At 48.1% G+C, this 71,257-nt stretch overlaps 1 protein-coding gene across 1 annotated transcript; it reads left to right on the top strand.

The window, feature by feature from the left end:
- Positions 1 to 19,533: 19,533 nt before the first annotated feature.
- On the top strand, positions 19,534 to 68,745 carry LOC115075247 (double C2-like domain-containing protein beta). Its single transcript, XM_029575539.1, has 10 exons — positions 19,534 to 20,051; positions 35,121 to 35,200; positions 55,160 to 55,234; positions 55,717 to 55,826; positions 61,339 to 61,465; positions 62,160 to 62,213; positions 62,814 to 62,968; positions 64,624 to 64,705; positions 66,170 to 66,266; positions 66,630 to 68,745. The coding sequence occupies exons 1-10, from the start codon at positions 19,730 to 19,732 to the stop codon at positions 66,758 to 66,760; spliced, it is 1,233 nt and encodes a 410-aa protein (XP_029431399.1). The 5' UTR covers positions 19,534 to 19,729; the 3' UTR covers positions 66,761 to 68,745.
- Positions 68,746 to 71,257: the final 2,512 nt, after the last annotated feature.

The raw sequence follows: 71,257 nt of genomic DNA, 5'->3' as shown, positions 1-71,257 counted from the left end.
TATCCCCATCCACAGGAATGTCTCCAAACAATGCAGGCAAAACTACACACACTGTTGTCTCCCCGACCTATCCCCATCCACAGGAATGTCTCCAAACAATGCAGGCAAAACTACACACACTGTTGTCTCCCCGACCTATCCCCATCCACAGGAATGTCTCCAAACAATGCAGGCAAAACTACACACACTGTTGTCTCCCCGACCTATCCCCATCCACAGGAATGTCTCCAAACAATGCAGGTAAAACTACACACACTGTTGTCTCCCCGACCTATCCCCATCCACAGGAATGTCTCCAAACAATGCAGGTAAAACTACACACATTGCAAAACCACATGTGACTTTACTCACATTGAGGGTGGGAAACTGACAGACCCCTCTCCAGTGGGCTTCCTCTTCCCTATGTGAATTGCCCACATTAAATTTCATCTGCCATCTACAGGCCTAGTCCCCCAGGCTCCCATGCTCCTACCTACGTTAACTACTTTGGAAAAGCTTTGTGTTCTCTCCTCCTTCTTTGCTTTCTTTTTCAGATTATGAATGAATAAGTCAAACACCTCTGGTCCTACTATGGCAGGGTTTCCCAAACTTTTCAAGCCCAAGGCACACCAACATAAACAAAAATACCACTCTCCATGGCGCAGGCAGTGCAGGCTGTCTCTCTTCCAAATTTTAGAATAAAGAGAGCGAGGAGGTGGAGACACATGAACTCAAGCCAGTGGACCAGCTCCCTTGCGTACAAATGCAGGAGAAGGGAGAAGTCAGGGTGGTTCAGGCAGCCGGCCCACTTAGTTACCTTGGCTGCTGCGTGTGGCTGCCAGAGCTCCTCCATTCCTGCCCAAAGTTCATTCTGAGTCACATCCAGTGCTCAGGGGCACATTGTCCCTGACTCTCTCACAGCCTGGAGATAAGACAGAGGGGGAGGACGAGGAGGTGCTGTGTGCATTGGGGCCTAGCTATCTGGATCCTGCATGCAGCCCATTCATTAACGCACGCCAGGGCTCGTGCTAGGAAGAGGAGGCTCGTGCTAGGAAGAGGAGGCATACGTAATTACAGGTGTGCTCAGAAAGGAACTGAGAGCACAGCCTCGATGCCGATCTGGGCAGTGGTGACTTTTTGGCAGGCACATCAGTGGGCCATGCTGCGCTGGTGGGGGCACATTGCACTGCAGATCTCTGGGGGCACTCCACTGTTTACCCCTCCTCCATTGGGAAACCTGACCATTTAGTTCTGCTCGTTATTGCTGTCTTTTAAGCAGTTACTAACTCACGGTAAGGCAGCTCCTCCTATCCTTTGATTTTTTTTAGGAGAGACTTTATCAAATGTTTTCTGAAAATCCAGATATGCTCACCCTTAGCCACAGATTTATTTACAGCTTCAAAGAACTGTAGTAGATTAGTAAGACACAACTCCCCTTTCTGAAATCCAAGCTGGCTCTTCCCCAGTGAGCCATGTTTAGCCCTATGTCCAGCTATTCTGTTCTTAACAATCATTTCCCCCATTTTTTGCCTGGTACTGATGTCAGGCTTACTGATCTGAAGTTTCCGGGATCGCCTCTGGAGCCCTTTTTAAAACTTGTCAATACATTGTCCCACCTTCAGGTACAGTGGAAGATGTTAATGCTAGGATGCAGGTCTGCAATTTCATATCTGAATTCCTTCAGATATTTGGTGTGAATACCATCTGGTCCCAGTAATTTGATACAATTTAGTTTGTCAGTTTGCTCTAGCACTTCTTCCAGATTCATATTGATTTGCATCAGTTCCTCCGAGTCATTATCTACAAAGAATGCTTCTAGGGTGGGTATTTCTCCAATATCTTCTGCAATGAAAAGCAAATAATTAATTCATTCTTTCTATGATCCTCCTCCCTCAGTGCCCCTTGCGTCTGGTCATCTATTGTCCGCCTGGCTCCATCGCAGGTTTATTGTGTTTGAAAAGGATTTTATTTTTAATGTTTGCCTCTTTTGCCTGCCTTATTAAGGTTTTGCATCTAACTTCCCCACGTGTATGCTCTTTCTATTTTTCTCATTAGGTTCTGCCTTCCATTTTTTTAAAGAATGACTTTATGGCTCTAATAGCCTCTTTCATATCTCCATTTAGCCAAGCTGGCAGGGGTTTGGCCTCCTTTCTAGCTTTTTAACTTGTGACATGTATTTTGCTTCCAAGGTAGTGATTTTAAACAATGTCCATGTCTCATGCAGACGTTTAGTCCTCACAACTGCCCCTTTTTAATTTCCTTCTAACTAATTTTCTCAGACTGTTATAATAAAAATTAAATGTAACCATGGCAGATTTTTTTTGCTATTATTATTCCTCCAGTACTTGTGCCAGATTTGATTGCATTGCGATCACTATTGCTAAGTGGTTCCAGCAGCTTCCCTCTCCCTGTCCTTGTTGCCCTCTTTGGTTTCTCTCCCTCCGCCACGTGACTTCACCCTCTCCTGCCCCCTTTCACTTTCATGCATCCTGTCTCTTGGGCTCCTTTAAAGCTGTCGCCCAGGCAGGGCCTTTCCCTCACCCGCAGCTGGGAATCGCGTGGCTCAGAGATTCCGCTCCCAGGCTGCCCAGGCTCCTGCCACTTTCCAGCAGTGGTGCTGGCAGTGACCATGGGGGAGGGGAAGCTGTTGATTTTACAGTGAGGGCACTAACCAGTTGCCTGCAGGAGGCCGTGTGGGAGCGGTGCCTAAAGTTCCTGAGTTTGAGGCTCGCTCCTTGCGCACCCTCTGCTGGTTCCTGCTTCCCTCTTTCTCTGCACATCTGTCCTCTTCTATTAGTCCTCTAGTCCTCCTAACCTGGTTCATCTCCTTTACCTTCCCCCACACCTACCATCCTATCCTCCCCCTCCTGAGTTACCGTTTACTGTTCCTCCTCACACTCCGGTGTCGAATCCTTCAATCCACCCTTGAAGGCCTCCCCCTTTCCCCGCTTAACCTCGACTCCTTCTCGCACTGTCGCACCTCGGCAGCATCAGCCAGCGCTCGCACCAGCACCCAGAGGTGGTGAGCGCAGGTGGGCCGGAGGGGAGTCTCGTGCAGCCCTCTCCAGGGATGGCAGGCGTGTGATGAGTTGTGTGACTTCTCCCCACGTTACATTCACAGGCCCGTCGGCCGAGTCTGCTTTTGTTTCGGGTGCAGTGGTTTTCCCCCTTCTCTTTTCGGCTCATCGGAGCCCTGGCTGGAATCTGAGGCCAGGGACCTTTCATTTGTGAAGCCCTGAAGGATCACTTTCCTCTGATTTATAATCCACCTCCCGCCTCGTTTACTCCAGGCAGTGCACGGGAGTCGTCAGCTGGGAACCGAGCCCCAGGGCTTCTTCTGGAACCCTCCCACGATGGGTCCTGAATCCCGGCTTGCGAGACGTCGCCCTTGCACGATGACTATGACTCCCCCTCCTCCCACGGGAGCTGTGAGCGCTGCCTCTGCAGCCTCCCGAGACCCGCGCGGGGACTCGAACCCGGGTCCCTCCGCAAGGAAGTGCACAGCATGACCGACGAGGCAGCGAGCAGCGAGTGAGAACGGGAGGTTTTTTGTAATGGAGTTCGGTGTTCCAGAACCGTATGGATGTGTCTTTAGCTGGCACCAAGTCAGACCTTAATAAACAAAACCTATTTTCTAGCTTTTTGTGCAGAAATCCCAGTGTTTCTGAGGGGGGAGGGGGGAGGGAGGTCTTCTGGAACACATTTTCCAGTGAAAGAAGCGTTGTACGTGTGCGAGAGGCTGAAAGCCCCCCCCCTTCCATCCCGTCAGCTGTGACACCTCCCGGCTGAGCTGCAGGCAGAAGATAAGAGAAATGCCTGCAATTAATTACAAGTCAGGACCACTGCTCCCAGCTCTGTGTCCTTTCCCAGCAGTCTGCTGACATCAGCAGTCGGGGCCTTCTCAAAGCCCCTAATCCCGGTGGAGCGCGGTGCGTCTGCATGGACCTCGGTTCCAGCCTCTGTCATCGTGCATTGCACAGTCCTCGCCTGCCCCGTTTGGAACCGAATCAGGAGATTGCTTTATTCTCCGCTCATCTCAAACGTCCCCTGTTTGGGCTGAATTTTGCAGGATTGAGCCCTCGTGTGGGTGTTTTTACTGAACATTCAGACGTGCTCCCCAGTGCATGAATTGTCCTTGTAAGAGTGAGCGCCTGTGTGACACCCAGCTCACATCCGCTTCATTTGCGGGTTACAAATCGGTCTTTGCACACTTGCTCTCAACAGGTGGCAGAGGGCACAGGGCTCAGGACTGATGCTCTCTGCATGGACATCAACAGACGTCATTAGATAAAGGTAGCCCTGGCAGCAGCTCAAGCAAGGACACAGCCTGAGCTTAGGAAGCTATTGCCAGTGTGCAGGATCTGAACAGGAGGTCACAGCACCCAAAGAGCTCAGTCCTGCCTCGGGCAATTTTTTTTGGCTATGGCCCAGCAGTTTCTGCCCACTTCTTTGGCTTCTGGCTTTGTGAGCGTTCATTCATACTTGGCCAAAATGTGCACCTGCCGCAGTCTCTCCAGCCTTGACTTGTCTGAGGGGCAGGAACTGAACCTGGCTCTGCCACTGTATTTTATCAGCACTGCCACACACACAAATTATTTACTTCTAAATATATATTATTTATAAAAACCATACATAACAATCCACCGGAAATCAATATCACAGCCTTAGTTTATAATGCACTTACAAGACGGAGAGTTGCATGGACTGTTCTGGCAGGTTCTATGAGGCGTTTACATTTTGAAACTAAAATTTTAACAAGTTCATAAAGACAGAGAAATCCCAGTTCATCAGCAATCACCGATGTTTCACAGATCATTGGGCAACGGTGCAGAAGATCCTAGTCTGTTTGTAACGCTTCAGTCATTGTGTGAGTGTATGGCCAGCTCAGTCTGCTTTAGAGAAGAGAGGCTCAGACATAAGGTGTAAGACAGATCTAATACCCTACCTGAGTGTACAGACATCCACAGGGTCACAGGTATGTTTTTAGGTTCATACATACATCATCCCTCCTTAGATGAGTGCAGGGATATTGAGATGGTCAGGGACGCACGAGCACAGTCACTCAGACTCATACAAGCGCGCACTCATTCAGAAGATTTGTTATATAAAATACATCTGAAAAACCGCGCACACGGAGAAGGCCAAACTGTACAGATTCACTGCTGCTTGGCGGGAGCTTGCACACACTGAGAGGACTCTCTGCCCTTCACATGGGCAGGGATTAATAAGGATAACACCCACCCACACAGCTCTAAAGACCGAGCGAAGGTGGAGAGAGCCTGGGGAAACAGAGAGTGCTGGCAGCCGGATTCTGGAGGATTCCAGGAAATCGTTCATAGACCAAAGGAGCCCCCAGCAGCGTGGGTCAGGATCTAATGGACGCAGGCCGCCCCTCCCTCTAGCCCAAGCCTTCCCTTCCTCCTCTCTGTTATTGTCTTCCTTCCTCATTGTTTATTGCTGCTCTGGCTTACTGCAGAGTAGGGGATGATTGCCCTCCCTGCTCTTCTCTTTCAGTCTCTCTCCCCCCCCCCCCCCCCCAGGATGGAGAAGCTGCTGAGCAGAAGAAAATCCCCCTTACTCCCTTCCTGGGGGTTGGATCCTTGTCCGGCATGGCTAGTTAAAGGCTGACCAGCTCTGGAGAGCCTCTTGGTTGGCCGTGGAGAAGACTTGGGGTCCCACCACGGGGTGTTCCTTGCTTATGAAACGATCGCTGGATGCTGATAACACAGCAAGACCCGGAGCTGTCTCTGATCTCCCGTTTCTGTGGAAGATTACTGAGAAAGCATTGGCGGCGGGTCAACTTCAGATGCACTAAGTCATTGCTTGACGTCCTCGGTCAGGCTTTTGTCTCTGTTATGGTGCGGAGGCAGCACTGGTTTACGGGACGGATAAATCTCCCTCTGGGTGACGGCTCCTGCTTGGCTCTCCCCGTCGCTTATCTTACTCTGGGAGCCGCTGTCACACATGGGCTACGGAGGGGCAAACTACCCGGGCACTGTTAATGGGTCTCCTTCAGGCAAACAAATTCAAGGAGAAACGACCCGCATGGAGAATCAACAAGTGCGAAGGACACCTGCCTGAAGGGGGGGGGTGGGGGATCTTGTAACCTGGCGGGTAAACTCATGCGGCAGACAGACAGACGTACGTGTCACCCAGGGGTGCGTGCAGTACAACGCGCGCTGGGAATGGGCGCTAGCGTCCAGCGCCTGTGGTCTTCATGCACACGCAGCCACGGCTCCTGGGCGCCCGATGCGATATTTAAACGAGAGGCAGGGTTTAAAAAGGGCACAAAGGGAGACTTGCACATCTGTAGGGCTCAACGGTTTATTGCATCGGGCGCTCAATACGCGCGTCCATTTTCATCCCACTTATTATTATTTTGTTATAATCCACTTCAGCAACCTCAACAAAATATTAGGCGTCCCCTTTCTGTGGACATCTGAATCGTGCGGCCAAACAAAAAAATCGGATTTCTTTTAGTGGAGTCAAAATATACGTTTATTTCTCTCCACTGCAAGCAGTAAATTAAAGCTGGCGCAACCTTACTAAGGAGGACGGGGTTATCGCAACCTTACTAAGGAGGACGCGGTTATCAGAACCTTACTAAGGAGGACGCGGTTATCACAACCATACGAAGGAGGACGCGGTTATCACAACCTTACTAAGGAGGACGCGGTTATCAGAACCTTACTAAGGAGGACGCGGTTATCAGAACCTTACTAAGGAGGACGCGGTTATCACAACCATACGAAGGAGGACGCGGTTATCACAACCTTACTAAGGAGGACGCGGTTATCACAACCTTACTAAGGAGGACGCAGTTATGGCAACGCAGAGAACCCGGTTTATTAACTTTGTTGTGAGTCCTTGAATGTGTGTTTGACTTTACTCCATCTCCGAGGCTGGAGTTAAATTTGCCGCATTAAAACGTTGTGCGTGGGGCGCCCAGCGCTCTCCTGCATGGGGGGTGGGGGTAAAAGCTAATGCCCTCATCTACATGGGATTTACATCTGACGGGCGCTATCGGGCACGCGAATCTCCTTACTACATCGGGACGTAGTAGTAAGGAGATTGGCGTATCCAAAGCGTGCGCCCAACCACGCGTAAACTGGTGCGCTGGGCTGGGCACACGTTATTGCATCGGCGCCCCCTGCAGTTTCAAAGGGAAGGTATGCGGGGATATTCACTTTGGAAAACGCCCTCCTAAATCACATCCGCTATCTGCAGCGCTGGGATTGCCCGTGAAAGCTTCCATGCGGACTTTTAAAAAATCAACCCAAAAGGGGGCTGAACTAGCACACGTCTGAAAGTTGTCAGCAGGAGCGCCAGTCATCAAGGCTCTGGCGATTGCGCTACTGCTCTCCAGTTTGCAACCTGCGCTGATTCATCCTCTTTCTGTGCCTGGGATATGCGCAGGCCCGTAAAAATGGGAGAGCAGGCACGTGCACGAGAATGCCCCCTGGGAACACCTCCGCACAGGCCGAGCAATGCTTCGTGTGAACAGGACATGAGCGTGCAAGTTTACCCACCCAGCGGGAGGGCAATTTTAGAAAACCCCGTCTCTGTGGCAATGCCTCTGTGTACTTTGCCTCTCTGTGTACTTTGAACGTGCTGTTTGCAAAGCTGGCAGAGGAGGCACGCGCTTCTGGCAATTCCATGCACATGTCCACGGACTCGCCTCCTTTTCGCGTGGCTAAGAGCGGGTGTGCTGTGGCAACTGGCCATACGTTTTGGGAAATGTACATCTCTGGTATACTCAGCCGATGGGCGACTCGACCAGTTAACCGCTAAATATATCTGGCTATCTTAAACTTGGCAGGTTGATGAGCCTATTAGTTAGTGGCCCGGGATACTGAAATTTTACTCTCAGAAATTAATGCCTGCCCTAGAGTCCAAGCAACCTGGAAAATACTGCTTTTCTGTACACTCTCCGACTTAATATCCTAGCGATATTAAATCAGAGGAAACAAAAACGAAAATAAATCTGCCCGCCGGTCAGTGGGCTAGAAAATGGATGCTCAGTTTTACTGGCGTCCGTTTTCCTAACCTGTGGCTGTCAGCAGGTTCGAAAACGGACACCGCTAAAAATAGAGCGTCAGTTGTCGGATCCGCTGACAGCCACCTCTACCGCTAATAAGGAGGCAGAAGGGATGCGCTATTGTCCCTGCTGCCTCCTTATTAGTGCGACACCTAATTTATATAGAGAATCGCATGCTCAGGAGAGCGGGCACTCAACACGGAGCACCGGCTCTCCCGCACTTTTTACGGTATCGGCCTGTATGATGGATAACCTTTCAGTTATCCGTGTAAATGGCTTTTGAATTTCAATCTCCTTGTATTTTCCCCAGTACAGGAGGAGGTTTTTTCTTTATTTTGTTCACTTTGATTACTCGGCCTTTCATTTACGCCCAGGGTGGGTTACAAGATAATCAATGCTTTTCTGTTTCTATTTCTCCAGTGTTGCACTGCTTCATGGGGGTTTCCAGTTCAGTGTTTGCCTGCAGTTTCTCCTTTGCATGTGTAAGTGTCTGTGTGAGTTACAGAGGTGACGGATTCTGCCAGCGTGTGGTTTCTGTGTAGGGATCTATAGCAACCTGCAGGGGCATTGTTAGCACTGGGTCCAAAGGGCCTGCACTCCTGAGTCTCCAGCCGTGCGGGGAGCAGAAGTGGCTGAAGAAGAGGACTGCGGGGCTGCTGGCATTTCATGCAGCCGGAAGCTGAAGAAGAGGTAGAAGTCCAGAAACCGCCTGAATGATTGAGAAAGCGTTCCTGTGTGTGAGAGTGAGAGACCCTCTGTCTCTGTGTGAGTGAGAGTGCCTTTGTGTGTGTCTGTGAGTGAGAGTGCCTGTGTGTGTGTCTGTGAGTGAGAGTGCCTGTGTGTGTGAGAAAGTGCCTCTATGTCTTTGTGTGAATGAGAGTCTGAGTGTGTGAGAGAGGGAATGTCTCTTTGCCTGTGTATGAGTGAGAGTTCCTGTGTCTTTGTGAGAGTGCCTCTATGCCTGTGTGAGTGAGAGTGCCTTTGTGTGTGTCTGTGAGTGAGAGTGCCTGTGTATGTGAGAAAGTGCCTCTGTGTCTTTGTGTGAATGAGAGTCTGAGTGTGTGAGAGAGGGAATGTCTCTTTGCCTGTGTATGAGTGAGAGTTCCTGTGTCTTTGTGAGAGTGCCTCTATGCCTGTGTGAGTGAGAGTGCCTTTGTGTGTGTCTGTGAGTGAGAGTGCCTGTGTGTGTGAGAAAGTGCCTCTGTGTCTTTGTGTGAATGAGAGTCTGAGTGTGTGAGAGAGGGAATGTCTCTTTGCCTGTGTATGAGTGAGAGTTCCTGTGTCTTTGTGAGAGTGCCTCTATGCCTGTGTGAGTGAGAGTGCCTTTGTGTGTGTCTGTGAGTGAGAGTGCCTGTGTGTGTGAGAAAGTGCCTCTGTGTCTTTGTGTGAATGAGAGTCTGAGTGTGTGAGAGAGGGAATGTCTCTTTGTCTGTGTATGAGTGAGAGTTCCTGTGTTTGGTACAGCAGGTTTTCTATTTGGGATCTGAGTTTTTATGCAGGATTCTGTGTTATCTCACAAAGGGCCTGGAAGTGAAGGGAGTTACCCAGCTAGACCCACAGGATTGAAAATTGCCCCCCGCTTTGCGGGTAAATCCAGCTGCCTAGTTTCACTCCAGGCTATATAAAGTCACTCACAAACTGGGTGTTTCTGTGGGGCAGGGCAGGGGCAGGCGAGAAACCTTCCCCCACATAAATGTGATTTTCAGATTTGCGCTATCCCTCGAGGTGCTGCGTATCTTTACTTCCCACCTTCCCACCATCTCCCTCCGATCCTCAATCCTACAGCCGCTCCCCTACGCCACCAGCAGGCCTTGCCCTCCCAGAATCTCAACTCGCGATTCAGGAAGGTCGTGTGCCCCTCCCAGCAGGAGGGGGTGCAATCTGCTGCTAAGGGGCCGCGTTGCCACACAGCATCACCGGGCGGTGCCGTTCTGCAAGCCCCGGGTGGGGCAGAAGACCATCCAGAGTCCGGAGCCGAGATTCCCGTGCTCCCAGGGAGATGGGAACTTTCTGTGGCAGGGAGGCCACTAGACGGTGTGTAATAGGCCGGATGGGAGAGAGGGCAGTGTTGACTTGGAGGTGGCTTTATTGTCAGATCAGGGGTTTGGGGAGGGGGGTGGGAGAATGTCTTTTCAGACACCACTGAGTGCGCCACGTAGCTGGCTAGACGTTGTCTGGCTAAGTTACTAGGAGGTGAATTTTCAGCCACAACCAAGCCACCTAAACCTGGCCAGGGAAAATCTACACGGCTAAGTTGGACATTCAGTGATTTCTGAAAACTGTTCTCAGAATGGTACCAGAATATGAATATTCTTTATCTGTATGGAGAATAGTAGGGTTAAATACCTTAGTTCTGCTTCGCACCCATTCTTGGGGGACTTTCTGTGGATGCAGAGTATTTAGGAACATAAGAAGATGCCATACTGGGTCAGACCAAGGGTCCATCAAGCCTAGTGGCCAATCCAAGTCACAGGTTCCTGGCAGGATCCTAAATAGTAAATGTATGTATTTATTTAAAAGAATTCTAGTCCACAAATTGCCATTTCTTGGCAGTTTCCAATACAGTGTTCCTAATCTTAAAATATTAGAAAAATATACAAATGCTGCTATCGTGCAGTGCTAAGTAGTGGTTATTTCTTAAGTCTGCTTGGTTAATAACAGTTTATAGACTTCTCTTCCAGAAATTTGTTCAAACTGTTTCTAAACCCAGCTATACTAACTGACTTAACCACATCCTCTGATAATGAATTCCAGAGATTAATTAATTGTGCACTGGGTGAAAGAATTTTCTCCAATTTGTTTTGACTGTGCTGTTAACTAACTTCATGGTGTGTCCCCTAGTCTTTGCATTTTTTTTGAAAGAGTAAATAACTGATTTACATTTACTCATTCTATTCCACTCATGATTTTATAGACCTCTCTTCTCCAAGCTGAACAGCCCTAACCTCTTTAGCCTTTCCTCATAGGGGAGCTGTTCCATCCCCTTTATTATTTTGGTCGCCCTTCTCTGTACTTTTTTCACTGCAACTCTATCTTTCTTGAATCTGTTAGTTACAGAACTGGAGAGGTGCAGGGATGACTATCAGAGGTCTGACCCATTTTGTGTGGTTTGGCGGTTAATGATGAACCCCAGACTTCACTCCTCTATAGGAATATCAGTTGAATAAAGCTATTCAATAATTTTGATACTTTCCTATTACTCTGTCTGAGCTCAGCTGTCCATAGTTTCAGATCAGATGAGACATCCTAATTAAAAGTCCTGAGATCCACACACACGTCTGACATTGCACCTACGGCAATGCAGCTCACTTCTGAACTCAGGCACACCTTGGTTCTGAGATCCCTCGCACTCAGCTCTGCCAGGGCACCTCACTCTTGCCCTGCAGCTCCCCCTGCTATTACAGTATTGGATTTTACCTGCAGAGGAGAAAATTGTTATGCACATCTGTGTGACTTAGCTGTAGTGTCGATAAACGCCAGCTGAGTCTTGCTTTGTTTGTAGTAAGGATTTGAGCTTAGGTTGCTCCAGTCCCAGGGTACAGAATTGGGGCACTTGACAAGTAATCAGCAAAATGCTAAGGAACTAGGAGGAGCTTTTTTTTTTTTTTTTTTACACCAAATCCCTAGACCCACTCTCTAAAATAAAAGCAGATGAAATCAGCATTTCCAACAGCTTTCTCCATACATTAGCAGCACCGGGGCTGTGAGGCTCAGCACCTGACTATCACATGATGCTACAATTAGAGGTGACAATTGAGTTGCAACGAAGACGTACGGCATCACAGTCTAACTGCACACGAACACTGTGTGGAGCCGATTCGCTTACACCAGACGGACGCTGTTGGTGGCTCAGTAGGGGTCGGGATCGTCTTCTCTCTTTCCTTGTCTTGATCCAGCACCCTGGTACAGTGTTAGGGGGCTGCCCTCTGATTCAGTCAGAACCAGTATTCCCTCTGAACTAGAACTGAACCAGCACTCCACCTTTTCAGGCAGTACTGGCCCAATGACCCCTGTGGAACCCCTCAGTACCGGAGTTACCGCAAGGCTCGTTGCTTTCAGCAACATTATTTAACCAATCTCTTCCTGGAATGTGCCATCTGAATGTGCCCGGATGATATTCAGGTATTCTTTTCGTTCCCCACCGATCTTAACCAGGGTGGTTACTTGTTTAGCCACTGTCCAGGACTGGTAGAAGTTGAAAGCTAAATATGCTTTTTTGCTGATCTCCTACAGCTTTGTTGGGAACCGAAATAAAATGTTAGAAATGCAACAATTCCCGTAAGACCCACAATGCAGACCCTTGGAGTCCTAAGTGACTGCCAGCTTTCAGGGAAGGCGCAGATTCAGTCTGTGGTTTGAGAAGTTTTCTCGGAGCTAAAACCAGTGGCCCGGTTGAATCCCCTGCTGCTGCTCCCAGATCTTCATGCTGTAGGCCCAGTCTTAACTATTGTGATATATCTAGAAAGGATGGTCAGGAAATTACTGGGGGTACTTCTGCCGGTACAAAATGCCACTCTCGGGGCCGATTTCTGGTTCACCGCGTCATTCTCGTATTACTGCTCCCTCATCACTCTATACTGCCTGCTGCTTACCTGGCACAAGCTAAAAGGTTACACAGGTAAAATGAAGCATATATGCACACAGGTAGCCTCTACTCAGTCAGTATTTTAGAACGGTCAATTTGGGCTGGATTTTAAAAGCTCTGCGTGCAGAGTTTATTTGAATTATATTATAATTTGTTATCAGCGATGTATCTCTATTTAATTATGTTTGGATTGTAAAGCTTGTTGCTAATTTATGTTCATTGTAAACCGAGGTGATGTTTGCTAACGAGCCGCGGTATATAAAAACCCATAAATAAATAAAATCGGCTTACGCATGCCGGGACGCGTCTAAGTCCCGGGGCTTTGCTGAAGGGGTGGGGAGGGGGCGGGACCAGAGGCCTCCGACTCAGTGGCCATTTGTCGCTGAGTCGGAGGATCGCGTGACGGCAGGCTTCCGGCGCGCGCAACTTGCGTCCCTAGCACATTCTTTTCATCGGCTGCCCGGGAGGCCTGGCTGTGCACACAACCACAGGTTAGGAAAACGGATGCTGGTAGATTGAACGCCCGTTTTGCTAAGCTGGTCACCATCAAGACTTTTTTTTTTCATGTTGCTGCTTTCTGTGGTTCCTCCAACTTAGTATCACAAAGATACTAAAAACAGGAGAAAGCAGGATAATTTGGGTGGGGTTTTTTTTTAAGTGAGCCCTTGACGCGCAGCAAGACAGCGCCAGCTCCGGGGCTGGTGTTAAATTTGCTGTGTTAGAAAGTGCACGTCAGGTGCACGGCAATCTTTTGCATTGGGTGTAATAGCGAATAGCCTCTTGTACATGGCATCTCCAGGTGATGAGCGCTGTTAGCTACGTTTGAGTTTGGCCCTGCGTTTTGGACGCGCTAATCCCCTTATTGCATCGGGTGTTAGCCTAGCGCGTCCACAACACGCATTAAGCTGAACACATGATATTGAAGAGGAGCGATGTGATTGACCAACAGCCCAGCCCTGTAATTACCGTGGTGTAGGGATGACATTATGAAGCCCACATCTCCTTTAAGATCCTTTTTTAATCTCATCTTTTATGGGAGATAGGATTGGCAGTAGAAACTCATTTCATTCCCTGATGGATCTCATCCTGTGTCAATTCACATTTTTCAGCTCTGTGATATGGTGAAAAGCCCCCATATATAGGTTTTAGGAAAAAAACAGAGATAAATATCCATCTTACAAATCTTGACTTCCCTGAAGTCAGCTACAAACAGTAAGGGAAAGTGGCTTGGTCTTACCTAAACTGAGGTGCAGCTTTTATACTTTCACTATGGACTTGTTGTGAGGTCTGGGGTCTTGTTTTCTAAATCCCTGATGTTAACCGTGACGACAGTTCTGGTGATTTATTGGCAGATTTCTCCAGTGAGAAGGCAGCAGGATGCAAAGCATGTGACTCATCTACTGAGCTTAGAAAAGATTTGCTACAGAGGAGAGGTGGCCATTGTTGACTGGCTGCAGAGAAGGAGGAGCAGCTGGTGTTGGCTATCTGTGGAGGAGGAGGAGCCAGTGTTGGCTGGCTCTGGAGAAGGAGTGGCCCATATTGGCTGGTTGTGGAGGAGGAAAAGTGGCTGGAGTTGGCTGGCTTTGGCAAAGGAGGAGTCACTGGCTGTGAAGGAGAAGGAGCAACTAGTGTTGGCTGGATCTGGAGCACGAGGAGGAGAAGGAGTAACTAGTGTTGGCTGGATCTGGAGCACGAGGAGGAGAAGGAGCAACTAGTGTTGGCTGGATCTGGAGCACGAGGAGGAGAAGGAGTAACTAGTGTTGGCTGGATCTGGAGCACGAGGAGGAGAAGGAGCAACTAGTGTTGGCTGGATCTGGAGCACGAGGAGGAGAAGGAGTAACTAGTGTTGGCTGGATCTGGAGCACGAGGAGGAGAAGGAGTAACTAGTGTTGGCTGGATCTGGAGCACGAGGAGGAGAAGGAGCAACTAGTGTTGGCTGGATCTGGAGCACGAGGAGGAGAAGGAGTAACTAGTGTTGGCTGGATCTGGAGCACGAGGAGCAGCCTGTGTTGGCTACTGTGGAGGAGGAGGAGCAGTCAGTGTTGGTAGCTGTGGAGGAGGAGGAGCAGTCAGTGTTGGTGGCTGCGCAGGATGAGGGATGGCCGGGGTTGGTGGTTGTGGAAGAGGGGTAGTTGTAGAGAAAGAGAAGGACCTAATATCAGAAGCTGTGCAGAAGGAGCAGTCAGTGTTAAAGCTGCTGAGGAGGAGGGGTAGCTGATGTTGGCGGCTGTGGAGGAGAAGGAGTGTCCTCTGTTGGTTAGCTGTATGTAAAGAAGAAGCCCATGTTTTTTTCCAGAGTGCCCTACTACATAGGGATTACATAAAGGTCAGTGAAAGACCATGGTCCTGCTAGAGAAGGGGAGAGTTAACCGTGTTGTGTTACCGTTCTGGACTGTGATTCCATGATGTGAAGGAATAAAACACTTTAGGCAGATTAGAAGCTCTCATAACAGCCAGAGGCCTATTTAAGTTATAGATTTACTATAAAGAGTCCCAGTGAATATCCGAGCAGAGCTCCTCCCTGCCATTACTCACAAAAGTAAATCTATCACCCGCTCCCTGACCACATTTCTCACAATTACAAAGCTGCACGTTTGTGCAGCAGAAGGCAGTGTGCTGGACTCTCAAAAGTGCAGGAAAAACGTGGGGATTATTCTAGTACGGGTTTGGAGGAAAGAGCTGAAGATTTATGACGAAATCAGAACCAAATAAACCATTAACCAGCAAAGGCAACTGGCTTGTGCAAAATATCTAAGGAGGTAATTTTCAGCGACTTCCGTCTGTAAATGTAATATACTATCATAGCAATTTTGAAAAGTCCATTTACGTGCTTAAAGTGCACTTATGTGAGTAAAACCTACAGACAATTCAATGGCATGTATTGTAGCAATTTTGAAAAGCCCATTTATATGGCTAAACTGCATTTACATGTGTAAAACCCAGGCAGATCCTCTTGCAAAATACCCAGTGTGTTTATATAAGTTTGTGCTGCTCAGGTGGAAGAGCCCTTGGTGGGCCATACTGTAGGCGTTTCGTTTTGGAGTCTGTGTGGGATTGGCTAGCTCTGATCCTTCAGATGGCCTTGCTTTAGCTGCTGTGCTACAGCTGTAAACAGATGTCTAACATTCCCATGGCGCCAAGCTAGACCGTGTTGTATAATGTGAGGGAAGTCTCAGGACCCATCCTCCAAAGTGAGCTGTGTAGCGCTTGCAGGGACTTGGCAACAGAACTGAACGATAATAATCCAGGCTTTCACGCTCCTTTCCCTACTTAGACAAACTCAATATTTAACAAACAGTGCGCAGAATTCCTTGGGTGAATTTACTGCTGATGAGAGGCGCACGTCCCAAGCTCTTCCACTTATTCACAGAAAAGAGACAGCACAGGCAGCAGCAGTGCAAGCTTCAACCACCCCCTTTGCTTTTTGAGATGCCACCTGTGAGAGGAAGGCTGCCTCTCTCAGGAGCCCTATCTCAGCTCGCATGGGCTGTTTTGCTAATTCTGGATTCTCATTTCCTGAGACAGCCCAGGCTCCTTAGCAGCCACTGTCTTATGAGACTTTTCTGTGCCGGTGAGATTTGTCGTGTGTACTATCACATCCAAGGGTCCCCTTTGCACTGAGCTCACTTCTGATGGCTTAATATTTACATCAGAAGGAGCATTACAAAAGCCAGCAGTGCAGCATTAGGAAGGAAAGCAGCCATAATCTCTCTGCTGTATCTGTGAAATACTAGGATTTGTTATATATTAAATTCTATCATGCAATACATTACGTATCTGAGCTGTTAATATGGATGACATTTTCAGATGTGCTAAATTCTGCAGCAATAATATTAAAAAAAAAGGAATGTGATTTGTGGACTGCATAATGGGGCAGATCTTAAAACCTGCATGCGGGCGTAGATTTGTTCGCGCTACCTGGCGCAAACAAATCTGCGCCCAATTTTATAACATGTGCACGCAGCCGCGCACATGTTATAAAATCCAGGGTCGGCGCATGCAAGGGGTGCACAATTGTGCAACTTGTGCGCGCCGAGCCGCGCAGTCTTCCTCCGTTCCCCTCCCTTCCCCTACCTAACCCGCCCCCCAGCCCTACCTAAACCCCCCCCCCTTACCTTTGTCGGAGAAGTTGCGCCTGCCTCCTGGAGGCTCCGGCCATGCCTCACCCTGCCCCCGGACCACCCCGGACCGCCCATGCCCGTTCTAGACCTCTCATGATCTTAAAGACCTCTATCATATCCCCCCTCAGCCGTCTCTTCTCCAGGCTGAAGAGTCCTAACCTCTTCAGCCTTTCCTCATAGGGGAGCAGTTCCATTCCCCTTATCATTTTGGTAGCCCTTCTCTGTACCTTCTCCATCGCAATTATATCTTTTTTGAGATGTGGCGACCAGAATTGTGCACAGTATTCAAGGTGCGGTCTCACCATGGAGCGATACAGAGGCATTATGACATTTTCCGTTTTATTCACCATTCCCTTACTAATAATTCCCAACATTCTATTTGCTTTTTTGATTGTTTTTTTTCTTCTTAAACCCCTTACCTCCGATAGCATGCTTGGATGACCACTACATAGTTTGGCACTGAATGTCCCTGCCTTTAGCTCAGGACATCCACGTTTTGGTGCAGATAATTTAGTAATGTTGAGACCATTGCTTAGAGCTGAATCAGCTAAGGCACTGAAGACAAAATGGTTTGTCTGAGGGTCAGAGGTAGAGTCCCTGGTGGAATGATTGTGAACTTTAATTCGAGGATTTCTCCTGACATCTAATTCAGAGGCCAATGTATAAAGTGCAACAGTGTTCACAAGGCATTAATACCTGCTAAATCAGCAAATAATGTGTAAGAGCATAAGAACAGGCCATACTGGGTCAGACCAAGGGTCCATCACACCCAGCATCCTGTTTCCAACAGTGGCCAATCCAGGCCATAAGAACCTGGCAAGTACCCAAACACTAAGTCTATTCCATGTAACCATTGCTAATAGCAGTGGCTATTCTCTAAGGGAACTTAATAACGGGTAATGGACTTCTCCTCCAAGAACTTATCCAATCCTTTTTTAAACACAGCTATACTAACTGCACTAACCACATCCTCTGGCAACAAATTCCAGAGTTTAATTGTGCGTTGAGTAAAAAAGAACTCTCTCCGATTAGTTTTAAATGTGCCCCATGCTAACTTCATGGTGTGCCCCCTAGTCTTTCTACTATCCGAAAGAGTAAATAACCGATTCACATCACATGCAATATGTTGCATGTTATTTGCCTTTTAAGTGCAAGTCATTTGGCTATCATGAACATCGCTACAAAATCTATGCAAAATAGGTAATGAGCTACATAATTATGTTCACATTGCTAAATAGCATATATTAAAATGCACAAATGTCAATGCACAGCCATTATTGCAAGAAATAACTACATCTCCTGGTGGTGTAGTTAAGTTTTTCTGCCATAATGGTTACATTATCACATGAAATTTAACATCCACTATTTACTTCCAGATTCAGTTGCATACAAAATAACATGGGCTGTTCTCATGCATTAATTAATGCCTATTTCATTGCATCCTAGTACGTTGGCCTCCCTACGCTGTAACCACTAGCACTGCTTTCTTGAAAGACAGACATTTGCAAATGTAAAAATGTTGGTGAGACAGAATGTATACAACAATGTATATCAAATGAGGGACAGAAAGTAACTTGTCCATTGCAGGATAAATTTTCAAAGGCTTATGATCTCTGTGAGGGAAAACAGGAGCCGCCTCGTTGAGAGGATGGCTGAATCTACTGGAGTAGGTTTTCAGCCACCTAAAAGCCTGATTTGCTTTCACAACACACACATATTTTTACCATATTAAGAAAAGGCATTTCAGAGGGATATTTCAAAGGCAAAGCTGAAGCTAAGAATGTACATAAAACTTTCAGAAACATATATGCATAATAAAACAAACAAATACATGGGGATTTTTAGCCTGCCTTTGCTTATGATGTTCAAAGTGCCTTTCAGCATCCAGAACATAAGTCCCTGCCACAAAAAATGCTTACAGCGGATACCTGAGGCGGCGGGAGAGAAAGTGACCTGCTCAAGGTCACAAGGAGTGCCATTTGGGAAAGTAAGATTTGAAGCTGGTTTTCCTGGCTCCCAGCACTGTCCTGTAATTACCAGGGCCACATCTTCTCCCCTCCAATACACTTTCATTTGAGATGATTGGAAATGTGTGATTTTCAGACAAACTAGGCAGGAAATGTGATTTCTGCAAGATGAAAAATGCACACATCCTTTTGTCCTCTTTGCATTCAATTAATGAGGAAAGTTCACTTAAGTTTTCAGTTAATAAAATCCTTTTTAGGTTCAGCAACATTGTGTGCCTTTCTTGTAAAGGAGCCTATCAATCAAATTGTGGTAATGCACGTTGTTAGCAAATAGGCCTAATTAATCTCAATGGGGTCTATTTACTAACAAGACACATTAACATTCATTATTGCAGTTTGATAAATTGGAGGTCTTTTGTTCTGTGCACCCAAAATCGAGGAAGTCTTGTTTCTGAATGATCTGAAGAGGGAGCTATGGGATGCCACTTGTGTACTAGGATCAGCTTTCTCCCTGAGTTGTCCCCTTCCATCAGCTTGCACTGAGACATAAAATATTTCATGCCAGATCTGATCATTATATTCACTTTATGAACCAAATCTAATAAGCATTCAAAGTGAATGACATTGCATTATGGTCTGTGTAGACTGAGAGTGGGTTTAACAAAGAACAAACAGATAATTTCAACTGATTGATGAGCAAGCAGTGGTCACGTTAACAGAATGTCATCACTCATTACCGGCATAGGGTAGAACTCCTCAACTATATCATCATCATCTAGATTGTCATTGTTATTTTTTCTCTTCTTTGACTCTTCAATTTCCTTAACCTGGATCTATGCCCAGATTCGTCTGCAGGGAAGATTTAGTCCTGTGACTCTGCGCTCTCCAGGGTGCTGAAAACAGCAAATCCATCTTCCTCGTCTCTTCTACACAGAAGCCTTCCCCTCTGACTTGTACTCTAGTCACTCAACTCCTCTTCTGCTCCCTTCCCCTCTATTTATATTTTTTGTTTTAACTTGCTTGGAGAAGTATTTTCTCAATGACGCTGCGCCGGGTAGAGAAGGTCACCATGCAAGAACACATGGCCATCGATGTGTGCCCGGGGCCAATCCGGCCAATTAAACAGATCTCAGACTACTTTCCACGGTTCCACAACTTTCCTCCTGGGATTATCCATCCCAGACAGGGGCCGACTGTGATACCAGGCAAGGAAGAGGAGAACCAGGTGAAACCCAAGGACATAGGAGAAGGCGAGAAAAAGGAGAGCCCGACGTGTGATACCTCGTCCAATGAGGAGGAGCGAAGGATGGAGAAGGATGGAAACCAAGAGGAGGAGGAAGGCTATGACTCAGATGATTCAAGTAAGTTCCTCTTGTCTTGTATATAAAACTAATGTTGGTTAAAAGGGAGTTGGCCAATGGCTAAAAAGCAACAGAATTTCTGCTATTCAGAGAAGGCTCTTGTTTTATTCCCAGTGGAGCTTTCGCCTTTGGAGCACGAGGTCATTCATTCCAAAACACATTTCTTTTCACTTTTGATAGGACTATAAAAGTGAGGCTAGAGTGCAATTGGGCTTTAGCTGAGTAATCTGAGAGCAATCCTTTTGTTTATATATAAGTGTGTGTGTGTGTGTGTATTTAAAAAGGGAGTTGCCTGCAGTTTGTACTGGTTGTGTTTGTGCCTTTGCCTTGGTGATCAGCGCGTGTGCTATTTGCACATAGCATGTACTAATTGCAATTAGCGTACACTGTTTGTTTGTACATAGTGTGCACTAATAGTGATTAATGCATACTGGGGTGTAGCAGCTGATGATACTCAATTTGCCGCACCCAAGTTTCCAGAACTGAGATCCCCCAGACCCCTGCCCCCTTCACACTATCATACCTTCAAGCAATCTTGAGGCAGGAATAATGTTCAGTTGTGCGGGTGAAAGGAGAAGTTCCACTCATCTGCTGCTATTTTGAATTTTGCTGCTGGCAGGGTGGGAGCAATTGGGCATTGCTCCTGAAAACCGTGTTTTCCCAGGGGGTATGATGGGGAGAGGAGCAGAGGGGTGCTGTTGGATTTTGGGGGTATTTTTTTTTTATTTGGTAAAGAAGGGTGAATGTTTTGACACAGGAGTGAGTTTTCTTTTCCTGGGGGCTTGAATAGGGAAGGGGGTTTTGTGTGGATGGAGGGCTCTGGTGGGGGTTGTGGAGAGATTGGGACTAATAGGAGGGATGGAATTTGTACTCTGTCACTTTTGATGGGCTCTTCCTCTAGTTCAGTATAACAGTGATGTTCAATAGTGTTTGTGATGTTATACAAATATCTTTACAGCATAAAACAGAACAGGGAAAGTTGATTCTCTCACTGCAGGGGCTTAGAAAGCAGAGCATCTTTAATATCCAGGGCTGGAAACACCCCCTAAAGCTTTGGAAGATCCAAATTTTTAAAGAATAAAAACACATGTGTGAAGTCAGTTGCTTCTGTCATCTGACTTTTTTAGAGGTTTCTACTACATTTTTGAAAGTAGCAAATGTCAGTTGAAGTTAACAGAAGGTCCACCTATCAGAATGAAGATGGAAATCGGAAGAAAATGAAGATAGGAAGTGATGCTACAAAAATATCATAACACTGGAAATAGCAGTAGCATTGTAGGTACAGTCTAAGGCAGGGGTAGGCAAGGTCAGTCATGCAGAGCCACAAATAGGTCTGATAGAGACTTAAATGGCCACAGAAAGAGAGACCAAGGAAGCAGTCCTTAAAGATGTAAGCAAAACTGGTAAACGGACAGAAAACGGGAGAACTAAACACAAGCAGCTTTTATACATTGCTAAACACAGACTATACTTCCAGCTTAGGAAGGAGAAGGGGGTGTTTTCCTATAAACAGGGCCAGATTTAGGCATCTGCAAGGTAGGATCATTCCTAGAGCACCACATTTTGAAAATGAGCTAAAACTGGAATCCCTGCTCTCCAGCCGCCCCCTGTCCTGCCTGTGACTGCTGCAGTCTGAAAGGGGAAAACGATTGGAAGAGAGCGACCTGTGACAGACAAGGAGGGAGGACAGGAGAGACTGATCCGTCCCTCCAGAGGATGAAGCGGCTTGTAATTAAAGCTCTGATTACCTCCTCAGCTGAGGGCAAAGGCAGCCAGAGGACAGAAGCATGAGACACCTCTCCCACCCTTTGTAGAAGCTGGGAAGGGAATAATTAACTCTAACCCTTGAATTCTGCAGGCTGCAGAGAGTGCAGCTTTCACCAGCTTTACACACTGGCAGGGCCAAGGTCGGTGCATTTGTGCGGCTAAATTGGGCAATCCGCTGGACAAATGCCAAGATTTAAAAATCCAGCTGGTCTGTCCACCCCTGACACAGCTGGATAACTATCTGGTTATGTCAGGGGCATTCTGGGATGGAGAACTGTTACCTGGTTATGTCAGGGGCATTCTGGGATGGAGAACTGTTACCTGGTTATGTCAGGGGCATTCTGGGATGGAGCACTGTTACCTGGTTATGTCAGGGGCATTCTGGGATGGAGCACGGTTACCTGGTTATGTCAGGGACATTCTGGGATGGAGCACTGTTACCTGGTTATGTCAGGGGCATTCTGGGATGGAGCACGGTTACCTGGTTATGTCAGGGGCATTCTGGGATGGAGCACTGTTACCTGGTTATGTCAGGGGCATTCTGGGATGGAGCACGGTTACCTGGTTATGTCAGGGGCATTCTGGGATGGAGCACTGTTACCTGGTTATGTCAGGGGCATTCTGGGATGGAGCACGGTTACCTGGTTATGTCAGGGGCATTCTGGGATGGAGAACTGTTACCTGGTTATGTCAGGGGCATTCTGGGATGGAGCACGGTTACCTGGTTATGTCAGGGGCATTCTGGGATGGAGCACGGTTACCTGGTTATGTCAGGGGCATTCTGGGATGGAGCACTGTTACCTGGTTATGTCAGGGGCATTCTGGGATGGAGCACTGTTACCTGGTTATGTCAGGGGCATTCTGGGATGGAGCACGGTTACCTGGTTATGTCAGGGGCATTCTGGGATGGAGCACTGTTACCTGGTTATGTCAGGGGCATTCTGGGATGGAGCACGGTTACCTGGTTATGTCAGGGGCATTCTGGGATGGAGCACTGTTACCTGGTTATGTCAGGGGCATTCTGGGATGGAGCACGGTTACCTGGTTATGTCAGGGGCATTCTGGGATGGAGAACTGTTACCTGGTTATGTCAGGGGCATTCTGGGATGGAGCACGGTTACCTGGTTATGTCAGGGGCATTCTGGGATGGAGCACTGTTACCTGGTTATGTCAGGGGCATTCTGGGATGGAGCACTGTTACCTGGTTATGTCAGGGGCATTCTGGGATGGAGCACGGTTACCTGGTTATGTCAGGGGCATTCTGGGATGGAGCACTGTTACCTGGTTATGTCAGGGGCATTCTGGGATGGAGCACGGTTACCTGGTTATGTCAGGGGCATTCTGGGATGGAGAACGGTTACCTGGTTATGTCAGGGGCATTCTGGGATGGAGCACGGTTACCTGGTTATGTCAGGGGCATTCTGGGATGGAGCACGGTTACCTGGTTATGTCAGGGGCATTCTGGGATGGAGCACTGTTACCTGGTTATGTCAGGGGCATTCTGGGATGGAGCACTGTTACCTGGTTATGTCAGGGGCATTCTGGGATGGAGCACGGTTACCTGGTTATGTCAGGGGCATTCTGGGATGGAGCACTGTTACCTGGTTATGTCAGGGGCATTCTGGGATGGAGCACGGTTACCTGGTTATGTCAGGGGCATTCTGGGATGGAGCACTGTTACCTGGTTATGTCAGGGGCATTCTGGGATGGAGCACGGTTACCTGGTTATGTCAGGGGCATTCTGGGATGGAGAACTGTTACCTGGTTATGTCAGGGGCATTCTGGGATGGAGCACGGTTACCTGGTTATGTCAGGGGCATTCTGGGATGGAGCACTGTTACCTGGTTATGTCAGGGGCATTCTGGGATGGAGCACGGTTACCTGGTTATGTCAGGGGCATTCTGGGATGGAGCACTGTTACCTGGTTATGTCAGGGGCATTCTGGGATGGAGCACTGTTATCTGGTTTACACCCATTTTCAATTTTATCCAGACAAAGAGCAGCCCTAAAGTTACCCAGATAGTTATCTAAGGATATATTTAGTAGAGATGTGATTCGGCCGAACCTTTTAGTTTGGCCTTTGTTATCGGCCCGCCGCAGGAAATTTCGTTTTCCTGTGGTTCGGGCCTATTTTAATTCGGCTGCCCCCGAAACGATATCCAAAGCCCACCCCAACCCTTCCAATTTAATTAATTAGAATGGGGTTGAAAAACAAAAACCCAAAAAAACCACCCAAACCCACCCCAACCCTTAAAATTTAATTAATTGCAACCCCCCACCCTCCTGACCACCCCAAAACTTTCCAGAATTCCATGGTGGTCCAGTGGGGGTCCCGAAAGTGATATCCCACTCTCAGGCTATCAGCTGCCAGTAATCAAAATGGTGCCAATGGCCCTTTGCCCTTACCATGTGACAAGGGCTATCGGTGCCATTGGTCGGCCTCTGTCACATGGTAGGAGCAATGGATGGCTGGCACCATCTTAAAAAATGGCGTGAGCCATCCATTGCTCCTACCATGTGACAGGGGCCGACCAATGGCACCGATAGCCCCTGACACATGGTAAGGGCAAAGGGCCATCGGCTCCATTTTGATTACTGGCAGCTGACGGCCGAGAGCGGGAGATCGCTCCCGGGACCCCGCTGGACCACCAGGGACTTTTGGAAAGTCTGGGGGGGAGGGGTCCAGCAAGTCTTGGGGGTCAGGAGGGTGGGGGGTTGCAATTAATTAAATTTGAAGGGATGGGGTGGGTTTTTTAATGTGCCCTTTCTCCACCCCCCAAAAAAAAAGATAATTTCATGGGTTTTCCTATTGTTTTGACGACCCCACGAAACGCAACAAAATAGGAATTATCATCTCTATTTCCTATTTTGTCACAAACGAATGCACATCCTATTATTTAGTGGCACCCCTGCATGACTGAATAATCTGGCTAAGTCAACAAGAAATGTTTATCAAGCTAACTTTTCCAGTCACCCTGCAGCTAAATATGGGCCTTTTGCAGCTTTGAGGGAACATGGGGATCCCTCATATTGTTTGTGAAAAAGGAATTAAGAAAATATAAGAATATAAGATAAGAACATAAGATACGCCATACTGGGTAAGACCAGGGGTCCATCAAGTCCAGTACCTTGTGTCCAACAGTGGTCAGTCCAAGTCACAAGTACCTGGCAATTACCCAAACATTAAATAGATCACAAACTATTATTGCTTATTAATTAATAGCAGTTTATGGATTTATCCTCTAGGAACTTATCCAAACCTTTTTTAAACCCAGTTACACTAACTGCTGTAACCACATCCTCTGGCAGTGAATTCCAGAGCTTAACTATACACTGAATGAAAAAGAATTTTCTTCGATTTGTTTTAAATGAGCTACTTGCTAACTTCTTGGAGTGCCCCCTAGTCCTTCTATTATCTGAGAGAGTGAATAACTGATTTGTATTAACCTGCTCAAGTCCTTTTAAGATTTTGCAGGCCTCAATCATATCTCATTCTGAGCTTCTCCACCTTACTCAAGCATTGCCCCACCATTGGAGCCCAATCCTAATCCTGAGCTGGAGAGACAGCCTCTCCCCCCATTCCCCTCCCTGCTGAGAATCAAGTCTTTTCATTTCATTTATAGACTGCTTTTCTAAGTTGGTCAATCTAATTTCAGCGGTAAACATATTGCAAGAGGCATATCAACATAGCAGAAAAAGCATTACACAATACTCTAACAAATCAACAATAAAATTTGCACTAATAAACCAATGCATATTTATACAACTCAATAACAAACATATATAGTAACTGACCAACATTTATGTATTTATGAAATGTATCTCCTACTCTATCCACAGTCCTAGGCAGGTTTCAATAAAATATACATAATTATAAAATTGCACAACAAAACACCTAGAGCAGATTTCATGGTAAGAAAATATGGTCCAGTCTTAAAATCTGCTGCAACCAGTATGTGACAGATATAACCTGGTTACCTCATGTTCTCAAGCTAAGGGGGTTATTTTCCAACTCACGTTATGGCCTTTACGCATGCAAAAAGCACCATAATGCATGGTACGATGCTAATTTTTAAAAGGGGAGGAGTTGAGGGTGGGAATTTGTGCTGGCTTCGCACTTTGAGAAGTCATATCGCACAGTTTTAACACCAAAAATAACTACACCTTTTTCATTGGCGTTAAGCTGTGCCATATGCCCATAACGCAAATTGCAATTTGGGCATTTTTAGGCTGGGGAAGGATTGAAGGAGGGCCCTTAGAGAGAGAGAGATGTGTAATTGATGCTCTAGAGTAATATGCTCAGGCATTAGGATGCCTGTAATGACATGGGCAGCCGCATTTTGGACAAGCTGAAGAGTATGGATTGTAGATTGTGGTAAACAAGTGCAAAGAGAATAACAGTAATCACTAGTGATGATCAGTATAGCTTGAACAACACTTCTAAGTTCATGATGCATTGCATATAGAGCATACACCCTATAAAACTAATAGCTCATCATCCCCTTACCCAAATCCCCACCCTATCAAACCAGATAAAAACATACTCCATTCCTTTTAACTATAAGATTACCTACCAAATAAAATAATGTCTACTTTATTTTAACTCTGGAAGCTAAAACCCAAACTTCATCTCTTTTCACTGGGACCTACAACCTCAAGCATAGTCTCTCCTGACCTAACTTTTACTATTCATATCCATCTCACCTGCAGTCACCTCTCTTCATAACCATTTATTTATTTATTTAACAGTTTTTTATACCGACCTTCATAGTGAATAACCATATCGGATCGGTTTACATTTAACAAGGGTATAAAAAAGGAGTAACAAATTCAAGTGAGCGAAAGATAAACAATAGGTAGGAATAAGTCAAAGTTACAATCAACAGGGAGAGAGAACTTGGAAGCTTGCAAGCAAGCTGGAAGGAAGGTAAGGCCGGAGATAAACCATCCTAACCACAAGCTCCCCAAAGAGCCCCGAAACCCAATAATCCCTTAATTCACTGATATACTCCTCCCTTCCACCCATCGCTCTCTCCCCACTCCCCAAACTCCTCTCCACTGGTAGCGTTTGCAGGATTCCTTCCTATTTCATGGACTGGGCTTCATACAAACTGCAGGGAGGAAATTGAGTTCTGAATAATCAATGCCACATACAATGAGCCAGCAGTATAAGGAAAAGCAAAGATTTTAAAAGAGAGAGAGAGAGAGACCCACAGACAAATGAACAGAGAGAGAAATCCAGCTAATCCAGGCTGCCAATAAGAGCAGGAAGCGCAAAGAGAGAGAGCTGACAGATGAGAAGGCCAAAGAAGATGTAATTCACTTCTGCATTCATGGCGAGTGCACCCATTTGCCCCTGAGAGGCACAGAGCACATCTGGGAATGAGGGAGAACGGGAGCATGACGAGGAGAGAGAGTCCATAAATCAAGGACAGTGCAGGTAACTCAGAAACCGAGTGCAGGGAAGACAGGCAGAGCTTGCGCACAAACCCGTGGGAAGGGTGCAGGGACAGACTTCCGAAGCTGCAAAGTCCTGCACAGAGCTGAATGGCAATCCCAAAATCTTGAGAAATGCCACTTGTTGAAACTGTAATTAAAGGGGCCCTGTGGCCTGCCGAGAGCCAAGAAGACTGAAATCAAGGTGATTGGGTTTCTTTTTTTTTTTCTTTTGCTCTGCATTTTTCTTCTGCTCCTTTGGGCTTCGAGCTCACTCAGAGCCAGGGCTGGGATCTGGCCCCATGAGCCTTCACTCGTAACTCTTTGGCGCTTTCCCCCTATTTTTATATCGCCCGCCCCCCCCCTTCCATTTCAGCCCAGTTATCTCAGTGAGAGTCCTTGTCCGGCGGCCACAAACCACAGCTCCCTCTGCCAACCCGAAGTCTTCCCACTGGCTGTCGCCACTGAGCGATGGCTGGAATTCCTCAGACCCCCAGACTGTGAGTGCTGCTTCCGCAGCGTCTCCAGCCCACAGAGCAGGAGCCCAGAACGAGAGTCGAGCCCAGGTCTTTTACGTGGCAGTGCACAGCCCTGGCACGTGAGGCTCCGGTGGCGGCTGAGATGATGTTTTATGAGTGAGAAGCAGCTCACTTACAGTTCCAGGTTTGCGGTTTATTTGCTGCACCATACATGGGGATAGGGGCGCTGGTAGGGTTAAAAAGGAATAGAACATTTGGGGAAGATCCACAGAAAAATGATTTCCATGGAGGAAGAGCGAAAGGCTTCCAATTTGGGGGGAATCGGGAAGGTGGGTCTTAGTCCCAAAGCAGGGAGGATCATAGATCCTGCTGAACTTAATCATTAGGGTAATTCAGGTCCATGCCTTTGTTAATAATACTGGGGATCTTATCTGGTCATTTATCTAGCTCTTTGTCATCTCTAACAATTTTTATAATTTCCACAGATATTGTGCATTTAGTGTGGCTCGCTGCTGAATGTCACTGGAGTGCGAAAGTTTCTCTTGAAATGAAATGATGTGTGCACGTCGGTAACTGACAGGGCATCTGTGCTTTCTGTTCTGTGACCCTTTAAGATTGTGCCTTTTGCAAGAAATGCCACGGAGGTTTTCAGGCCTTCTCCCTTTGCTCTTGCCATCTGGCACGAGTCACTTGCAAGCTTATGAATCTAGAAAACGGCGATTGGGTTTTATTATAGCGCCTGCCTCAGTGCGGGCGAGACGGGGACAGGTGCATCAGTCTGTAGCCCGATCAGACACTGGTCAGTGCTTTTGCAGAAGGCATGGGAGGGGGTGCGGAGGAGGATGGGAGCAGCCCCTGCTGGGGATGGGACGGTGATTGTTGTTATGTCTGCTTGGGGTTCATCAGGATGGCCTGACCTCAGCCTGTCGTCTGCTTGCTGCTTTCCTTCTCAGGAGATCCACTTTGTATGTCAAAAACGTCAGCTGAAGCCAGACCAGGAGTGGCAGCACTGCAGGCCTCCAGGTTCAAGGTTATATCAGACCCCCTCCACCTCATGAGGACTAGGATTGGGAGGGAAGGGCTGAGGAGTGAGCATGGACAGTTTGATGAAGGCAGATCATATGAGGCAGATTTAAAAAATAATAATAATCTTCCCACTATCCATTCTGTCTCCCCTCCTCTCCTTCTTAAATCTTCCCTTTCCCTCACCTCTCACTGCTCCCCCTTCCCTCTTTGTCCCATTTATCCGTCTTCTTTCTTTTCCTCACCTCTTTTCTGCCTCCCCCATCTATTTTTATTCTTTCCTCCTTGTGCCCCTCCAGCTTGCGTACATTGGAAAGCGTTACATGAAGGGCGAATCATGGCAAATGTCAAAGAACTGTAAAATAAAAATTTGAGATGCAGGGATCTGATTGGATAGTGCTGGCAGTGATGTCATACCTGGGTATGACATCACTTGCATCCCATTCTTGGGCAGCTTCCTGCCAGGAATCTCTTGAACTGTTTTCCTTCCAAAACAGGTTTCTGTGCTGGGAAGAACAATGGACTCTCAAGAAGGGATCTATGTACATCAGATATGCTGAGGGCTTGATTTAAGCCTACACTCCGGCCCTTCCCTTTACAGCAAATCCATGTTTAACATCTGGGTGTCGTCAAAGCCATGGGCAGCCTTCCTGCACCACTTGAAGGGTTAAAGGAATGTGTGCTGATGGCTGTCTCAGGTTTCATGTGGGGTGAAGTCCCCGTGGCACCACCACCACCACGTGCAATGCTAGCGGTCACCTACGTCCAAGGTCATCTTCCTGCAGAGTCTGCTGACACAGGGATGCCTCGGTTTTTCTGTCTCTTTAAACTGACTCAGCACCAGGCTTCGGTTGCAAGGATTGCCCGCTGGATGTGAACTCTGCTTAGCTGACAGAAACCTTTCCTAAGGTGAAGTCCATACAAGGAGTCAGGGTGATCCCGTTTCCTCCCTCAGGAGAGGGGCTCCAGTACGACTTCTCCTCCAGCCCAATTTTCTTAAATTTAACTTTTATTTCCAAAACGCCAGGTTTTAGGAGGGGAAGAAATGCGAACATGAACTCAAATAAATGTTTGGTCTTTTTATAAAGAAAGAGATGAAAACTGTTAATTAATAAACTCTGAGCCAGAATTAGAAGTTGAAATCACAGCAATAATTAGCAGATTTATTTTTATAATACTCCATCTTAAACCCCCAGGAAGTCTCCCGTCTGGAACTCTTCCCTTCTGCTTTAAGTAGTGCGGTTGCTGGGTCTCTCCACAGAAGCAGAATTAAGGGTCCGCATTGGTGGCAGAGAGCTTACAGCTATGAAAGAACTCTGTCTGGCAATGGGTGAAGAATCCAGTGTCCCAGTGCTGTCTCTTTACGTTTGTTTCACAGCATTTGATCATTTTATTTGTGAAGGACTTCCATTCTTTGGCCGTTTGCAAGTTCCCTTTTAGGATGCAGATGGAAAGGTCATTGATGCAGTGATCAGTTCCTCCATAGTTGTGCCATCTCATGCTTCTCTGGGTGAAGATTTATTCCTGGTTTTAACTTCTGGTTTAGTTTGCCCAATCAGTGTCCCTTTCCACAGTTTCTGCATCAGACAGGGGCAGCAATTGCCTTTTTGGTTGGTGAGGGGGCTCTAACCAAGCTCTGCTCCCACTGCCAATTTCTTTACAGTTAATGTCATTCTTTCTTACATACATTCTTTGCATAAATCAGAGTATAATTATTCAGTCTCAGCCCAACCAATCAAAAGTGTGATGCTAGAAAACTAGACTTGGTACCAAAGGAGAAAACGACAAAAAACAGCATTCCTAATAGAAGTGTCAGGACTCATGGAGACCTTACTTACCTGGTAATTTTGTTTTCCTTAGTGTAGACAGATGGACTCAGTAGTATAGGATGCCCCGCCATTACAGAAAGCTAGTACAGCTTATCCTAACGAGATCATCCTAAGGCGTACAAGAGAACTTAACACAGCTTTTGATAAGGAGATTGCTCAGATGCTTTGCATCACTGCTCAACACAGAAATTGAGAACTGTAGAAAGCAGCCTGTTTATGAAATTCTGTTTACTCCTGTGGGAATTCTGTGCCACACAGTTGCACAGAAATTACACAAAATTCCCCTCCCATGCACAATTCAGTATGGGGACCAGGCGCCAGCAGCATGAGCTGGAAGGAGGAAGCATCACTATCAACGTGGGCCCACACAGACCACAAGACAAAGGGGGCTGAGACTGCGGTTGGTGGCCTGGAATTACCCACAGAGAAGATGTACACTACATCTACTGGCTCATCATTGTCCACATGTTTATTAACCCCTTCAAGAAAATGTGAGGCAAGACTTCCCTTGTGTAAATCCATGCTGGCTGTGTGCCATTAAACCATGTCTTCCTATATGTTCTGTAATTTTATTCTTTATAATAGTTTCCATGATTTTTGCCTGCACTGAAGTCAGGCTCTCTGGTCTATAGTTTCCTGGAGCACCCCTGGAGCACCCTCCATGATAGGTTACAAATTTTTTTAATAGATCTGAAATTTCATTTTTTATTTCTTTCAGAACCTTGGGGTATATATCATCCGGTCCAGGTGATTTGTTATTCTTCAGTTTGTCAATCTGACCTACTACATCTTCCAGATTCACTGTGATGTGGTTCATTTCATCCAAATCATCATTCTTGAAAACCGTCTCCAGAACGGATATCTCCCCAATAATGCTCATTAGTAAACGCTGAAGCAAAGAAATCATTTACTCTTTCTGTGATGGCATAATCTTCCCTAAGTACCCCTTTAACACCTCCATCATCTAATGGTGCAACCAACTCCCTCGCACGTTTCTTGCTTTGATTATATTTTAAAAAGTTTTTATTATGAATTTTTGCCTCTATGGCCAACTTCATTTCAAATTCTCTCTTAGCCTGTCTTAGAACATAAGGTATGCCATACCGGGTCAGACCAAGGGTCCATCAAGTCCACTATCCTGTTATCAACAGTGGCCAAGTCACAAGTACCTGGCAACTACCCAAAACATTAAATAGATCCCATGCTACTAATGCCGGCAACAAGCAGTGGCTATTGCCTATCATTTAATAGCAGTTTATGGACTTCTCCAGGAACTTATCCAAACCTTTATTAAACCCAGCTACACTAACTCCCTTAACCACATCCTCTGGCAATGAATTCCAGAGCTTAATTGTGCATTAAGTGAAAAAGAATTGTATCCAATTTGTTTTAAATGTGCTACTTGCTACTTCACGGTTTGCCCTCTGGTCCCTGTATTATCTGAAAGAGTAAATAACAGATTCACATTTACCCATTCAAGTCCTTTCATGATTTTGTAGACCTCTATCATATCCCCCTCAGACATCTCTTCCCCGAGCTGAACAGCCCTAACCTCTTTAGCCTTTCCTCATGGGGGGCCGTTCCATGCCTTTATCATTTTGGTTGCCCTTCTCTGTACCTTCTCCATCACAACTATATCTTTTTTGAGATGCGGCGACCAGAATTGTACACAGTATTCAAGGTGCGGTCTCACCATGGAGCGATACAGAGGCATTATGACATTTTCCGTTTTATTCACCTTTCCCTTCCTAATAATTCCTAACATTCTGTTTGCTTTTTTGACTGCTGCAGCACACTGAGCCGACGATTTCAATGTGATATCCACTATGATGCTCAAATCTTTTTCCTGGGTGGTAGCTCCTAATATGGAGCCAAACATCGTGTAACTTCAGCATGGACTATTTTTCCCTATATGCATCACCTTGCACTTGTCCACATTAAATTTCATCTGCCATTTGGCCACCCAACCCAGTCTCACAAGATCCTCCTGCAATTTATCACAATCCGCATGTGATTTAACTACTCTGAATAATTTTATGTCATCTGCAAATTTGATCACCTCACTCATCGTATATAATATAATTTATAAATATATTAAAAATACTGATATTCAGAAACCCAAAGAGTGTAAGAATGTGTAAGAATAACAATCCTTTACTATCTCACTCAATATGGAATAAACCAACGTCGGCTTTCACACATATATATATATATGACCCTCATAGTGCACTAGGCAGGCACGAGCAAAATTCATGTTACTGTGAGTCCCTTTAGTGTGCTTAAAGTTGTAATCATCGGTCATTAAATCTTTAACAAGTAAAACCAGTGGTTGGAACGAGTTGCAACATTCAGTTAACCTGGGAAATGTAGATGGGGACACATTGATTTAGCATACCCCTGAGGAAGGAAATCCTTTCTGAAACATTGCAGTGTCAGGGTAAAGGACAGTATCAGATGTTCTAGCATTCAGACTTCTGAAGTTGTTCCTGTCTCTGGGACTTTCAATCATTTGAGATAAGTGCAGCATTTTGTTTGCAATTTAAGTTAATTTTAAATGCAAAAAACCCCCAAACTTTAGAAATAGTTTTGAACTCACTTTTCTGATGCACGTTGACTTGTTAAAGATTTAATGACCGATGATTACAACTATAAGCGCACTAAAGGGACTCACATTAATACGAACTTTGCTCGTGCCTGTCCGGTGCAGTATATATATATATATATATATATATATATATATATATATATATATATATATATATATAGATGTGAAAGCCAACATTGCTTTATTTCGTATTGAGTTCAAGTACAGATCCCTGAGGCACTCCACTGTTTTTACCTTTTTCCACTGTGAAAACTGACCATTTAATCCTACTCTCTGTTTCCTGTCTTTTAGCCAGTTTGCAATCCACAAAAGGACATCGCCTCCTATCCCATGACTTTTTAGTTTTCTTAGAAGCCTCTCATGAGGGACTTCAAACGCCTTCTGAAAATCCAAATACACTACATCTACCGTTCACCTTTATCCACATGTTTATTAACCCATTCAAAAAAATGAAGCAGATTTGTGAGGCAAGACTTCCCTTGGGTAAATCCATGCCAGCTGTGTCACATTAAACCATGACTTTCTATATGCTCTGTGATTTTATTCTTTATAATAGTTTCCACTAATTTTCCTGGCACTGAAGTCAGGCTCACTGGTCTATAGTTTACTGGATCACCCTGGAGCCTTTTTTAAACATCAGGGTTACATTGACCACCTTCCAGTCTTCAGGTACAATGGATGATTTTAATGATAGGTTACAAATTAATTGAAATAGGTCTGAAATTTCATTTTTTAGTTCTTTCAGAACGTCTGGTCCAGGTGATTTGCTACTCTTCAGTTTGTTAATCTGGCCTACTACATCTTCCAGGTTCACCGTGATTTGGGTCAGTTCATCTGTAACAGTCTCTGGAACTGGTACCTCCCCAACATCAATCTTTTACATTTAACTTGCCAGTGCTTATGCTTTTTCCTATTTTCTTCAGATGGATTCTTCTTCCAATTTTTGAAGGACTTGTTTTATTTGGCTAAAATAGCCTCTTTCACCTCACCTTTTAACCATGCCGGTAATCGTTTTGACTTCCTTCCACCTTTCTTAATGCGTGGGATACATCTGGACTGCGCATCTAAGATGGTTTTTTAAACAATATTCTTGCCTGTTGTACACTCTTAACTTTGTAGTTGCACCTTTTCAGGTTTTTTTTCTAACTATTTGCCTCATTTTATCAAAGTTTCCCTTTGAAAGTTTAGTGTTAAAGCTGTGGAGTTACATATTGTCCTCCTTCCAGTCATTAATTAAAATTTGATCATGTTATGATCACTGTTGCCAAGTGTCCCACCAACGTTCTCTCTTTCACCAATCCTGCGTTCCACTAAGAATTAGATCTAAAATAGCTCCCTCTCTCATTGGCTGCTGAACCAATTGCTCCATGAAGCAGTCATTTTTTCCATCCAGGAAATGTATCTCTGTAGCATGTCTTCATGTTACATTTACCCAGTCAGTACTGGGGTAATTGAAATCTCCCTTACTACTGCACTGCTTCCCTGATTAGCTCATGGAAGATAAACCTGTTTGCAAAATTTGAAGGTGACTTTTGTAGTGATACAGGCCAGGGTCTGGGGCAGGCTGAGTCCAGGCATAGTCAGGCAGTGGTCAGTGGCATTCAGATGTAGTCAGGAGTCGGGGCAGTGGTCAGTTACAGGCAGAGTTCAGAAATGGTCAGGATTCAGGCAGTGGTCAGTAGCATGTGGAGTTCAAGCATAGTCATGAGTCAACAGGCCAAAGTCAAAGCCAGAGATCTGTCCGAGGGAAGGCGGGACAGATAGGCAGATAGGGCCCTTTCAGTACATGGAAGGGAGTGGACATTGTATGGTCAGTAAGGAACTGGTGGGAGTGGCACTGTCAGCAAGAGAGGAGGGAATGGGAGCTCTGTCAGGAGGGTGCGGGAGTGGCATGGTCTCTAACAAAACTTCACCCTCTCTTCCCTCACAGCATCTCTTGGGACCCTGGAGTTCAGCCTCCTGTTTGATGAAAAGATGAATGCTCTACACTGCAGCATCTACCAAGCCAAGGTGAGGCAGTGCTCAAGGGATGGGAAGAGGCGGGGTGCACGGGTCCCTCTAAGGCAGTGATTCCCAACCCTGTCCTGGGGACCCCCCCAGCCAGTCAGGTTTTCCAGGACAGGGTTGGGAACCACTGCTCTAAGGTGAGAGAGTGCTTAAAGGATGGGCAGAGCAGGTGCCTGTGTCCCTCCAAGGTGAGAGAGTTATCCAGGAATAGAGGAGGGGTGGGTGCCTGGGTCCCTCCAAGGTGAGAGAGTTATCCAGGAATAGAGGAGGGGTGGGTGCCTGTGTCCCTCCAAGGTGAGAGAGTTATCCAGGAATAGGGGAGGGGTGGGTGCCTGGGTCCCTCCAAGGTGAGAGAGTTATCCAGGAATAGAGGAGGGGTGGGTGCCTGGGTCCCTCCAAGGTGAGAGAGTTATCCAGGAATAGAGGAGGGGTGGGTGCCTGGGTCCCTCCAAGGTGAGAGAGTTATCCAGGAATAGAGGAGGGGTGGGTGCCTGAGTCCCTCCAAGGTGAGAGAGTTATCCAGGAATAGAGGAGGGGTGGGTGCCTGTGTCCCTCCAAGGTGAGAGAGTTATCCAGGAATAGAGGAGGGGTGGGTGCCTGGGTCCCTCCAAGGTGAGAGAGTTATCCAGGAATAGAGGAGGGGTGGGTGCCTGAGTCCCTCCAAGGTGAGAGAGTTATCCAGGAATAGAGGAGGGGTGGGTGCCTGAGTCCCTCCAAGGTGAGAGAGTTATCCAGGAATAGAGGAGGGGTGGGTGCCTGTGTCCCTCCAAGGTGAGAGAGTTATCCAGGAATAGAGGAGGGGTGGGTGCCTGAGTCCCTCCAAGGTGAGAGAGTTATCCAGGAATAGAGGAGGGGTGGGTGCCTGGGTCCCTCCAAGGTGAGAGAGTTATCCATGAATAGAGGAGGGGTGGGTGCCTGGGTCCCTCCAAGGTGAGAGAGTTATCCAGGAATAGAGGAGGGGTGGGTGCCTGGGTCCCTCCAAGGTGAGAGAGTTATCCAGGAATAGAGGAGGGGTGGGTGCCTGTGACCCTCCAAGGTGAGAGAGTTATCCAGGAATAGAGGAGGGGTGGGTGCCTGGGTCCCTCCAAGGTGAGAGAGTTATCCAGGAATAGAGGAGGGGTGGGTGCCTGGGTCCCTCCAAGGTGAGAGAGTTATCCAGGAATAGAGGAGGGGTGGGTGCCTGGGTCCCTCCAAGGTGAGAGAGTTATCCAGGAATAGAGGAGGGGTGGGTGCCTGGGTCCCTCCAAGGTGAGAGAGTTATCCAGGAATAGAGGAGGGGTGGGTGCCTGGGTCCCTCCAAGGTGAGAGAGTTATCCAGGAATAGAGGAGGGGTGGGTGCCTGGGTCCCTCCAAGGTGAGAGAGTTATCCAGGAATAGAGGAGGGGTGGGTGCCTGGGTCCCTCCAAGGTGAGAGAGTTATCCAGGAATAGAGGAGGGGTGGGTGCCTGTGACCCTCCAAGGTGAGAGAGTTATCCAGGAATAGAGGAGGGGTGGGTGCCTGGGTCCCTCCAAGGTGAGAGAGTTATCCAGGAATAGAGGAGGGGTGGGTGCCTGTGACCCTCCAAGGTGAGAGAGTTATCCAGGAATAGAGGAGGGGTGGGTGCCTGTGACCCTCCAAGGTGAGAGAGTTATCCAGGAATAGAGGAGGGGTGGGTGCCTGGGTCCCTCCAAGGTGAGAGAGTTATCCAGGAATAGAGGGGGGGTGGGTGCCTGGGTCCCTCCAAGGTGAGAGAGTTATCCAGGAATAGAGGAGGGGTGGGTGCCTGGGTCCCTCCAAGGTGAGAGAGTTATCCAGGAATAGAGGAGGGGTGGGTGCCTGGGTCCCTCCAAGGTGAGAGAGTTATCCAGGAATAGAGGAGGGTGGGTGCCTGGGTCCCTCCAAGGTGAGAGAGTTATCCAGGAATAGAGGAGGGGTGGGTGCCTGGGTCCCTCCAAGGTGAGAGAGTTATCCAGGAATAGAGGAGGGGTGGGTGCCTGGGTCCCTCCAAGGTGAGAGAGTTATCCAGGAATAGAGGAGGGGTGGGTGCCTGGGTCCCTCCAAGGTGAGAGAGTTATCCAGGAATAGAGGAGGGGTGGGTGCCTGGGTCCCTCCAAGGGGAGAGAGTTATCCAGGAATAGAGGAGGGGTGGGTGCCTGAGTCCCTCCAAGGTGAGAGAGTTATCCAGGAATAGAGGAGGGGTGGGTGCCTGGGTCCCTCCAAGGTGAGAGAGTTATCCAGGAATAGAGGAGGGGTGGGTGCCTGGGTCCCTCCAAGGTGAGAGAGTTATCCATGAATAGAGGAGGGGTGGGTGCCTGGGTCCCTCCAAGGTGAGAGAGTTATCCAGGAATAGAGGAGGGGTGGGTGCCTGGGTCCCTCCAAGGTGAGAGAGTTATCCAGGAATAGAGGAGGGGTGGGTGCCTGTGACCCTCCAAGGTGAGAGAGTTATCCAGGAATAGAGGAGGGGTGGGTGCCTGGGTCCCTCCAAGGTGAGAGAGTTATCCAGGAATAGAGGAGGGGTGGGTGCCTGGGTCCCTCCAAGGTGAGAGAGTTATCCAGGAATAGAGGAGGGGTGGGTGCCTGGGTCCCTCCAAGGTGAGAGAGTTATCCAGGAATAGAGGAGGGGTGGGTGCCTGAGTCCCTCCAAGGTGAGAGAGTTATCCAGGAATAGAGGAGGGGTGGGTGCCTGGGTCCCTCCAAGGTGAGAGAGTTATCCAGGAATAGAGGAGGGGTGGGTGCCTGGGTCCCTCCAAGGTGAGAGAGTTATCCATGAATAGAGGAGGGGTGGGTGCCTGGGTCCCTCCAAGGTGAGAGAGTTATCCAGGAATAGAGGAGGGGTGGGTGCCTGTGACCCTCCAAGGTGAGAGAGTTATCCAGGAATAGAGGAGGGGTGGGTGCCTGGGTCCCTCCAAGGTGAGAGAGTTATCCATGAATAGAGGAGGGGGGGGGTGCCTGGGTCCCTCCAAGGTGAGAGAGTTATCCAGGAATAGAGGAGGGGTGGGTGCCTGGGTCCCTCCAAGGTGAGAGAGTTATCCAGGAATAGAGGAGGGGTGGGTGCCTGGGTCCCTCCAAGGTGAGAGAGTTATCCAGGAATAGAGGAGGGGTGGGTGCCTGTGTCCCTCCAAGGTGAGAGAGTTATCCATGAATAGAGGAGGGGTGGGTGCCTGAGTCCCTCCAAGGTGAGAGAGTTATCCATGAATAGAGGAGGGGTGGGTGCCTGTGACCCTCCAAGGTGAGAGAGTTATCCATGAATAGAGGAGGGGTGGGTGCCTGTGTCCCTCCAAGGTGAGAGAGTTATCCAGGAATAGAGGAGGGGTGGGTGCCTGGGTCCCTCCAAGGTGAGAGAGTTATCCAGGAATAGAGGAGGGGTGGGTGCCTGTGTCCCTCCAAGGTGAGAGAGTTATCCAGGAATAGAGGAGGGGTGGGTGCCTGGGTCCCTCCAAGGTGAGAGAGTTATCCAGGAATAGAGGAGGGGTGGGTGCCTGGGTCCCTCCAAGGTGAGAGAGTTATCCAGGAATAGAGGAGGGGTGGGTGCCTGGGTCCCTCCAAGGTGAGAGAGTTATCCAGGAATAGAGGAGGGGTGGGTGCCTGGGTCCCTCCAAGGTGAGAGAGTTATCCAGGAATAGAGGAGGGGTGGGTGCCTGGGTCCCTCCAAGGTGAGAGAGTTATCCATGAATAGAGGAGGGGTGGGTGCCTGGGTCCCTCCAAGGTGAGAGAGTTATCCAGGAATAGAGGAGGGGTGGGTGCCTGGGTCCCTCCAAGGTGAGAGAGTTATCCAGGAATAGAGGAGGGGTGGGTGCCTGTGACCCTCCAAGGTGAGAGAGTTATCCAGGAATAGAGGAGGGGTGGGTGCCTGGGTCCCTCCAAGGTGAGAGAGTTATCCAGGAATAGAGGAGGGGTGGGTGCCTGGGTCCCTCCAAGGTGAGAGAGTTATCCAGGAATAGAGGAGGGGTGGGTGCCTGTGACCCTCCAAGGTGAGAGAGTTATCCAGGAATAGAGGAGGGGTGGGTGCATGGGTCCCTCCAAGGTGAGAGAGTTATCCAGGAATAGAGGAGGGGTGGGTGCCTGGGTCCCTCCAAGGTGAGAGAGTTATCCAGGAATAGAGGAGGGGTGGGTGCCTGGGTCCCTCCAAGGTGAGAGAGTTATCCAGGAATAGAGGAGGGGTGGGTGCCTGGGTCCCTCCAAGGTGAGAGAGTTATCCAGGAATAGAGGAGGGGTGGGTGCCTGGGTCCCTCCAAGGTGAGAGAGTTATCCAGGAATAGAGGAGGGGTGGGTGCCGGGGTCCCTCCAAGGTGAGAGAGTTATCCAGGAATAGAGGAGGGGTGGGTGCCTGGGTCCCTCCAAGGTGAGAGAGTTATCCAGGAATAGAGGAGGGGTGGGTGCCTGTGACCCTCCAAGGTGAGAGAGTTATCCATGAATAGAGGAGGGGTGGGTGCCTGTGACCCTCCAAGGTGAGAGAGTTATCCAGGAATAGAGGAGGGGTGGGTGCCTGGGTCCCTCCAAGGTGAGAGAGTTATCCAGGAATAGAGGAGGGGTGGGTGCCTGGGTCCCTCCAAGGTGAGAGAGTTATCCAGGAATAGAGGGGGGGTGGGTGCCTGGGTCCCTCCAAGGTGAGAGAGTTATCCAGGAATAGAGGAGGGGTGGGTGCCTGGGTCCCTCCAAGGTGAGAGAGTTATCCAGGAATAGAGGAGGGGTGGGTGCCTGGGTCCCTCCAAGGTGAGAGAGTTATCCAGGAATAGAGGAGGGGTGGGTGCCTGGGTCCCTCCAAGGTGAGAGAGTTATCCAGGAATAGAGGAGGGGTGGGTGCCTGGGTCCCTCCAAGGTGAGAGAGTTATCCAGGAATAGAGGAGGGGTGGGTGCCTGTGTCCCTCCAAGGTGAGAGAGTTATCCAGGAATAGAGGAGGGGTGGGTGCCTGGGTCCCTCCAAGGTGAGAGAGTTATCCAGGAATAGAGGAGGGGTGGGTGCCTGGGTCCCTCCAAGGTGAGAGAGTTATCCAGGAATAGAGGAGGGGTGGGTGCCTGGGTCCCTCCAAGGTGAGAGAGTTATCCAGGAATAGAGGAGGGGTGGGTGCCTGGGTCCCTCCAAGGTGAGAGAGTTATCCAGGAATAGAGGAGGGGTGGGTGCCTGGGTCCCTCCAAGGTGAGAGAGTTATCCAGGAATAGAGGAGGGTTGGGTGCCTGGGTCCCTCCAAGGTGAGAGAGTTATCCAGGAATAGAGGAGGGGTGGGTGCCTGTGTCCCTCCAAGGTGAGAGAGTTATCCAGGAATAGAGGAGGGGTGGGTGCCTGGGTCCCTCCAAGGTGAGAGAGTTATCCAGGAATAGAGGAGGGGTGGGTGCCTGTGACCCTCCAAGGTGAGAGAGTTATCCAGGAATAGAGGAGGGGTGGGTGCCTGGGTCCCTCCAAGGTGAGAGAGTTATCCAGGAATAGAGGAGGGGTGGGTGCCTGTGTCCCTCCAAGGTGAGAGAGTTATCCAGGAATAGAGGAGGGTTGGGTGCCTGGGTCCCTCCAAGGTGAGAGAGTTATCCAGGAATAGAGGAGGGGTGGGTGCCTGGGTCCCTCCAAGGTGAGAGAGTTATCCAGGAATAGAGGAGGGTTGGGTGCCTGGGTCCCTCCAAGGTGAGAGAGTTATCCAGGAATAGAGGAGGGGTGGGTGCCTGGGTCCCTCCAAGGTGAGAGAGTTATCCAGGAATAGAGGAGGGGTGGGTGCCTGGGTCCCTCCAAGGTGAGAGAGTTATCCAGGAATAGAGGAGGGGTGGGTGCCTGGGTCCCTCCAAGGTGAGAGAGTTATCCAGGAATAGAGGAGGGGTGGGTGCCTGGGTCCCTCCAAGGTGAGAGAGTTATCCAGGAATAGAGGAGGGGTGGGTGCCTGGGTCCCTCCAAGGTGAGAGAGTTATCCAGGAATAGAGGAGGGGTGGGTGCCTGGGTCCCTCCAAGGTGAGAGAGTTATCCAGGAATAGAGGAGGGGTGGGTGCCTGGGTCCCTCCAAGGTGAGAGAGTTATCCAGGAATAGAGGAGGGGTGGGTGCCTGGGTCCCTCCAAGGTGAGAGAGTTATCCAGGAATAGAGGAGGGGTGGGTGCCTGGGTCCCTCCAAGGTGAGAGAGTTATCCAGGAATAGAGGAGGGGTGGGTGCCTGTGTCCCTCCAAGGTGAGAGAGTTATCCAGGAATAGAGGAGGGGTGGGTGCCTGTGTCCCTCCAAGGTGAGAGAGTTATCCAGGAATAGAGGAGGGGTGGGTGCCTGGGTCCCTCCAAGGTGAGAGAGTTATCCAGGAATAGAGGAGGGGTGGGTGCCTGAGTCCCTCCAAGGTGAGAGAGTTATCCAGGAATAGAGGAGGGGTGGGTGCCTGGGTCCCTCCAAGGTGAGAGAGTTATCCAGGAATAGAGGAGTGGTGGGTGCCTGGGTCCCTCCAAGGTGAGAGAGTTATCCAGGAATAGAGGAGGGGTGGGTGCCTGGGTCCCTCCAAGGTGAGAGAGTTATCCAGGAATAGAGGAGGGGTGGGTGCCTGGGTCCCTCCAAGGTGAGAGAGTTATCCATGAATAGAGGAGGGGTGGGTGCCTGTGACCCTCCAAGGTGAGAGAGTTATCCAGGAATAGAGGAGGGGTGGGTGCCTGTGACCCTCCAAGGTGAGAGAGTTATCCATGAATAGAGGAGGGGTGGGTGCCTGTGACCCTCCAAGGTGAGAGAGTTATCCAGGAATAGAGGAGGGGTGGGTGCCTGGGTCCCTCCAAGGTGAGAGAGTTATCCAGGAATAGAGGAGGGGTGGGTGCCTGAGTCCCTCCAAGGTGAGAGAGTTATCCAGGAATAGAGGAGGGGTGGGTGCCTGTGTCCCTCCAAGGTGAGAGAGTTATCCAGGAATAGAGGAGGGGTGGGTGCCTGGGTCCCTCCAAGGTGAGAGAGTTATCCAGGAATAGAGGAGGGGTGGGTGCCTGGGTCCCTCCAAGGTGAGAGAGTTATCCAGGAATAGAGGAGGGGTGGGTGCCGGGGTCCCTCCAAGGTGAGAGAGTTATCCAGGAATAGAGGAGGGGTGGGTGCCTGGGTCCCTCCAAGGTGAGAGAGTTATCCAGGAATAGAGGAGGGGTGGGTGCCTGGGTCCCTCCAAGGTGAGAGAGTTATCCATGAATAGAGGAGGGGTGGGTGCCTGTGACCCTCCAAGGTGAGAGAGTTATCCAGGAATAGAGGAGGGGTGGGTGCCTGTGTCCCTCCAAGGTGAGAGAGTTATCCAGGAATAGAGGAGGGGTGGGTGCCTGGGTCCCTCCAAGGTGAGAGAGTTATCCAGGAATAGAGGAGGGGTGGGTGCCTGGGACCCTCCAAGGTGAGAGAGTTATCCAGGAATAGAGGAGGGGTGGGGTGCCTGTGACCCTCCAAGGTGAGAGAGTTATCCAGGAATAGAGGGGGGGTGGGTGCCTGGGTCCCTCCAAGGTGAGAGAGTTATCCAGGAATAGAGGAGGGGTGGGTGCCTGGGTCCCTCCAAGGTGAGAGAGTTATCCAGGAATAGAGGAGGGGTGGGTGCCTGGGTCCCTCCAAGGTGAGAGAGTTATCCAGGAATAGAGGAGGGGTGGGTGCCTGGGTCCCTCCAAGGTGAGAGAGTTATCCAGGAATAGAGGAGGGGGGTGGGTGCCTGGGTCCCTCCAAGGTGAGAGAGTTATCCAGGAATAGAGGAGGGGTGGGTGCCTGGGTCCCTCCAAGGTGAGAGAGTTATCCAGGAATAGAGGAGGGGTGGGTGCCTGGGTCCCTCCAAGGTGAGAGAGTTATCCAGGAATAGAGGAGGGGTGGGTGCCTGGGTCCCTCCAAGGTGAGAGAGTTATCCAGGAATAGAGGAGGGGTGGGTGCCTGAGTCCCTCCAAGGTGAGAGAGTTATCCAGGAATAGAGGAGGGGTGGGTGCCTGGGTCCCTCCAAGGTGAGAGAGTTATCCAGGAATAGAGGAGGGGTGGGTGCCTGGGTACCCTCCAAGGTGAGAGAGTTATCCATGAATAGAGGAGGGGGTGGGTGCCTGGGTCCCTCCAAGGTGAGAGAGTTATCCAGGAATAGAGGAGGGGTGGGTGCCTGTGACCCTCCAAGGTGAGAGAGTTATCCAGGAATAGAGGAGGGGTGGGTGCCTGGGTCCCTCCAAGGTGAGAGAGTTATCCATGAATAGAGGAGGGGTGGGTGCCTGGGTCCCCCCAAGGTGAGAGAGTTATCCAGGAATAGAGGAGGGGTGGGTGCCTGGGTCCCTCCAAGGTGAGAGAGTTATCCAGGAATAGAGGAGGGGTGGGTGCCTGGGTCCCTCCAAGGTGAGAGAGTTATCCAGGAATAGAGGAGGGGTGGGTGCCTGGGTCCCTCCAAGGTGAGAGAGTTATCCAGGAATAGAGGAGGGGTGGGTGCCTGTGACCCTCCAAGGAGAGAGAGTTATCCAGGAATAGAGGAGGGGTGGGTGCCTGGGTCCCTCCAAGGTGAGAGAGTTATCCAGGAATAGAGGAGGGGTGGGTGCCTGGGTCCCTCCAAGGTGAGAGAGTTATCCAGGAATAGAGGAGGGGTGGGTGCCTGGGTCCCTCCAAGGTGAGAGAGTTATCCAGGAATAGAGGAGGGGTGGGTGCCTGGGTCCCTCCAAGGTGAGAGAGTTATCCAGGAATAGAGGAGGGGTGGGTGCCTGGGTCCCTCCAAGGTGAGAGAGTTATCCAGGAATAGAGGAGGGGTGGGTGCCTGGGTCCCTCCAAGGTGAGAGAGTTATCCAGGAATGGAGGAGGGGGGGGGGCCTGTGTCCCTCCAAGGTGAGAGAGTTATCCAGGAATAGAGGGAGGGGTGGGTGCCTGGGTCCCTCCAAGGTGAGAGAGTTATCCATGAATAGAGGAGGGGTGGGTGCCTGGGTCCCTCCAAGGTGAGAGAGTTATCCAGGAATAGAGGAGGGGTGGGGTGCCTGTGACCCTCCAAGGTGAGAGAGTTATCCAGGAATAGAGGAGGGGTGGGTGCCTGGGTCCCTCCAAGGTGAGAGAGTTATCCAGGAATAGAGGAGGGGGGGGTGCCTGGGTCCCTCCAAGGTGAGAGAGTTATCCAGGAATAGAGGAGGGGTGGGTGCCTGGGTCCCTCCAAGGTGAGAGAGTTATCCAGGAATAGAGGAGGGGTGGGTGCCTGGGTCCCTCCAAGGTGAGAGAGTTATCCAGGAATAGAGGAGGGGTGGGTGCCTGGGTCCCTCCAAGGTGAGAGAGTTATCCAGGAATAGAGGAGGGGTGGGTGCCTGGGTCCCTCCAAGGTGAGAGAGTTATCCAGGAATAGGGGGGGGGTGGGTGCCTGGGTCCCTCCAAGGTGAGAGAGTTATCCAGGAATAGAGGAGGGGTGGGTGCCTGTGTCCATCCAAGGTGAGAGAGTTATCCAGGAATAGAGGAGGGGTGGGTGCCTGGGTCCCTCCAAGGTGAGAGAGTTATCCAGGAATAGAGGAGGGGTGGGTGCCTGGGTCCCTCCAAGGTGAGAGAGTTATCCAGGAATAGAGGAGGGGTGGGTGCCTGGGTCCCTCCAAGGTGAGAGAGTTTATCCAGGAATAGAGGAGGGGTGGGTGCCTGAGTCCCTCCAAGGTGAGAGAGTTATCCAGGAATAGAGGAGGGGTGGGGTGCCTGGGTCCCTCCAAGGTGAGAGAGTTATCCAGGAATAGAGGAGGGGTGGGTGCCTGGGTCCCTCCAAGGTGAGAGAGTTATCCAGGAATAGAGGAGGGGTGGGTGCCTGGGTCCCTCCAAGGTGAGAGAGTTATCCAGGAATAGAGGAGGGGTGGGTGCCTGGGTCCCTCCAAGGTGAGAGAGTTATCCAGGAATAGAGGAGGGGTGGGTGCCTGGGTCCCTCCAAGGTGAGAGAGTTATCCAGGAATAGAGGAGGGGTGGGTGCCTGGGTCCCTCCAAGGTGAGAGAGTTATCCAGGAATAGAGGAGGGGTGGGTGCCTGGGTCCCTCCAAGGTGAGAGAGTTATCCAGGAATAGAGGAGGGGTGGGTGCCGGGTCCCCTCCAAGGTGAGGGAGTTATCCAGGAATAGAGGAGGGGTGGGTGCCTGGGTCCCTCCAAGGTGAGAGAGTTATCCAGGAATAGAGGAGGGGTGGGTGCCTGGGTCCCTCCAAGGTGAGAGAGTTATCCAGGAATAGAGGAGGGGTGGGTGCCTGGGTCCCTCCAAGGTGAGAGAGTTATCCAGGAATAGAGGAGGGGTGGGTGCCTGTGTCCCTCCAAGGTGAGAGAGTTATCCAGGAATAGAGGAGGGGTGGGTGCCTGTGACCCTCCAAGGTGAGAGAGTTATCCAGGAATAGAGGAGGGGTGGGTGCCTGTGTCCCTCCAATGTGAGAGAGTTATCCAGGAATAGAGGAGGGGTGGGTGCCTGTGACCCTCCAAGGTGAGAGAGTTATCCAGGAATAGAGGAGGGGTGGGTGCCTGTGTCCCTCCAAGGTGAGAGAGTTATCCAGGAATAGAGGAGGGGTGGGTGCATGGCTCCCTCCAAGGTGAGAGAGTTATCCAGGAATAGAGGAGGGGTGGGTGCCTGGGTCCCTCCAAGGTGAGAGAGTTATCCAGGAATAGAGGAGGGGTGGGTGCCTGGGTCCCTCCAAGGTGAGAGAGTTATCCAGGAATAGAGGAGGGGTGGGTGCCTGTGTCCCTCCAAGGTGAGAGAGTTATCCAGGAATAGAGGAGGGGTGGGTGCCTGTGACCCTCCAAGGTGAGAGAGTTATCCAGGAATAGAGGAGGGGTGGGTGCCTGGGTCCCTCCAAGGTGAGAGAGTTATCCAGGAATAGAGGAGGGGGTGGGTGCCTGTGACCCTCCAAGGTGAGAGAGTTATCCAGGAATAGAGGAGGGGTGGGTGCCTGTGACCCTCCAAGGTGAGAGAGTTATCCAGGAAATAGAGGAGGGGTGGGTGCCTGAGTCCCTCCAAGGTGAGAGAGTTATCCAGGAATAGAGGAGGGGTGGGTGCCTGGGTCCCTCCAAGGTGAGAGAGTTATCCAGGAATAGAGGAGGGGTGGGTGCCTGGGTCCCTCCAAGGTGAGAGAGTTATCCAGGAATAGAGGAGGGGTGGGTGCCTGGGTCCCTCCAAGGTGAGAGAGTTATCCAGGAATAGAGGAGGGGTGGGTGCCTGGGTCCCTCCAAGGTGAGAGAGTGATTTGATTCCCAGGGATAGAAATAGCTTTCATTATTTGCCAGGTAAACAAAACAAAAAAAAAACTATTGCTATCCCTAGGAATTAGATCTGCTTTATGGGGTCTACCAGGTACTTGTGACCTGAATTGGCCACTGTCGGAGACAGGATGCTGGGCTTGATGGACCTTGCTCTGATCCAGCCTTGCATTTCTTATGTTCTTATGAGCTCAGAACACTACAAGAAAAAGTCCCAATGGTCTTTTCTGCATTAAAGAAACTCCCCTCTCAACGAGCCAGTAAAGCTCTCAGCTGCACCTATTCTCCGGCCAAGCTTTGCATATTCTAGGGCAGTGATGGCGAACGCCAGTCCTCGAGTGCCACAGACAGGCCAGGTTTACAGGATATCCCGAAATTCATTGGGGATATCCTGAAAACCTGGCCTGTCTGTGGCACTCGAGGACTGGCGTTTGCCATCACTGTTCTAGGGTATAGCCTACTTCTTGGATATTTTAGTTAATTATTAGAATTTGAGTTGCAGATTTTTTTTTGTCTTTTTCTGGAAAGTCATGATCTTTGCCTCTCCCAGATCCTCCTGTATGAGCCATGATTTGCAGCAGGTCTCTAACGGGGTTAGGTGCTTTTGACCAGATCATCTGCATACCGCAGGCATTTGATCAGCGTCCTTTGGTTTCAGTTCTGGGGCTCCGGATCTCTTCTCCAGTCCCGTGGGGAAATCATTCATGTACGTGTCAAAGAGGATAAGACTGAGACTGCATTCGTCTTGCTCCTTGCGCCTGCCTGAAGCAGCCTGCATGGTGTTTATCTGTACTTCACAGCTTACAGGGATAATGAAAGAAACCATCAAAATGACAGCTTGTCCTGCACTCCCAAATCCCTCCCTACAGCCCTGGCAACTGGCAAAGGAACGGTCTAGAAAGGCGCGCACCAGTGCGACTTGCACAGAAGGCAGGGAGCCAAGCTGTGAGCGGGATATGTGGCATTGTCACTTTGGCTTGCCTTCCCCTCCCACTCCCTACCCCCTACCCCTCCTCTCCCTTATTCTACTGACACCACTGGATATGAAAACCTGCAGCATAGCAGCCATGCCAGGAGAGAGAAGGTGAAAGATGACTTAAAAATTTGGGAAGCATGGTGACGAGTTTGGTATCCATGTAATAATAATAATAATACAGCAAACTCATGCCTGTAACATAGTAATACAGTAGATGATGGGAGAAAAAGACCCACTGACCCATCCAGTCTGCCCAGTTATTCCTGTGCACGCTATCAGGGAGCAAGTACAATAGAAAAAGACCAATCTCCTTAGGTATGAAGACTCCTTTATTACTAAGTCCAAAATAAATATACTTAAAATAAGCCCTTAAAGGATGCCCGACTCAGGCCGAGTTTCGCCCAATCACAGGGCTGCATCAGGGCCCGCGGTGGTTTGCTCATATTTATCAAGGTGTTTCAATCGGCAGGAACGGTAATTACTTTTAAAACTTGAAGAAAATACCACCAAAGATCCAAATGAGTGTTAATTAGTGATCAAAGTATGAGGTGATCTGCTTTGGTCCGGAAAACCGAAGAAATAGAGCGGGTGTGTGGTAAACTAAATTAGTGCGATTGTAGTATCAGCGAATCATAGAATATCCACGCTTTAATAATAATAAATATATAGCAAAATCATGCCTGTAACATAGGAATACAGTACATGATGGGAGAAAAAGACCAAATGACCCGTGCAGTCTGCCCAGTTATTCCTGTCCACACTGTCAGGGCTACATCCCAGCTGCGTGCAACATATTGCTCCTTATCGAAGACAGTTTTTCTTGCCTTTCCTCTCTGTATCCCACCACCTTGGGATGCCTGTTTTTAAATTGTTTACTGTGATAGCTTCCATATTATATTATATTATTGTATGTATTACATTATATTGTGCTGTTTTATTGTAAACTGTCTTCACAGTGAATACATTTACTAAGATCCCCCACTGAGTGCACACCCAATACCTTTCCCTTCCATGTCTAAGAAAAAGATTTTGTAATAATCCAAATGCCTGAACATCTGGCTCGCTAGGTTCCCATTGCCTTTCCAGATGGTACCCTGCTGCCACTAACCTGCCAGCACTGTTCTGGGGTGGTCTCTGGAGTGTTGTAGCTTTATTTACATAATTGCATATTTAACAATGTACAATAATGAGATCACATGTTATTATTATATTTCTATATATAGCTGTCTGCACCTCACTTTTATGGTTTGTCTTTGTTGAGTGTACAAGGGGTAATTCCAGTTGATTACTGCTAGTTCTACACAGCCTGACAGGAAGACCCAGCTGCAAGCAACCTGCTCGACAGAACAAGCTAAGCTCCTAAAGTTTAACCTGCTAGACCAATCTGAACTCTAGAAATTAAAAGATCGCATACCTGTTAGTAGGTGAAGAACTAGCAGTCATCAAACAGTAAAAGACCAAGGGCTATCTCTGATCTCAAGTAGCTAATCAGTATGACAAAGCACTTGAGAAAGCTAACGGTTAACTTGGGCACATAAACAGGGCGATGCAGTGTCACACGCATAAAAACATCCGTCCAAAACCGACACGCGTTTTTCCAACGCACGCACATCCACCTCTCCTGGGCACACGATGCAATATGTTAATGAGCTGCCATGCTACAAGGGATGCACATAGGGAAAACGTATGCGCCCCTAGCGGTCAAGCATTGGACCACCAGGAGAGGTGAAAGGCCCAATCCCCTTTCAGGACAGCATTCTGAAAAGGGATTGTGATGGAGTTAATAAATTCATTTTTAAGTGTCCGCGAGTCACTGGAGCCACCAGGCGCCTCCCAAGCCCACTTCCCCAGATCGGCTGGAGGGTAGCACTTACCTCTCCGTTTGAGCAGCAGAGCGGCCACCGAGCTGTCCACCCCTCCAGACACAAGGCCCAAAAATGTTTTTTTCAAGATATTTTATTTTGCAGGATGATGCTTTCTGTGCTTCCTCCTATTTAGTATCGTGATGATACTAATAGGAGGAAGCACAGGAAGCAGGAGTTTTGTTTTAGTGATTGAGCTCTTGAGTGCAGCATGCCTTAACGCCAGCTCCTGGACCTCAGCGATGTGGAAAGGTAATAGCTAATAACCTCGTCTACATGTGATGAGCACTATTAGCTATGTGTTGGTTTGGACACACTAATTCCCCTATGGTACTGGGAGTTATTTTAGCCTGAGCGCATGGTATTGCATCGGCCTGAAAGAGAGGTACCACTCAGAGGAAGAGGGAGAAAACTGGACCTCTGTATATGGGTCTGGTGAGAACCTACCTGATCTAGACACTACCTCTAGTGAAGGACATTGATAAGCTGGAGACACTTCAAAGGAGGGTTAACAAAATAGTGCATGGCCTGCACTATAATCCCCAAAACAACTCTAATAATGGTTAAAGTACAATTCACAAACATTTCAAGGGGCAGTCCTAAGGCACGGAAGCGTTCAGCGTGAGCTGCAAAGTGACAACTTTACACTCATTTGTTTTAATCATAGTTCCCTATTACCAAGGCTTTGCTTCTATTTTTATAAGCTGTAAGTAACAAGTCCAACATCACATGTAACTTAAAATATATTTATATATTTATATATATAAATATATAAATATATATATATATATATATATATATATATATATATAATTATATATAATATATATATATCAACTTGGTCCTTAACGCATCCAAGACCGAACTCCTCCTCATCTCCTCTAACCAAGACAACCCACTCCCACAGACCATCCTTAACACCCAGCTCATGCATACCCACGTACGAGATCTCGGGGTGTTACTAGACAACCGCTTAAACCTCAAGAAAATGATCAACACCACAACCAAAGATTGTTTCTACAGGCTTCAAGTCCTAAAAAGACTCAAACCCCTACTTTTTTTCCACGACTTCAGAACAGTTCTGCAAGCCTTGATATTTGCTAAAATCGACTACTGCAGTGCACTCCTCTTGGGACTCCCCAGCTCTACCACCAAGCCGCTACAGTTGATACAGAACGCTGCCGCAAGAATCTTGACTAACACCAACCGGGGAGAACACATATCTCCCATCCTATGTAACCTACACTGGCTCCCAGTGAAGTACAGAATCCTCCACAAATCACTCACTTTAATCCACAAAGTCATCTACAATCACTTGCATCTGGACCTCGAATTCCCCCTCAATCTCCACCTCACCAACAGACCGACTAGAGAAATATATAAAGGAACCCTACAGACCCCACCTACAAAAGCTACACGCCTCATCTCAACTAAAGACCGATCCTTTTCAACAGCAGGCCCAACTATCTGGAACGACATCCCAGCTGACCTCAGAATGGAGCCCTGCCTACCAACATTCAAGAAAAAACTTAAGACCTGGCTTTTCCGCCAAGCCTTCTCAGATACCCATGACACACAATAGTCGACAGAACTTCCTTTAGGAGCAATGGATTTCCATTTTACCCCTAAGACCAGAATAAGAGCCTCCTGACTGCTCTGTTTATACTAATAATGTCTCCGCTATCTCTAGCCTTTCCTTCCTTCCAGCAGTCTATGCCTCCAAGTTTAATTTCCCTGTTAAATGTAACTTTGCTTTTTCATGTTCAACCTTTTGTTTTTGGTTACTGTTCTTGGTTCAGTTCCCCTATTCGATGTGAACCGACCTGATATGGTCTCTACCATGAAGGTCGGTATAGAAAAGTGTTAAATAAATAAATAAATAAAATTTAGACATTTTTCAAAAAAGAGCTTAAGAAACACTTCCCTGCGGCATCACTGGTAGAGCAACCTAGTCTTCTAATGACGAGATACTCTCTCCGCAGATGATAAACTTGGATGGAAGTCAGCATCCAACACAAACTTCTTTCAAAGATAAGGACATCAAGAAGAAGTCAACAGCTATCCCGAGGACCCAACTCTTGAAGTACTCTATTAGATGCACGATCTATTCAAAATTACTTAGACAACTGGCTCACAAATACTAGATATTTCAAGAAAACTAAAGCCAATGAGAGTGTTCCAAGCAGGTATAACTGATCAAATATAATTACAATGTCATGTGATGTTGAATTTCCTTCTTGCAACATATACAGATCTAAGCAAAGACTTGGTAATGGGGAATTATGATTAAAACAAATCGGGGCAGAAGTGTTACTGACACTGGACCCTTCCTTTCTATAGAAGTGTCCCTCAAAATGTTGCTGAATTGTATTTACCCCGTATTGTAGTTGTTTTTTTATGCATGATGTTGCCTTTCTTGAATCACATTCGGGCCGATACAGTACAGTGCGCTCTGACGGAGCGCAATGTTAACCCGCCATTGGACGCGCGTTTTCGACGCACTAGCATTACCCCTTATTCAGTAAGGGGCCGAAAATGCGCATCCCCCCCCCCCCCGAACCTAATAGCGCCCGCAACATGCAAATGCATGTTGCGGGCGCTATTAGGTATTACCGCGCGATTCAGAAAACAAAATGTGCAGCCAAGCCGCACATTTTGCTTTCAGAAATTAGCGCCTACCCAAAGGTAGGCGCTAATTTCTTCGGGCACCGGGAAAGTGCACAGAAAAGCAGTAAAAACTGCTTTTCTGTGCACCCTCCGACTTAATATCAGGGCGATATTAAGTCGGAGGTCCCAAAAGTTTCCAAAAGTAAAAAAAAAAAAAAAAATTTGAAGTCGGCCCGTGGCTGTCGGGTCGAAAACTGGACGCTCAGTTTTGCTACTTAGCAGGGCCGGGTCCTCAAAGCACAGGCCCATCCCTGCGGTGCGTAGCAGTTTCCACCGTGGCTCTGAAAGGGTGAGGTTTTTCATTTCCCGTTGCAAATGCTTGAAAACGAAATGTTCCCCTGCCTTCTGCCCCCAGAGGAACACTTGTTCCGTGGAGCCTGTGGTTTTATAATAGCGCGAGCAAGTCAATAGCCGTCAACAATTAAATGCTAGATTTCTCCATGAGCACAACGTCGTGAAAACGGCGAAACCAATGACTTTATGAGGCTCTAAGCTGAATAGGAAAAGTTGGGTAAACTCAGGAACAAATGTTTCCTTCTACCTCCCTCACGCTGAGAGGAACTGATGTAGCAATTCAGCCAGATCGAAAGGAGGCGATTAAACAAAATTAAGTTTCAGGTTCCTCTGCCATCTACAATAACGGAGAGCATTCCCACAAAGGTTTTTGCCTGACTGCTAGTGCCAAAGGTATATAATACACAGGGTAATTTATCACAATATCCCCTCACACCTAAATAATACAATACCCAGAGAATATTTAAACAATATCAAGTAATGTGCAAACTTTATTGAATCATATCACAATCCTCACTCTATCTAGACAATAAAAACTCTCTGTATCACACATTCCTACACATTCATACCATACTAAAAACATTTAAAACATATGTCTGAAAAACATAGTGACCCCCTAATACACTTCACCATCAATTTTATATCAATACACTGTGAACATGAAATCACATAAATATAACAATAAATTGTTTATTCAATTTTACAAATCTCTCCTTATTATTTCCTTAATGCAGTGGATAACCACCACTGCTCGCCTCAGTTAGGTCATAATCCACTATCCATTGTTTCTCAGATGTTTTTTTTTTAAACATTAGTTATTTCCTTAACACCGTGAACGCCAGCTCTTGCTCGCCACAGTGTAAACACACTCAGCTGTCCAACAAAAGGTCTTTGTTTCTCCCCTCAATTGGGGCTTCTTCAGGGACTCGTGCAAAATAAACAATTCATCAGTCCGAGATATACTGTTCTTCACAGATTTCTAAAAAATAAAAAAAACCCCTCGTAAACATTTCCAAATTTCCTATACCTATCACGGAATAACATCTAGATAGATACTGACCTAAAGTCCAAAACGCCGGTACTATCTGTTCATATTCTTTGTATCCAGGTTAAACCATAATTTACCAACCTCAATCATCTTTATCCAAACATATCTTCATCAATGTGCCATCGACACTAAAGCCTAAGAATGAAACAACCGCTAGTGCCAAGCAGTTTTGTCCCTCTCTGGTAAAACACTTTGTAAGTCGGGCAGGAAATTGCAGCACGATCCTCACTCCCATGGAGTAAACCCCCTTCCTCGCTGCCTGGACCTTTGCTGAGAAATCGGGAAACAGCAACAGCTTATTATTTCCATACTGAAGCTCCTGCGCTTTATGGAAGGCTGCCAGTATTTTTACTTTGGCAGTGTAATTTCAATATTTAACAAATGTCTTGAGGAGGTCTGCCACGATCAAGGCCGTTAGCTCCAAGCCTGTGGGCCCTCTCCACCAAATATTGCCCGTTCTGTTAAATTTAGATTAAGGGCTTCCGGGAAACCATTTCTCGCAGAATTTAATGAGCTTCAGGAACTCCCACAGTTCACGAATTGTTGTGGCAACTTTGGTTCTCGAGATGACTGAGTTTTTCCTGAAGATGTTTATTTTTCTCCCGAAGCGCAGCTGACTCTGCATGCAGGGCTCCAATGCGATCGTCCTGCTCAGATAGCTTATTATTAATGCCTGTTATCGCCCAATTATAAGCCTCAACTTTTGTCTTTTAGTTCCTCAACCAACGGTTGGATTTTCTGAAGCTGATCAGTTAATGCAGCTGAGAAGGCATGCGTGAGGTCTCTTAGTCTGCGCCTTGCACCAGGCCAGCATCCTGCGCCGTTTTTAATTCCACACAGCTGGTTTTATCGGTGCCCAATCTCCACCATCGTCCCGACATGTCTTCCACTTTCTGGATGGTTTGAAAGTCCATGAATTCTCTAACACTATTTCAGAGGAAACCATGTTTTTAGCAAGATTAATGGGGGGAAAGAAAAGCTGATTCCAAGGCAGTGAGGCCCGGGAGCGTCTGCTCAGTGTGACGTCATCTCCAGGCCGCTCTCATCTAGATTTTATCCCTCCGAACTGCGGAGCAGTGAGCGATGAGCATGGCAAGTAATTTCACCAGGACATTGCAGCACTGGAAAAATGGCATCAGGGCAAATGGCGCCCATCAATGTTTGCAGTGACAAGAGATGTCCCATTTAATGAATACAAGAGGAGAAGCCAAGAAGAGCCGAGTAGCCACTGAATAAGGACTAAACTACGGGCATATATACACGTACATAATAGGTTTTGGCCTTTTGTTTCATGGTAAATTTTATTTCCATAATCCTTTTGCAGATTTAATTTTTAAAGTGGTATATAAACAGGACAGGTGAAATATTACGCAACCATAAATACACGAAAAAAACCTAAGTTTATAATTTAAGCTTAAAACTCTACTGTCTATGCTCTAGAGACAAATGTGAAATGTAAAACCATAAATATCATGGAAGCAGTAGCCAATCAGCTGGTTTGTCGGATCTGAATTCAGCGCATCGATATCAGTAATAAACGGCACATGTTATCGTTGAAGCAGATTTGTAAACCAGGGTTCTCGGTATAAGAGGAGGGAGGCGGCACATAGAAAAAAAGCGATGCAGTCCCCTACTTGTGGTCAAACGTTTGTACAGCTGAGGGAGCCCCGTAGCTTCAGTGGTGAAGGCAGAGACGGCCGGGCAGATGGTGCTGCTGCGATGATGGCAGAGCAAAAGCGGCAGGGGCTCAGTCACGGAGCAGGGTGAACCCAAGGGGCCTGTTCTGCCGACATCTCTGGCTTCTCGCTGGGAGGGGAGGTAGGGGCAGGTAGTGGTATCCCGCTTGTGATGAGGGAGTGGGCCTGCTATTCGCAGGGAGGGGGGGGGGGGGTAACAGTACCTGTTTATGGTGAGAGAATGTGCTTACTGTTCACAATCAAAGGGGGCGATGGGGGGGGCTGTGATCTTTTCATGATTTCACCCATCAGAATTTATAATTCCACCCCCCCGAATCTGCTTTTACAGGGCCTGAAACCCATGGACTCGAATGGCTCTTCTGACCCCTATGTGAAGGCAAACCTGCTCCCAGGAGCCAGCAAGGTGAGAGACCCCCTGTGGTGGGGAAAAAGGGTTGCGGGAGAGCGAAAAACAGCCCAGGATATGAAACAGAAACGGCCACGCACTAGAGCGAGAGGTCCCTCCCTGGAGGGTTTTCTTAATTAGACAAGAAAGATAAGAGGTTGTCGTCCCCCAGGCTCTGTTTTGTTTCTTGGCTGTGACCCCAGGCTTGATAATCTCAGACCTGGAGCCCATCTCCCCCTGGCTGCGGTAATTGCTTAAACAGCCTGGCCTGCTATAATGACTTCCTGATCGTTATTCACTCCATGTGCACCCAGTGCCGCCCTCCATCGAAAAGTGACCCAGCAGGGCCCCCTGATGGTCAGAGGATGAAATGGCGTCCTGCTTTCTAGGAACTTCCCTGGTTTCTCACGAGAGGATTTTCTGCCCGTGACCTGCGAGGATTGCTCACCTTCCTTTAAACCCCAGCGCACTGTCCCATTCTTGCCTCCCTCCCCTGCTAGGCGAACAAGCTGCGCACCAAGACGCTGCGGAACACCCTGCGCCCGGTGTGGAACGAGACGCTGACGTACTACGGCATCACCAAGGAAGACATGGTGAGGAAAACGCTCAGGTGAGCCAGGGCTGGGGTACTGAAATGCGCCCCCTCACATCTCTCACTGCTGCCGTCCAGCCAGGGTAGCCCCCCGGGCTCACCAAAACTAAGAGAGTGGCACTAAAAGTGGCAAATGAGTTTCAAGCGCAGATAAGTGCAGGGCCGGTGCTAGGGTATCACTCACCTTAGGAGAAACTTCAGTCTCTGGGCAATAATCCACAAATGTAGCAATGTCTTTTGCAGTCCTGAAGACCGTCCGACACTGCAATGTTTCGGAGTTGTGAAACTCCTTCCTCAGGGAGCTTCAGGATGGACTTCAGGACTGCAAAAGACATTGCTACATTTGTGGATTATTGCCCAGAGATCAGTGCACGTTACAGCTCCTGTATGTGGTGCATTGCTCTGATATTGTAATGCCCCTACATGGAGAAAACTTGAACTCTTGTATATGCGATCTATGATTAGAAAGCCCTTGCGCTCCAAGGGCTTCACTTATAAGCCACAAGCAGCCAGTGGCACTATATGATGGTCGGACTCGCTATATACATCTTTTGATTATTGGATATAAGCTCCGTGTTATAGCAGAATTTATAATTTGAAGCTAAAGAGCAACCAGAAGCCATTGTTCGTTTTGGTTCCCAAATTATCGTTACAAGCAAACCTACTACCATCCATCGCAAACATTGCTTTTTGGATATAAGCCACAGAACCCCAATTCCAAGTCCTCAGTCAGGACTACTGCTATCAGCTTGTACACAGTCATTCTTGCTGCTGGCTTCTCTGTGTGTAAGGTTCCCCTGGAACTACAGCAGAAAAAAAAAGCCCACATTACTCAGCAAGAATAAATGTTAATAATGAAACTGTAAAGGTCAGGGACTGAGGATGATATCTACCTACTCCCCTCTCCCTGGGCTGAGTTTCCCTGCTCCTCTTTTTGCTAATTTCTTTATGCATATTGACATGTAGCTATAGGGATTTAGATTTTGTAGAGTCCCAAGGGAAATACATTCCATCCATCTGCTGAGGCAGAGAGACACTGAGGAGCTGAGGCACAGACACACTGAGGAGCTGAGGCAGCACCAGACCCTTTGATAGGGAGTGAAGTTAGCGCTTGACTTTTTTTTTGTCTCTGCTTCCATCTGCTGGTCAGGGGGATGCATCCCACCTGTATGGACTGATTGCAGGTTGTAGAGGAATCTGCTTTCACCTCCAGTTCAATTCATACCAGGGACTTCTAGATTTGTCATTAATCATCAACGTGCATGAAGAGAGGCAGAAGGTCTAATGACATAGGTTTATTCCAAAACTGAACAATGCTGCTTACACGCAGAATACAGACAGAGCTACCATACGTACAAAGGAGGAGAACAGTGCTCTCTTAACAATAAGACAGTTGGCCATCATGTAGTAACTAGAGTTAATATTTACATGCTAGGCTGAATCCATATCTCTCCTTCCATCCAATAATGCTTTCACTGATTCAGACTGTTATGGACCAGGTGGTGGTGTATCTACTGGACTCGGTGAAGCAATCTGTGCAGAGCAGAAATATCAGTCTCTGATTCTCAGTCAGGAAGATAATTGGTGTGACAGCACCAGATCAGCCTATCAGGTGTTCTTGTGGTGTACAGAATAAGTCTGGTCACCTCAGTGACAGGAAAAGAGACCCATTGCAGTGCCTTAATAATAGACTCTCGGTTCTCTCTAAGATCTGCAGCCCTGTTAGGATGTAAGCAATGATGGCAGATAAAGGCCAAAATAGTCCATCCAGTCTGCCCAGCAAGTTGCTTAAGGTAGTAACAGCTGCTCCGTGAGGATCCTCCCATGCAGAAACGTTAACTTCAGATGTAACAGAAGTTACCCCATTTCTTCACTTCCATGTTCTAGCCACTAGGGATCCTCTGTGCTGGTTCCACACCGTTTTGAATTCCATTACCGTTCTTATCCTTCATCATCATTTTGAGGAGGGCAGTCCATGCATCCACTACTCTCTCCGTGAAGAAATATTTCCTGACATTGTTACCGAGTCTTCCGCCTTTGGCGTTTCATGGCAATTCAAGATCATTTCTGTTGGACTAGGTTTTCCTGAGGCATATAAAGTAACATGTTGTGCTGTTAGGTTGGTCTACCTCCATTGATCGTCTCCAGTAAATCTTTGGTAGTCTGTATTCATCACCGAGCTTGACTATTTGACGTGGGACGAAACGGTTCAGTGGTTGTGTGATGAATCAGATTTCATTTCATAAATGTCTTGAAGGTTTCAGAGAGGAGCTTGGCTCCATTATCTGACCAAATGATGTCTAGAGTTTCACGTCTTGCAAATATTTAGTGTAATTAGGTGACTTGCATTTGCAGAAATTGTCGTCACTAGGGTAACTTCTAACGATTTAGAGAGAGTCAATTGTAATGAAAAGCACTCATCCTTGAAAGGATCCTGCAAAGTTAATGATGTCCCGTGGTTTTCATGCTGCCTTCAGTGGTGCATTACAGAAACTTTGACACGTATTGCATTTCTTCCTGTTGTGTTCATCCTTAGTGTCTATTTCTGGTTATCACACATGGCTTTTAGCTAAAGCTTTCGTACATGTGACGCCTGAATATTTAGAAAGCAGATTTTCTGAGAGGTGCTATCTCTCTTTCTCAGGGGTGATGATGTGATTTCCTCTCAGAAGATATCTTTTATACAGTCATGCTTTTATCTCCGTGAACAATGAAAGACTTAAACTGCATCTCCAGTATCTCTGAGGCTACCCCATCCACACCATTGAGGATACCTGATAAGAAATTGCCATACTGGGTCAGACCGGGCAGGGGCGGTTCTATAATGAGGCAGGGTGAGGCGGCCGCTTCAGATGGTAAACTTTGGAAGCAGCAAAAACTGCCCCCCCCCCTGCAAACTCCTCTAGCGGCCGCCTTACCCTGCCGCCAAAACAACAAACGACCCATGCAGAGTCCCCCCTCCCCCGCGCAGCACGTCCCGCCCGCAGCAGAGATGAAGGTGGTGCTGGATCCCGGGTCACAGAGTGTGAGGGGGGGGTGTCTGTCGTGTTGGTTTCCGGGTCAGAGAGTGTGAGGGGGGGGGTGTCTGTCGTGTTGGTTTCCGGGTCAGAGAGTGTGAGGGGGGGGGGTGTCTGTCGTGTTGGTTTCCGGGTCAGAGAGTGTGAGGGGGGGGGGGTGTCTGTCGTGTTGGTTTCCGGGTCAGAGAGTGTGAGGGGGGGGGGGTGTCTGTCGTGTTGGTTTCCGGGTCAGAGAGTGTGAGGGGGGGGGGTGTCTGTCGTGTTGGTTTCCGGGTCAGAGAGTGTGAGGGGGGGGGGGGTGTCTGTTGTGTTGGTTCCCGGGTCAGATAGAGTGTGTGTGTGTGTGTGTGGGGGGGGGTGGGTCATGTTGGTTCCTGGGTCAGTGAGTGTGAGGGGTGTGTGTGTTGTGTTGCTTCCTGGGTCACATAGTGTGAGGGTGTGTGTGTGTGTTGTGTTGCTTCCTGGGTCAGAGAGTGTGAGGGGGGTGTGTGTGTCATGTTGGCTCCTGGGTCAGAGTGTGAGGGGTGTGTGTGTGTCATGTTGGTTTCCGGGTCAGAGAGTGTGAGGGGTGTGTGTGAATAATGTGCTTTTATGCTATGCTATGAGGAAACTCTTAAATAGCCCGTAGTTTCTCTCTCTGTTTAAAACTTAGTGTCAGGTGCAATGCACTAAAACCGAGCGTACACTTTGCACATGTTCTTTGGTTTGGACTGCCAAGGGAGTAAAATAGCAGACGCACTTCTGAAAATGCCATGCATGCTTGCTGTTTTCCTCCCCCATCTTAAACATGCCCTCGGGATCGCCGTCTTCCAACCCAACTTGCACGTTAGCTACATGGGCGGAGGGTAATTTTCAGACGGCTGATTAGCAGGGGTAAAATGCTTTTGTACCAAGATACATCACTTTGAAAACTGACCTCCTGGAGCATAAAGAGAGGGTGCCAGTAACTGCCTAACCTAACCCACGCAGCACTTATGGAATATAATAAACACAAGCAACTCTGAACACAACTCATGGGCACCAGAGGAGCACAATCGCAGTGCTCGTTACTGGAGATCTGCATATTCTGCCCACATGACAAGTGCCAGCCTACCATCCTATGCCAGGCAGCATGTCACCCAGCACAGCGTCCGTGCTTTTATTGATTTGGATTTGTTACCCACCTCTATGAATCGGAAATCCACCCAATGCCTGGTGCAGTATCAGCACCTGGGATCCTGCGGACAGTGGTGAACCATCTGCTCCCGCAGGTTCCGGGCCACCTGAGAAGCCTCAAATAGCAAGAGCTGCTGGTTTGGGAAGATGCTCCTGCTCTTCTCTGCATGCACAGGGGAAGGCAACGAGGGCCCCGATCTTCATGGTCTGGGGAAACAAATAAGTATGGGGGTAACTTGCTGATGCGGAGGTTACTACCCTAGACTAATAAGCCTGATACTTTGATGCAACTCCAACATTGCTCTCTGCTTCAACAACAAGGCATAACGGGGAATTGGACTCAGACGGTAACCAATGAGAGCCCTGACTGTAACGGTCCGGGAAACTGATACGCATGCAGTAACCCACACAGCGCAGCAGACATTACCATAAGCTTGCTGGGCAGACTGGATGGACCATTTGGTCATTTTCTGCTGTCATTTCTATGTTTTTATGTTTCTATTTAATTATTTTAAAATGCGTATTCTGCCACTCCACAGATCTCAGAGGATTACAATACACATACGCAATAAAATCAATCAGTACGCATAACACGAATGGCATCACTGGCAGGAAAAATAAAAAACCAAAGAAAGACAAAATAACATAAAATAGACGAACAGTGCTGCAAGCTGAATACATGCGCACTCTGACCAAGTCAATATAGTGCCCTTATTAACCAGGGTAAGATAGGCATTAAGTGTTTTCCTGAATCGAAGCAATCCAGTCTCAGGGATGATTGTCTCAGGCAGATCGTTCAATAAAATAGGACCAGCTGTGTCCAAAGACAAAAAACATTTTTGGGATGTCGCTAATCGTACTTGTTTTAATGAGGGAAATTCTAACAAATGCTGAGCTGAAGAGCGCAACTGGTGATTGGGATGGTGCGCTCAAATGGAGGAGGCCATGCAGGAAGGTGCAAGCCCATGAAGGGCTTAAGTGTTCATTTGTACTGGGTGGGGCTCTGGTGGTAAGGAGGTGGTGTCACCCAGCAGAAATCCATCGAGCATTGCAGAGAATGCCCGCTGCCGACGTGGCCACCAGAGGGAGGTATTGCTTCACAGCTGCAAACCACAGTTTCCTTGTCATGAAGAGACGCCCTCCGCTGTATCCTATGTCCTAGGCCGCTTGCAATAAAACAATCATAATGGTAAAACAAATAGAACAGTAAAATGGTAACATTGCAGAACATAAAATATAAAAAGACAATGTATCATCAGTTTGTGTAAACACATAACATACAGTAACAGTTACAGATAACACCAGCTGATTTAGCATCAGAAACGTCTTTTAACCACTTCTTTTCCCAATGAGAACAGGCTCTCGGTGTGTGACGAGGATAAGTTCAGTCGCAATGAGTCCATCGGTGAAATCCGAGTGCCTCTGAAGAAGCTCCTCCCCAACCAAACCAAGAACTTCAACATCTGTCTGGAGAAGCAGCTACTGGTAAATGGGAGGGGAGGGGAGCTGGCAGGAGGAGTTCACTCATTATGCAAAGCCCCTTCTGTTTTCTGGTGCATTGGCAGTAGCTCCTATTGGCCACCATTATCCTCCTCAGCCGCAGTTCCTACCTCTACCACTGGGGTAGGATAGAGCGCCAGTGTATATTTTTAGTTGTTTATTTCATTTAATACCCTACACCTTTTCTAAACTTCAAGGCAGAAGTTAATAAAATTAACACCCATGCCCCTCAATCTTCCCTCTCCTACTTTACATTAATGTCAGATCCCTAAAATCATCTCAAAGCCGATTACATTACAGACATAGTAATAACCCTGATACTAGCGTGATTAGTTCTGTAGCAGGGCTGAGACCTGACCACGCTCACCTCACTTAGGGCAGGCTTTAATTTCTGAGCACAAAAATGTGTGGATTGGACACACTTTTTTTTTGCATGTGGGGTGAGTAACTTAATAGCCCCATCGCCATGCATTTGCAGGTGATGAGTGTGATTTAGTTTTGCTGCGCATTGGACGCTCGCTGTGGAGGTGCTAATCCCCTTATAGCATAAGGGGCTGTGACCGCGCGTCCAACCGCAGGTTAAACAGTGCTCTCGGCTGAGCGCGTGGCATTACTGTCTGGGGCACCTGGCTCCTACAATTCCTTGCTTATCTGGGAGTTTCTCACTTGTTCTTTTCAGATAAAACGCCCCAGTACCATGAATGCAGTGCGTGGAATGGCCGTCTACGAAGAGGTGGGTATAAGAGCAGCGAGAACACCGAGAGACAGAAACAGGGAGGGAGGGAGAGAGGAAGGAGGATAATAGGACAATGAACAAACAGTGGCGGGAAGGGGAAGGTAAACAGTAAACCAAAGGCCACTTAGTGGTAATATTGCATGTTAATAAATTTATAAAATTAAAAAAGCACGCACATGAAATAGTATAATCAAGGCAAACCACGTGATAAGTTACGGCACTCACAGCAGGCTAGGAGCTGGCTCAGAAACCAGTAAACTATTAAAGCATTGTAAATGGAAACCGGACAACCCCACGTTTCAGAGGTAGGGCCTGCATCAGGAATCATCATGTACAAAATAATTGGAAAAAGTGCAACAAAAGTTAATAAATAACAATTCGGATGCAAGAAACGGTGATTCCAAACACAGGAGTAATTTGTATGTTCTGCTACTCACTGTCCCAGAGGTTATTTCAGTGCAAAGCAGCTCTGTGCTGTGCCAGATCCAGAGTTACAGGATCCAGTAGCCTCGGGTGGGATGACGGACAGTGGCAGCAGGGTCCTACTTCTAATTCTGCTCTCTGCTTTCTCCTCTTTGGTTGCCGTGGACGGAGCAGAAGGAGGCGGGCGAGGTGCCCCTGGAGGAGCGCGGACGAATCCTGCTCTCTCTCTGCTACAACTCCCAGAAGCAGGGGCTCGTCGTGGGCATCGTGCGCTGTGCCCACCTTGCAGCCATGGACTCCAATGGCTACTCTGATCCCTTTGTCAAAATGTGAGCCCGAGTGCTGTGCTGGAGAGGTGGGGAAGGAGAGAGGGATGCTCTGTGTTTAGGGAACTGTTGGGGAGGGCGGGCGATGCGTAGGGTTTCACATACACTGGGGCATTTTTCGCCACACCCAACATTTCAGAAGGGACACTGGCAGGTCATTGAATTATCATCATTCTGAATTAGGGCGATTTGTTTTCCCGTATTATACACGCTAATCGGGGTGTATTTTCAAATATGTCTGCCATGCAATCTACAATCCTTTGGAGCTGTGTTTTTTTTTGTTTTTCCGGAGCCTCTGTGATGTTAGCGTAGCCCACGGCGCGGCAGCGCTGGAAACCTCACTCCATCTCTGATCGTGCGTGAAGTTTCCAGCACTAACGGGGGCACCTCGCTGCACTGGGGAGTCCTGCGCAATGCCCTCCTTTGCATGGGATTTCCATGCGAGGGCACGAGGCAGCATGCACAGTTTAAAACACACATTCTGAGGGTGCAGAACGCTTTCCTGCATCGCCAGTGTTTACATGGACAAAATGTGTTCTGCTAGACGCACCTTATTGCAGGGGCCTGTCAGCAGGGATAGATTTAAGATGATGGCCCTAGAGGCAGTGATTCCCTCTTTCTGGAAAGTAAAGAGCAGCTGGGCGAGTCCCAGTTTTTGGGGTTCTTCCAAATTTGGCGCCCAAGGCAGGTGCCCGCGTTGCCTATTCCTAAATCCGGCCCTGCCCGTGAGATAGTAAAGAGGGAATGCTGGGAGCCACCGCAGAAAGGCTTACATAAGGGAGAGAGGAGCAGCACAGTGGCAGTGCTGGGCAGAAGAGCTGGATCGGATTCCTCTGCCTGGGCCTGGAGGCTGCGGTGGCTTCATTCACAGTTCTTGGGGGGAGGGGAGGGGAGGGGGAAGAAAGTCCCAGTCCTCAAGCCACAGTGACACCTAGTGGCCACAATCAGAGCACTTGCAGAGAGGGTTTCAGAGGGAGCCATGGTCTGTGGCTCCTGGTCAATGATGACTGAGCTAGATGGGAGGGGGAGAGGGTAAAAATGGGCAAAAGCCCCAGGTCATGGGTCATTACAAATGAAGGGACCAGTTTTGAGAGAGCTGGAAGCCCAAAGGAGCAGGAGGAAAGTGCCAGAGAAAATAAATGAGGGCACTGTACTGTCCCAAAATAGAGATCCAGCTGCCCAGACTGGGGTAATAGCAGCACCACTGAGGATGAGACCAGTGCATCCCCATATTTAGGACTGGGAATTCGGCTGCCCAGTGTTTTTCAACCTTTCCCTGGATTACCATAGAGGGTCAGACTGTGAAGCTTTTTCCCCATAGATACAAATTGGGAAATAGCCTTTGGTACATCTGGCCCAGGGAAGTGTGAAGCCATCAGAAGGTTGGACTCATCCGCACCCCCTGTAACTGTGAGAGAAGGAAGAGCCTCCCTTCCATCCTCTGTCTTCTAAGAGCCTCAACCATAATGAAATGGGCATTTAGGGCTGAAATAATTACTCAAACCACTAAAGTAATCAATAAGTATTCCCCTAGAACCCTTCCACTCTTCGCAGGAGGCTCCCTCTACCCAACTCCCCAGACATTTTCTCTTTTTATGGATTCTTATTTTTATGTTTGTCAACATCCGATTGTTGCTCCACTTCTTGTTCCCCCTCAGATACCTGCGTCCAGACATGGGGAAGAAATCCAAGTACAAAACTACTGTTCGAAAGAAGACCCTGAATCCAGAGTTTAACGAGGTAAGGAGGAGCCCCCCCGATAGAAGCTGACTGCGAGGCAGATCCTGGAGTGGAGCCCGGTGAAGGTGAGGGGCACACACCGTCTCTGCTAGAAAGGATACCCACAGGTCCCTTACCTAAGTAATTACCACATACCTTCACTAGGAGGAGTAGGCGGTAGACACATCATCCCTTGGGGTGCTGCCTTGGGAGTTAGAATAATAAAAGCAGAGGCTTAGATTGCTCTGGGGCTCTCGGAGGAGGATCCAGGCTCCCAGCAAGGACTCTCTAGGTTCTCAAGAAGGCAATACTTGGAGCAGCCCATGAAGGGGCTGCAGGAGGAATCTTGAGGGGATTCCCGAAGAGAGAACAAAAGAAGTTCCTTGCTCTGCTGGGATGGGTTCAAGTGTTCTGGGATGCAAGGGATCAGAATGAATCCAGTGGGTCGGGAGAATCTGGAGGGCTTGCAGCCAAGAGAACTTTCTCCAGATGGTGTTGAATCAAAGGCCCCCAAAGTAATTCCCAGCAGGAGATTCACACAGAAGGGCATGAAGGAGAACTCAGGGACAAAGGGGAATCCAAAAGAGTCAAGAATAGATCCCTGGCGTAGCTTAAGATGTACCTAGAGTCAACAGTGGTCCTTGGATGCCTGCAAACTCTTTACTGCTGGGTATCATCAGAGGGAAATGTGTTTTTTTTGTCAACTGGTCACTATTCAAGAAGCTATAGGGCATTCATTCTGGAACATAATCTGGCGAGGAGTTGCGCTTATTGCAGTACCGTAGGAGTGTGTCCCTAGCTCTAAAGGGCTTGAAGCAAAGTTTCCCCTTTTCCAGAGGAAGCTCAGGGAGCCTCACGTGTGGTACGATGGTCCAGCAGATGTGCCACTTTGTCCAATGAGATTTTGGAAACGAGGGGGCGGGGGGGGGGGGGGGGGGGGCGCGCTGGGGGAGAGGTGAAGTTACATTAGCTAAAGGAAAGTCTCCATTGGCCGGCAGCAATCATGATTCTCCTATCCTAGTCCAGCTATGATAGAAATCTGATAAAAATTAATACTCAGTCCTCTATAATTAAGCTGAAAGGTGGAAAACTAAAAGGACCAGGAGGTTCTTTATTAGATACTCCTGTGGGGAGGCCAAATGTCTGTCTTATGTCTGTGCTCATAAAAGAAGCTTCAGCTCCTCTGATCCTGAAGTCCCAGGTCGCCTCTTCCTCTCTGCTTGTGACAGCAGTGGTTTCTTCTCTCTCTGCTTCTGAGGTCACCATTTGCGTCTCTCTTTGCTCCTAAAGGCACCGTTCGCCTCTCCCTGTGCTCCTGAAGTCACAGCTTACTATCTCCCTCTCTGCTTATGAAAGCAGTGGTCCCGTCTCTCTCTGCTTCCGAGGTCACGAGTCTCCTCTCTCTCTACTTTGCTATGCTCCTGAGGGCACCAGCCCCTTCACAGCCTTCACCTCTCTCTTGCTATCTCTTCTCTCTTTGTACAGGAATTCTTTTACGAAATCCGTCAGGATGAGCTGGCCAAGAAGACTCTGGATGTCTCTGTGTGGGATTATGATCTTGGCATGTCAAATGATTTCATAGGTGAGATTTCCTGCCCATTCAGCATCTTTCTCCTTGGAGATCATTTCATTCACTTTGTTCAAAACGATTGTTCTCTTCAGTAGTAGCTTGCAGGGTGTAGGGGTATTTGAATTTATCGCTCCCACCACTCAAGAGGGGCAGCTAAGGCCTCCACCTCCCCCAGGGAGCCCCTGCATTTTAGCACATTCTTTCTACAGGGGTACAGCTGAAATCCCCCTCCTACCAGGACATCCTGCACCCAGAGGCAGGTAACTCTCCCTCTTAACAAGGAGTCCTTACATGTGAGCAGTCTCTATCTCTGTCTTGCACATTGCTCTCCATTCCTCTCGGTTGCTATATGACTGTGTGTCTGTCTTTCTGCAGGTGGGGTACAGCTGGGAATTAATGCAAAAGGTGAGCAGCTCCGGCACTGGTTCCAGTGTCTGAAGAATGCGGACCAGCGGGTGGAATACTGGCATGCACTGACCAATGAGAACCCAGAGCTCAGTGATTAGCAAACCCAGGCCCCAACCAATGGCGACCCTTTCAGAGACTGAAAAGCAAGCCCCATAAAATGACGCGTCTTCCATGAACTATAAAAGGTCCTCGGCCATGGAATTCTGGAAAATGAAACACAGACCTCAGCTAATAACTTCTCTTCCAGGGAGAACATAAAACTGACCTCAACCAATACCGTTTCAGCCAGAGACTGAAAAACAGGCCTCAAGCAATAATACCCCTTTCAGGGTCAGAAAAGCAAGCCTTAGCCACTGACAAAATCTACCCAGAAACTGAAGAACTGGTCTCAGCCAATGGCAAAACCCAACTGTAAACTGAAGAACTGGTCTCAGCCAATGGCAAATCCCAACTGTAAACTGAAGAACAGGCCTCAGCCAATGGCAAAACCCAACTGTAAACTGAAGAACTGGTCTCAGCCAATGGCAAAACCCAACTGTAAACTGAAGAACTGGTCTCAGCCAATGGCAAATCCCAACTGTAAACTGAAGAACAGGCCTCAGCCAATGGCAAAACCCAACTGTAAACTGAAGAACTGGTCTCAGCCAATGGCAAATCCCAACTGTAAACTGAAGAACAGGCCTCAGCCAATGGCAAATCCCAACTGTAAACTGAAGAACAGGGCCAAAGGCAAAGCCCAACTGTAAACTGAAGAACTGGTCTCAGCCAATGGCAAATCCCAACTGTAAACTGAAGAACTGGTCTCAGCCAATGGCAAATCCCAACTGTAAACTGAAGAACTGGTCTCAGCCAATGGCAAATCCCAACTGTAAACTGAAGAACAGGCCTCAGCCAATGGCAAATCCCAACTGTAAACTGAAGAACAGGCCTCAGCCAATGGCAAATCCCAACTGTAAACTGAAGAACAGGATTCAGCAGCTGCTTATCATGTAAAGGGCTTATGTCCAACATCAATTCAATATCTGTGCATTTTGACTGCCATCCCACCTCCTCATATGAGGCAATGAGCTGCAACTAGGCCGGCAAAGCCGGTAACAGTTCAGCCTTGGACTCTGCCAGCACAATGCTTTAAGAGCTTCAAGCTTTCATCAGAGCGGCTAAGGCTTTCGGTCAGATGCTGGCCAGACCAGGAGCGAGTGGATCATGAGGACAGGCTTCAGTAGCTGCTCCCCATCTCTTTTATCCTTCCAGGCTACAAACCAACACCACAAGGGCGCTGTTAATTGTTTGCATACTGGCATTTGGCGTCCCAACTCCTGTACGTACAGCTGGAATCTTTGTCCACGCAGAGCTGGTGAACATGGAGAAACGAAAACGGCCCAACACCTGGCCATACCCTGTCTTAAAGGAGGATGCGCTTCGCTCAACCTGTTCACTAATGATGCAAGGGCTGGTTAAGGTCTGCTAAATTCAACAGCTATCTGCTCCTTTAACCATCTGCAAAGAGAAAGCCCTCAGCCAACATTGAAAGCCCTCTGGAAATGTATTTAACTTACAAGGTCAATATTCAGTGAGTTGGCAGGTAGGAGAGTTCTCCAGGTATCCAGTGGAACATAGCTGGGTGTGTTCTCCTGAATATCCCTGGAGCTCTTCTGATCACACATTCCCAGCTAACTTCAGACATGGAGCATGAATAGCAATGCTCAGGGGGTAAAGTTCGGCCCCAGTTCTGGAATGCCCTCAGCACAACCTGCTTTACTCAGCTAAATTTTGTATAGGTAACTTATCTGCACCAGAGGTAGCCAGGGAGCAGGGGTAAAGTTTTGAAATCCAAAACAAGCACATACAATAAAACAGGCAATCCATCATACAAGAAATAAAACCTATAACAATAAACAACCACAAAGTAAACTCGGCCAACAGTAAAAGTACAGATGGAAACTGAAGAACAGCTCAGCCAAGGGCAATATTTTTAGAAGAGCCAATGACCCTGCAACTGGAAGGAAAGTTCGATTCTATGTTTTGTTTTGTTTTTTAAAGAATACCAAGTTTTCATTCTTCTGTTTAATCCCCCCCCCCCCCCCTCCAAAACAAAAACAGTTGGTGCAGTGGTCTTTACTGGGCTATTTACGCATTGTGCATGGTGATAACTGATTTGAAATTAGCCATCCTACCCCCATGGCTAAGCCTAAACTGAGGGGCAGAGGATAGTAGTGGAGCACATGAGCATGCAGTTATCTCCTGCACCTGCCTGGAGCCCTGCCCCACTCCCACTAACTGCAAAATGAAAGCAGGAACTAAGCCAATGCCTCTATTACCCCCTCTTCCTGGGTGTGTAGTACTAACCTCACAAGCCAATAGAATAGAAAAAGATGTATACTGTCTTTTCAGCAGTACTAGTAGATGCCACATGATAAACACATTAACAGAGCCTGGGAGAGCCCTTTGGTGATAAGGTGGGTTGCAGGCACGGTTTTCAGATCTCAGGGGCATGCCCACTCTTTGCTGTTTGAAACTGCTAATGCAAAGCCTTGCCAGGCTTCACAAACACCACAGAGTCAGCAGAAAAGGCGCTCCAGTCTGCAGGAGGCTGGCTGCCAGAGCGAATGGCGTTACAACAGCTGTAACCGCTGCAGTCTCCTCTGCACTACAGAGCTTGCTGGCACCACCAGGGTCTCTCCGATATAAAAGAGGGCTCGGTGAAAGAGACCCAGCTCAGTGCCAAGCCACCACGAGATACGGATGGATGTGCAAGGGAGTCCTGTGCTGGTCAGCATTGTTCATAAAACAGCACAAGCCAATTCCAAGAGGCTCCGGAAGCAGATGCCTGGAAAGCTGCTCCTGTCCCTGGGGAAATCTAGCAGAGCAACGAATGTACCATCCATTATCAGCAACTAAACCTCATGGGAATTGTATTTTACAAAAGAAACTGTGGGGAGGGGGCAATATACTGGGGGGGAATTACTCCATCCCTTCTGCATGACCTATATCAAACATATTTAAACCTCTTTCTTGTGGAAAACGAGGGTGTTTGCGTTTTCTGAATGAATTCTCACATCCGGAGCAGGGTTTATGCCAGCGGCTCTGCCAGTGCCTCTCTGGGTATTATTAGACTGTTCTTGCTGACTCTGCTTTCTCTTTGTAAGCACAGATAAGAAGTACAAGTGATTCCACACTACTGAATATTTATTATAAAATTAAATTGATTAGAATACTGCATCTCTTACTTCTTTTTATGCTTTTCAACATACGGCAATGATGGGAAGAATTATGGAAAAAGTGATCAATGTCTGTTCCTCCATCTGTAGGGACTCACTCTCTCCAAGAAAGAGATGGAAATCCACCAGATTTGACATGTAGACAAAAATTTGAGAACCAGCAATATCAGATCAGTGTTTTCAGAGAAAGAGCAATCCAAATACATTCCTGTTGCTTTCTATGGGAAACTTTGCCTCTCCTCAGCCTTCCAGCACATTACCACAGGCACAGACAGACAGACAGAGAAAGGAAAAATAATGGAAGACTTTCCAAAGAATACCCCACAGCTACACTTCCACACCCCCCCCCCCCCATACCCATACCTTAGACATAAACCCCCTACACATCACATCACTCCATACCACACCCACCTGCTCCTCCCCAGAGACTAGGAAAGGAAATGATGCAGCTTCCCATCCACAAACACACATTTCCTACCACACCTCCACCTGCTCACCATCCATATCCCCACAGACCCCAATTTTCCTTAAACTCACACAACCCTGCTAATCATTACCTAACATACTTATACCCCTAACACACACCCCCCACACAGAGACACTCCCTCAAACCACATCTGCTGCCTACACATAGCCGTACCCACAACTCCCGTACATACACAATCCCTCCACAAACGTCTCCCACCCATACAACCCTCTATCCAGCCGAAACACCAATAACCTTCCATTCCCCCAAAACATACAGCCACCCTTCTCCAAAGCTGTTGGAAAGTATTCCTGAAGCTGTGCCTCTGCATGCATCCCCTACGTGTTATAATTTCCAACATACAGAATATTAGAAAGAATTATATAACAGGGAGCTCCGTGCTAAACACCTGCCTTCACCATTCCAGCACATTGGCACAAAGCAATAGGGATGTGTAATAGTTTAAAATGAACGAGTAAAAAGAACCAGACTGGGTCCCATTTGTTTAATTCGGGGAAGCCTAAAATGAATTGAAATGGGTCCCTGAATAAACAAATCCTATTTGTGTTGAATAGGATGATTTCTATAAGCCATTAAAGTCAATAGCCTCCTAGAAATCAATAGGATAGCAACAGGAGTACAGTTAGGAACTGATAGAGCAAGCAGCTAGCGGCCATGTTGTCAAGAAGATAGCAGGGACGATGTATCAAAAGGAAGCATTTTTTCAATCCAACCTATCGTTGTGCACTGGATACAGTGATGCTGACCTTGAAGACTAAGCACCCAATCAGAAACGGGAGCATGAGGTGGAAATGCTTCTTTAACACCTATGACTTTGTGGGGGAGCACTGCCACCTTTCCTTTAAGAAAAGAATAGGAACTGAATGAGAAGCCATTAGAAAGGGAAAATG

The sequence above is a fragment of the Rhinatrema bivittatum genome, chromosome 13 (genome assembly GCF_901001135.1).
Source record: "Rhinatrema bivittatum chromosome 13, aRhiBiv1.1, whole genome shotgun sequence".
In the NCBI taxonomy this organism is placed as follows: Eukaryota; Metazoa; Chordata; class Amphibia; order Gymnophiona; family Rhinatrematidae; genus Rhinatrema; species Rhinatrema bivittatum.
Note: the sequence above shows the minus strand (reverse complement) of the source record. Positions and strands in the feature narration are given on the sequence as shown.

Excerpts from the sequence above, each read along its gene's own strand:
- LOC115075247 (XM_029575539.1), top strand. The coding sequence starts at position 19,730 with ATGACGCTGCGCCGGGTAGAGAAGGTCACCATGCAAGAACACATGGCC. Across the intron at positions 55,827-61,338 it reads ATGGTGAGGAAAACGCTCAG|GCTCTCGGTGTGTGACGAGG; the intron begins GTGAGCCAGGGC and ends CAATGAGAACAG. Across the intron at positions 62,969-64,623 it reads TCTGATCCCTTTGTCAAAAT|ATACCTGCGTCCAGACATGG; the intron begins GTGAGCCCGAGT and ends GTTCCCCCTCAG.